At 35.5% G+C, this 72,089-nt stretch overlaps 2 protein-coding genes, 1 long non-coding RNA gene and 1 other non-coding gene across 4 annotated transcripts; 2 read left to right on the forward strand and 2 right to left on the reverse strand.

Moving 5' to 3' along the window:
- The first annotated feature begins 7,778 nt into the window (after positions 1–7,778).
- Positions 7,779–9,894, forward strand: LOC114168873 (translation initiation factor IF-2-like). The gene is made up of 2 exons (XM_028053841.1): positions 7,779–8,310; positions 9,663–9,894. The coding sequence occupies exons 1-2, from the start codon at positions 8,000–8,002 to the stop codon at positions 9,715–9,717; spliced, it is 366 nt and encodes a 121-aa protein (XP_027909642.1). The 5' UTR covers positions 7,779–7,999; the 3' UTR covers positions 9,718–9,894.
- Positions 9,895–24,618: 14,724 nt separating this feature from the next.
- LOC114169959 lies at positions 24,619–27,024 on the reverse strand. Its single transcript, XR_003601028.1, has 4 exons — positions 26,734–27,024; positions 26,583–26,662; positions 26,393–26,496; positions 24,619–25,006 (listed from the first exon to the last, which is right to left on the reverse strand). It is a non-coding gene; the product is annotated as an uncharacterized LOC114169959 (long non-coding RNA).
- A 1,520-nt stretch (positions 27,025–28,544) lies between these two features.
- LOC114170453 (organic cation/carnitine transporter 4-like) lies at positions 28,545–32,175 on the reverse strand. The gene is made up of 2 exons (XM_028055929.1): positions 31,550–32,175; positions 28,545–29,959 (listed from the first exon to the last, which is right to left on the reverse strand). Exons 1-2 carry the CDS (start codon positions 31,977–31,979, stop codon positions 28,671–28,673), a joined length of 1,719 nt encoding a protein of 572 aa, XP_027911730.1. The 5' UTR covers positions 31,980–32,175; the 3' UTR covers positions 28,545–28,670.
- A 21,101-nt stretch (positions 32,176–53,276) lies between these two features.
- Positions 53,277–53,382, forward strand: LOC114170922. The gene has a single exon (XR_003601275.1). It is a non-coding gene; the product is annotated as a small nucleolar RNA R71 (small nucleolar RNA).
- The last annotated feature ends 18,707 nt before the right edge of the window (positions 53,383–72,089 follow it).

Consider the following 72,089-nt stretch of genomic DNA (forward strand, 5'->3'; position numbering starts at 1 on the left):
TGGACAGTGTTGTCAACGGCGTCGTCCCCGGCGTCGTCACCGACGTCCCTGGTGCGGCGAGGCAGAGATGGAAGTGGTGTGTTGGTGGTAGGTGAACGGTGACGGGTCTTGGTGTCGAGGGAGAAATAAGGCTTGCCTCTTGTTTCTTTGAACAATTAGGTTTAGGTCATTTGGTTCCATATGCCACACGTTTTTTCACAGCGCATCCCCCTTTTTTTTATCTCTGCACCTCCATGTTCATCATTTCTTCTCTTCGTGCACCACCATTTTAATATTCTCACTCTCTTGCATTTTGAGTCTGATCATGTTTGCTTCCTTCCCGCACCTCCATTCTCTTTATCCTTGCGCACCCCCCTTTTTTTAATTGCAGCCCTTGCTTCACTATGCACACACCTCCCAATATTTGCTGACGGCACCACCATGTTTACTGACCCCACTCCCCTTGCATGCTTTATAGTATTTTTGGGCTTGTTTTATATTTACTTGTTACACTATCATTTTTATTGTACACACCCAATTTACTCCATGTACCTCTCTCTAATCACTCATGCACTCTCATATTTTATTTTTTACTTTTATCCTTCTGAAATAATTTCATCCTTTATTTATTTATCTTTTTTATTATTCTTTTTTTTACTTATTTATTTTAAAAAAACGAATATTTTTGAAAATGATCAAAATTACAAGAATAGGAAAACCTAAAAATTTTCTCTTTAGCTTTATTGTGTCTGTCCGACCGCCCGCGTCGTATGACACGTATTTTCAATTAATTCAAAAATACCAAAAAAAAATACAAAATTTTCAAAATACAAAAATATCAACATTTTCAAGCAAAAAGTATTTTTAAGAATTACGTGATCCTTGATTCTCCCATGTGAGATACGTAGGAGCAAGGCCAGTCCTTGTCAGGTTTACCTAAAAAAAAATAAATCATTTTCCAATTAGTTTTTTTTTAAAATATCTTTTAAAGAACTACATAATCCTGATTTCTCATTTTTAATTAGAATACGTAGGATCAAGGTCTTGTCGGGCCCAAAAATTAAAAAAAATATTTTTGTTTCTTTTTAGTATTATTTGTCTTTTTTTAGGGAAAATTAATGTTTTGAAAACCACATCAACTTTGCATGTTTAATTAAGGGTACTGCCCTTGGGCGGGCGCTATAGGGTGCTAACACCTTCCCTATGCGTAACCGACTCCCGAACCCAAAACTTTGGTTTTTTCGCAGACTTGCCTTATTTTTATGGTTTTCCATAGTTTTCCAAAAATAACTGTGGTGGCGACTCCAATCTCTTTTTAAACCCGTTTTCTTTTTCGGTTCACCTTCCCGTCGCGATTTCGGTTGCGACAAGAAGGGACCGTCCAGGTCGTTGGGATTGCACGGGTTGTCTGGCCCATCTAGGTCGTCAGGCCCGTCCGAATCATCAGGCTCGTCTGGATCGTCAGGCTTGTTTGGGTCATCGGGCCCGTCTGGGTAGTCGGGCACATTCGGGTCGTTGGTTTTGTCCGGGTCGTCGGGCACGTCCAGGTCGTCGTGCCCGTCCGGATCGTCTAGAATGTGAGGTTGAGTGAGAACAATTTCAAATTCCACCTATTTTAAGGGTATTTGAATTTCTATTAATTTAGCTAATTGAAATTCTTCAAAAAAATGCTTGTATTTGAAATGTTTTTTAATTTCTCTATCCAAACAAAACATTTCATTACAAAGAAATCTAAATTCTTCAAAAAAATGAATTGCTTCATTAAAATACTTTATCCAAACACACTCTAAAAAAATGTGAAATTTAAAATTCTTCTCACTCAACCTCACACTCTGGACTCAATCCCAAACAGACCCCGCAAACCCAAAAACCATGACAGGCTGGACAGGCCATACGCTCCCAACAGATTGGATCGAACTGACGACACAAAACGGGTCAAGCAGGCCCAACAACCCAGACGGACTAGGTTGGCCCGACGACATAAATGGATCGACGAGCTCGATGACCCAAATGAGACTGACGACCTAGACGAGTCGAGTGGGCTCGAATATAGACACGGGCCGAACTGACCTAACAACCAAGACGAGTCAACGGGTCTGATGACCCACACGAGTTTGGCGGCCCAAATGACCTAGAGATGTCGGGCAGGCCTAATGACCCAGACGTGTTGGGCAGGCCTAACGACCTTTTGACCCGACAAGCTTGACCGAACTGATGACCTAGTCAAGCTCAACCGGCCCGACGACCTAGACAAGCCCAACAACCTTGCCAAGTCGGGTTGGCACATCGACACAAACTTGTCGGGTGTACCCGATGACACAAACGGGCCTGACTGCCTTGACAAGCTAGACGGGCCCAATGACCTAAACCAGCCCAATTGGCCCGACGACCTAGACATGCTCGACCGACCCAACGACCTAGCTGGTTTGGGCCAACTGAACGACACAAACTGGTCGGACAAGCCCAATGACACAAACGGGTCCAACGACCCAGATGGGTCGAGTGGACTTGACGACCTAGTGGGGCCAAGTCGGACCAATGACCTAGACAGACCGAGTTGGGTCGACTCGTGTCGGGCTAGGTTGATGAAGTTGACGGGCACCAATGACAGGTATGGGCTGTTAGACTTGTCTGGATCATCAGGCCGACCCAGCCTGTCTGGGTTTTCCGGCCAGCCAGCTCGTCTAGATTGTCGGGTCAGACCAATTTGGCTGGGTCGTCGAGCCCGTTTCCAAATTTATCATGAACTCAAAACATAATTAAGCCTAAAATAAATTTTGTAAAAATTAAATTTTATCTCACAAGAAATTCAATTATTTTTTTCCTAATAAAAAGTTAAAATCTAAGGTATTTTAATTTCTTTATCCAAACAAATTATTTAGAGAATGAAGGAGATTTAATTTCAAGTAATTCAAATACAAAACATTTCAATTTTTGAGTATTGTTGAAATGCTCCATTCAAACATAAGGTTAATGTAATTTTATACAACCATTCTTTATTGCAAGATATTTAATATAAGATAGAAAAATTTAATATCTAGAAATTATTACTAAAAATAGCAAATCTTACCCATTATAATTCATGATTTTAGTTAGTAAAAAATGTGTAATATTGACATAAATGTTTTTGGAAATTTACTGAAAGTTTTAATTTATTATTTATACATTTCCTTTCAAATACCATATTTTTGAAAATTATTTTTATTTTTATTTATTTATCATTTGCAAAATTTAGTATCAGATCAATTGCATTTTTTTTATCAATTATACCATCATATGTCTTCTAATATTGAAATATTTACGTATGTATTGTTGAATAGGTGAAAAAAGAAATTAATAAAGTTAATTTGGAATTTTTAATACTAGTTCGATGTGTAAAAAGTATATGAAGATGGGCCATTTTAATAATTTGTTTTAGTCAAAAGTGTTATTTTTGATTTTGAAAAGTTAAATTCTTACTTTTTCTGACAGAACAAAATATGATCATATCATTTTTTTAATGTAAATCAAAAACTGTAAAATCAAATCTCCTAATCAATGAGTGTATAAAAAAATATTATATACCTTTTATTATAAAATCACATAAATAAACATTTTATACAATTTTCGTATACTTTATAATAATATTTTTAATTTTTTATATTCTATCAGTTGGTTAAGTATATATATAACAGTTCAGGTGTTAAAAATGTTATTTTATTAATATTTTAGTTCAAATAACTACACTTGTTCGACGTGATAATATCGTAATTTATTTTCGGATAATGATAGAATGTCCCCCTTTTTTTGACCCCGAAGTTACCCGCCTACGTGTCAATCATTATTTTAATAATTTTTAACCAAACGGGAGCATAAACGCGTGAGAGAAGGTGGAGTGAATGGTGAGGTTGTGATACACACGCAAGAGAGGAAAAAGGAAAAGTTAGAAAAACAGAACTTTACTTTACGGTTTAAACTAAAGGCGAGAGTGCGAATTGCTGCCATAGCTTCGTGCGTCGAATTGGAAGCCCTAATTTGAAGTGTTCTTGTTCTGCAAATCAAAGGGTGTTCTGGTATGTTTTACTATCCGATTATAAACCCCTATTTTTATGATGTTCTTCCCCAAATGAAACCACTATTTTTTTGATGTTTTTCCGGAAATGAAACCCCATTTTCATATTTTCTTGTTCGATGATTGAAATGACATTTTGATGAGTTGTTCCCCAAATTGATGGTCTGTAAATCATAAATGTTGTCGTGGATAGTTAATTGAAAATGTGAACTGTTTTGTGTAACCAAAAATGTGAACTGTTTCGGCAGTTAGGGTCGGGTGGCTACAAAAGGTGATGGCGAGCATGACAAAAGTAAGAGGAAAGAGTGTGTCTCTGGTGGAATGAAAAAGAAGGAGCATCTTATGGGTGTAATTGAGCAGCAAGAACATGATATTCGTGAACTTGGTAGAGCGATTGCTAAATTGAAATCAACTTTGGGTGAGAGGGAAAATAGAAGTAAAGATGAATTTGTTTCTCCTATGAATTTGAATGAAGTGGATGTTCCAAGTGAAGCTGCAGAAGACAGAAATGCAACGAACAACGATATGTACGTGCGTATGAGGAATGATCCACGGTTACGGTTCAAAAGCCGTGTAATCCAAATTTCGTTCGCAGTTTATAGTCGGAAGAAGAAAAGGATACCGAAATAGTTGTTGGAGTATGAGCAATATGTATGTATTTTGTTTTGTTTGATGGAAATGAAATATCATTTTCATTTGTTTAATTATAAGAACATAGACATGTCATTGAAACCTATGAAACATTAAGTTGTGTACAATTCTATTTGTTGTGTTTTTGTTGTGTTATGGTGCAATTAATAAATAATGACTTTTCTAAAGTGTTTGTGGTGTTATGTAGTGCATTTATTTAGTAATTAAATTGTGTAAGTCTGTGGTACAAAATCCATATCTCATAAAGACAGTTATTGAATTTTAAGAATTGTTGTGTTGTGGGATTATGATGATGGAAATATTACGATGGCTATTCGATTGTGTCGAAACCCTGTTTCACGTAATAATTCAGTGTAAAATCAGTTGCAGTACTGGCAGTACAAAAAGTTCAACGTAAAAAGGCAGTTATGGAATCACAAAAGGACATTTGATTATCGAAGCAGAAAAGTTGGTTTTTAATTGAATCTTGAATTCCAATTACTTATTTAAGTAGTTTGGTGATGATTCCTGGTGATGGTAATATTTGGATGGTCATTCGATTGTGTCCAAACCATATTTGACGTAATAATACAGTGTAAAATCAGTTGCAGTACTGCATGTACAAAAAGTTCAACTTAAAAAGGTAGTTATGAAATCAGAAAAGGACACTTGATTATGGAACCAGAAAAGTTGGTTTTTAATTCAATCTTGAATTCCAATTACTTATTTAAGTAGTTTGGTGATGATTCATGGTGATGAAATTATTTGGATGGCCATTCGATTGTGTCCAAACCCTATTTCACATAATAATTCAGTGTAAAATCAGTTGCAATACTGCATGTACAAAAAGTTCAACTTAAAAAGGCAGTTATGGAATCAGAAAAGGACACTTGATTATGGAACCAGAAAAGTTGGTTTTTCATTCAATCTTGAATTCCAATTACTTATTTAAGTAGTTTGGTGATGATTCATGGTGATGGTATTATTTGGATGGCCATTCGATTGTGTCCAAACCATATTTGACGTAATGATACAGTGTAAAATCAGTTGCAGTACTGCATGTACAAAAAGTTCAACTTAAAAAGACAGTTATGGAATCAGAAAAGGACACTTGATTATGGAACCAGAAAAGTTGGTTTTTAATTCAATGTTGAATTCCAATTACTTATTTAAGTAGTTTGGTGATGATTCATGGTGATGGAATTATTTGGATGGCCATTCGATTGTGTCCAAACCCTGTTTCACGTAATAATTCAGTGTAAAATCAGTTGCAGTACTGCATGTACAAAAGGTTCAACGTAAAAAGGCAGTTATGGAATCAGAAAAGGACACTTGATTATGGAACCAGAAAAGTTGGTTTTTCATTCAATCTTGAATTCCAATTACTTATTTAAGTAGTTTGGTGATGATTCATGGTGATGGAATTATTTGGATGGCCATTCGATTGTGTCAAAACCCTATTTCACGTAATAATTCAGTGTAAAATCAGTTGCAGTACTAGATGTACAAAAAGTTCAACGTAAAAAGGCAGTTATGGAATCACAAAAGGACACTTGATTATGGAACCAGAAAAGTTAGTTTTTAATTCAATCTTGAATTTCAATTACTTATTTAAGTAGTTTGGTGATGATTCATGGTGATGGAATTATTTGGATGGCCATTCGATTGTGTCCAAACCCTATTTCACGTAATAATTCAGTGTAAAATCAGTTGCAGTACTGCATATATAAAAAGTTCAACGTAAAAAGGCAGTTATGGAATCACAAAAGGACACTTGATTATGGAACCAGAAAAGTTGGTTTTTCATTCAATCTTGAATTCCAATTACTTATTTAAGTAGTTTGGTGATGATTCATGGTGATGGAATTATTTGGATGGCCATTCGATTGTGTTCAAACCCTATTTCACGTAATAATACAGTGTAAAATCAGTTGCAGTACTGGCAATACAAAAAGTTCAACGTAAAAAGGCAGATATGGAATCACAAAAGGACACTTGATTATGGAACCAGAAAAGTTGGTTTTTCATTCAATCTGGAATTCCAATTACTTATTTAGGTTGTTTGGTGATGATTCATGGTGATGGAATTATTTGGATGGTCATTCGGATGTGTCGAAACCCTATTTCAAGTAATAATACAGTGTAAAATCAGTTGCAGTACTGGCAGTACAAAAAGTTCATCGTAAAAAGGCAGTTATGGAAACACAAAAGGACAGTTCATTCAACTACCAGAAAACACAAATATCAGATTTTTATGAAAACCTTAACTTTCATTACATCACATGTAATTGTTTGAAGATCATAATTACTCGTCACACAAACATTTGTTGACAAAGACTGTAATAAATTCATCAGCATCAGCGTGATCCACTTGAAAGAGCACACGATCCCCTTCTTTGAATTGATGTTGATTGTAAAATTCCTTCCAGCACTTCCCTATCTTCGTCGAGCGGGGTGAATCTGAAATTAGAAGTTTGCAAACAAGAGAGCGTCCAACCAATGAATCGAACGGTACCCACCACTTTCCGCGAAACCCGTCGCCCCCAACAACCCAAACCACTCTCCACAACTCCGCTATCCGCTTCCACTACGACCCACAACACCAACCTTTATGGAACGGTAGCCTTTTGGGGAAGAGAATGCCTTGCGATTCAAATGTCTCTCTGCTTGCTTGTGCGTCTCTGCTCCAAGAAGAAATTTGAGGGGAAGAAACGAGGAAAAACGCACAGACAATGTGTTTTTTAAAAAACTTTATCCAACTCAAAGCGCGTGCACATCACGCTAAATTTCCTTTGCTGCTGCCTCCAATTGCCGTTTCCTTAAAAATTATTAAAATAATAACTGCCACGTAGACAGATAACTTCGAAGTCAAAAAAGGGACATTCTATCATTATCCTTTATTTTCAAAACATCTTAAATATTTACGAACTCACAAATTTATACAAAAACGGAAATACTCGACAATAAAATGAAAATTTTAAAAGAATGGGACAGGTAAGGGTATGAATTGTAATATAGTTGAAAGTAAAGGGGTAAAGTGATACTTTGCAATTGATAACGACAAAATGATTGACGGAGAATAGCTATAAAATTGGATTTCCCAGTGTCACAAAGCAAAACCCGGTCATTCACAAACAGAAGAAAATCATTTTTTATTTTTTCTCTTCAATTTCAATCAATATAACAAATGGATCAATCCCTTCCACTTTTCTTCTCTCTCGAACACAGAATCTCTCCTTAACATCTTCTGATTCCACTGGTTTCTTTTTTCTTTTTCTTTTCCTTTTTCTCTCTGCAAAAGGAAAATTTATTAACAAAGGAAAAGAAAAAAGAAACGAGATGAGATTTTTCTTCGAATTTGTTTCATGTTGTGGCTTGCCCACGCAGCGCACGCCGGAGCCAGCCGTATTACGGCTCGAGGAGGAGAGGTCGTTTGTTCCGGCGGCGGCGCCCGCCGTGTCTGTTCGCCGCCCTCACCGCAAGAGACAGAGGATGGGTTCGGCGGAGTGGAGGCCGTCTCTGGGACCGATCTCGGAGGACGGCGCCAGCCTGGCGGAGGAGAGTCCCCGGAAAAACACGGCGGCGTCCCCCGCGAGCAACGCAAAGAAGAGGAGCACCGTCAAGGTTCACTACCGTAGTTACAGTGACGGGTCAGTGAATTTGGTTTTCATTTAACTGAAAAAACAATCCCTGCTGTTATAACATTACATTTAATTTAAAATTAAATAATTTAATATTGATTAATAAAATATGAAGCTGCATTAGTTAATTAAATAAAATTTAAATGGCTTCCCATCTAATTACTTAATCTAGGTAAATAAAAAGCTTGAACATAAATTTAATTTTTTATAAATTAATTTTAATCTATGAATAATATGTTATATTTTTATCTTGTTTTTCTCTATAATATTTCATGTAAAAGATTTTCGGAACAAATAACAAATCAACTAATTTGTCGATTTTCATTGGCTTATGTAATTTTATTATGAATATCATATATTAAAAAGATTAATTGAATTTTCACACATACAAAATGATATATATATATTTTTTTCATCAGAATTATCCATTTGTAATGTATGGAATCAAAGTTTTTTGAAACTAAAACTACTCCCACACGACTTATTGAGAAAAAATCGTAATTATCTTCAAAATACATAATGATAAAAGCAAATAGTCTATTGGACTTTTTTTTCAATGACTTCTAAATTGAAGAATCAGGCCATGTGTTAAATATAGAATAGATATATTGAAAAGTTATGAATAAATGTCTCTGGGTATAAATAACTGATGTTACATTTCATTAATTTGATTTTTGACAACTATTTATTTATGAAGAATGAAAGTGAATTATTTTAGAGATATAATTAGTGGGCCAGTGGCTGCTATGTTAGAACTAAACATAGGTTGTTTAGAAATAAATAAATTTTAGAAGTGAGTGCTAACCCTTTTTCTTCTTGGCCTTATTTGGTTTTATATATATATATATATATATATATATATATATATATATATATATTATGCAGTTGACTTACATGTTAAAATTATAATTTTTTTAATAGCACTTTACTTCCACGTTATATTTATTTTATGCATTGAATATATTGTTGTTGATAGTTGAGTTTAACTAACACTAGCACCTCCAATTTCACGCGAAAGTCTAATCCATTAATAACTTATGACTTTGTATGATATATGTCAATTTACAACTAAGATGAACTAATGAACACAAACTTCTTTTAAAAGAAAGCACACACACTTGCATGACAGTTAATACCACTTTTAATAGAAAAATATCTTTTATTTAGAAAAAAAAAAATGAGGCAACCATGTTTATTCACATGTTATACAACTGAAATTTCAATTAAGATAGGAAAATGAAATTGAAAAATTCATTCTAATAAAAGGAAGTAGAAGAAACCGTTAAACATAGAAACAACTTCATAAGAATTCATTGCTTAAGTTGGTATAAAATGTTGAATTTTTTTTTTCTAATTTGCAGGTCATCCATGCCGACGATGATACCAGCCTTTTCTCCGACGCCATTTATGTTCTAAACTCTAGGGTTGAATTTCTAGATGCAAATATATGTATATATTTACGAACTACATGAATCCAGCTAATAAAATCAAAGCGTCGTGAAGATTTCAATTTGAACTGTGAATGAATGTAGGCTTTTTATTGTTCCATTGTTTAAGGACATTAATATATTCTTCCTGGCCTTATTCTTTTTCTTCCTTAATAGCAAAATTTAAATAAGTCTGATGCAATATCGTTTCACCTTAAATGATTCTGATAGCCATGATTCACCCAGCTTAGTTTTAACTTAAGTGTAAATTTTAGATTAAAGCTAAAAGTTAGAACACATAAATATAAATTGTTTGTCATTTTCATTAATTTTAGCTTAAATTCTCCTTTTGAATCATAGGGTATGTGATATTTTTTGATCATATTAAATGTTACTAGAAGTATTCTTTTTTTATAAATGTCAAATTACTTTAACTAATAAAATTTAATTTTAGACATGATTACAAATATAATAAATTGTTGTTCTATAATTAGAGCTGTTAAAACGGGTAACCTGACTCGATCCGACTTGATCCATCACGGTCATTTAGTGAATCAATTCAATCCGGCTCATTTATTAGTGAGTCAAAAGAATTTGAATCCGGTCTGGTCCACCACGGGTTGGTAGGTTAAATTAGTTGGCTTACTAGCTCACTTAGTTAGAAAAAATACAATTTTTTTTTCTTCGGACTCAAAAAAACTAAATTTTAATTATGATTAAAATCTAAATAAACTCCAATAGAATCTAAATACAATCCAAATGGATGTTAAACTCCAAATACCAAACAAAATCACAAAAAATTCAAATTACCAATGTGTTGGCTAAAAAAAAAATCTAACGTGACCCAAATGCAAAGCCCAATATAATAAAAATGATTTATTTTTTCTAAAAACTCTTGTAGTTCTAAAATGATGATACTTGATTATTTTATAAATAAAATGTTTTAATATAAACAAATTTTCAATAAACAAGTTTTATTATTTTAAAACACAAAATCTCTTAATAAATCATAAGTTAAATTACTCTTTTGGTCCTTCTATTTGTCAAGAAATTTTAGTTTGGTTCTCAAGTTTTTCGTTGTCTCAATTTGGTCCTCATTTTCTTAAAAATCATTCAATTTGGTCGTCGTTGTTAGTTTGACTAGACGGTGTTAAAGTCAACGCCACGTGTCAATTTATGTTTTTTTTTTTGAATTTTTTGAATTATTTTTTATATATGTCACTTCATAGTTGTACCACGTGTCAAAGTAACTCAATTTGGTCCCTATATTTGTTTTTAGTTTCAATTTAGTCCCAATTTTTGTAAAAATAAAGTAATATTGTCTTTCCTTAAATTGATACTAAATTTACTTTTTTTTTAAATCTTATGGTGATATTCTTACTAAAATTAACGTTTTTATTAAATATTTCTATAAATATTTTAAATTAATTTTAAATTCTATACAAAACATTAGACTTTGATTTTATTTTGAAGTTTAAATTTAGTTCCTAAACTTATGTGTGACAAGTTATTTGATTTTTAATCTTCACTAAGTTTATATAATATGATACACTTGATGCCTTTATATATGATGACAAAATTGTTAATTTTTGAAATTAAGTTTGGGGTTTAACTTTGTTTAATAATAAAACTAAAATAAAACCTTGTTTAAAAATATTTCTACAAATATTTAATAAAAATGTCAAATTTATTAAGAATATCATCATAAGTAGTATTCAAAGATTAAATTGAGTGTCAATCTAAGGAGGGAGAATATTGCTTCACTTTTACAAAAATTGGGATTAAATTGAAACTAAAAACAAATATAGAGACCAAATTGAGTCATTTTGACACGTGGCACAACCGTGAAGCGACACGTGTAAAAAAAAATAAAAAAATTAAAAAAAATTAAAAAAAACCAGAAATTGACACATGGCGTTGACTTTAACACCGTCTTGTCAAAATTAACGGCGAGGACCAAATTGAGTCATTTTTAAGAAAATAAAGACCAAATTGAGACAACGAAAAACTTGAGGACCAAACTGAAATTTCTTGATAAATAAAGAGACTAAAAGAGTAATTTAACCTAAATCATATTTCTAGAGTTTTCTACCTTCTCTCTAAACTTTTCTCACCATATATTCATTTTTTTCAAAAGATTTGATTTCTCTCGACGAGTTTTTTCTATTTGTCCAATTAATCTCTCTGATCGAGTAAGTAGTTTTTCTACCCTTTTCTTAGGTCCGTATGTTTTCTCTTTGCTTGCATGTTTCTATGTAGAGGTTAGCATGGACACAATGCTTATTATCATCATTGCACACAAATGGCATATAATCGTACAAAATAATTAATGTAATAATAAACATATCCTTTTTAATACCACAAAGAATAACAACGTGTAATAGTAATAATGTCACATAACAAAGAAAAACCATAATCTTTCACTGTGATTTTAGTGTTAACGAAAAAGAAAACACACATATGCTTTGTGTAACATAGAAAACACCAAATGAAAATTTCAGTGAACATAAATTCATCTAAAAAATAAAAAATCAACAGAGACCATGTAACAACTTGAAGAAAAACCTTAATCCTTCACTGTGATTTGAGTTTTAACGAAAAGAAAACATAAATACTCTGTTTAATACAAAAACAACAAATGAACATATTTTCACCTCGGTTGTTATTTTCTTTTTCTTCTCTTTTTTTTTTTTTTGTTTCTGTTCCTCTATGAAACTATGGTATGACATGTAGTAACCATTGTTATTATTAGACATTATTGGTATAAGTACACAGAGATACAAAGTTTAAATCAGCACTTATTTCTTCTGTGCTTTACATTTTCTTTCCTTTTTGGGTTCATCTTTCGGGTTCAGCTTGAATCGGTCGATTAAAAATACGGTAGCAGCGACGCTAGACAACATCATTGATATGCCCTTTCATCGGGTGTACAATGATATCCTTCATTATCGTTACCGTTGTTGGAGTAAACTTTATGATTCAATCTTAGGCAAACTATTTTGGAATCATCTTTCTAGTCTTTATTAATTATTTGAACACAAAATGCATAAATAATCTCATAAATGTAATCTTAATTAAATCAATTTCTATAACAGATATTACTTTGAAAATACTCGCTCCAGAGAACACTCCATTTCATTTTTCCCCATTCACCCTTTGTCTCTGGTTGACGATTTTGTCCCTGTGCCAGAGGATCTGTACATTTCTATTCAAAGAAAAACAATTTTTACATTTTTTTGCAAATACCTCCTAAAGGATATACAGGCCATCATTAATATAATATAAGAGAATTCAAGTATGATATTTTTTTGTTATCTATTTAAAAAAAAGTCGAGTGATTTTCAATAACCTTACTATATTAACAAGTTCATATGATATTGCACGATATTATTTAAGTTAATTTACTTATTATTCAAGGATCCAAATATTTCTATAAAAAATAATCATTTAAAGTATATTTTATTAAAATATTGATATAAATTATTATGTATTGAGAATCAACTTACAATATGTAGTAGGAGGTGTTAAATAAATTAATTGTAGAATAAATTACAACGTTTTTTTTATGTCTCATGAAGATATTATTTTAGAATGTAATTTGATATAAAATGGACGTAATGTTGCATACCAATGTTAATGTAGTGGTTTGCACACACTAGTGCAATTTTGGCCTTTTAACTCGCGTTATAGGCATCGGTTGTCGCTTAACCGAAGCATAAAATGGCGCGGTGGCAATTTTGTAATTTTTTTCAACTTTTATGTCTCGGTTCATTAGAAAACCGGTGCCAAAAGGTCTAATATGCCTTGGTTTTGAAGACTCGAAGCCTAAAAGTTGGCTAATATTTCAAAAATGCCATTATAGTAGTGACATTTGGCCTCGGTTGGAATTGAACCGCTGCCAAAAATTGTTTTTTGCCTCGGTTAAAATTGAACCGAGGCCAAAAACCAGTTTTCTGCCTCAGGTGGAACTGAACCGCTGCCAAAAACCAGTTTTCTGCCTCGGTTAAAAATTGAACCGAGGCCAAAAGGTTCATTAGGGTTCAAAAATCGCGAATCACTTTTTTTCTCTTCTTCCTCGCGTGCGCGTTCTCTCTCTCAGCCACCCACCTCCACTGCTGCTGTTGCACTCCGACCACTCACAACTACTAGACGTTTGGCTCATTCGTGTTCTGGCTTGGCGAAGTGCGATTTGGGGCTCGCGAAGTGGGCATCAGTTTGTTGTGTTACATGTGCGTGGTAGATTGGTGTTGTGCGTGGATGGAGATCTATGATTTGCTGTAGATGGTTGATTTTGGTTTGCATTTATGCAAGTGTGATGTTCACATTTTTGTGTATGAAGAACATGGTGGTTGCACGATTCAAAAATTGCTCTTACGATGAAGGAGAAGACTATAGTGGCTACAGATCTTTCGTTTTGTGTTTCAGATCTGGCGGTGGTTGACGAAGTTGTGGTGTAACCATGGTGACTACCTAGGGTTTCTGGTGGAGAAGATGGGCAGAGAAGCACATATGGCCTCGGTTCTCAGCAGAACCGAGGCAGAATATGGAGCTTCTGCTTCGGTTGAGACCCAAGGCAAAAAGCTAACCTTTTTGGCCTCGTCCTAATATGCCTCGGTTCTAGAACCGGGGCAAAATGACAAAAATAACCGCTGCCAAAAGCCCTTTCTGCACTAGTGACAGACACAATGCTTATTATCATCATTGCACAATAACAACATATAATCGTATAAAAAAAATCAATGCAATAAGAAAAATATCCTTTGTAATATTAATGATGTCACATAAAGAAAAATCGTAATCCTTCATTGTGATCTTAGTATTAACGAAACAGAAAACAGACATATACTTTGTGTAACATAGAAAACATCAATGAATAATTCAGTGAACATAAATTCATCTCAGAAATCAAAAATCAACTGAGAATATGTAACAATTTGAAAAAAAAAAATCCTAATCCTTCAATGTGATTTGAGTATTCATGAAAAGAAAAGAACACAGATGCTTCGTGTAACACAAAAACTACAAATGAAAATATTTTCACCTTGTCTATTATTTTCGCTTTTTTTTTTCTCTTTTTTTCTGTTCCTCCGTCAAACTGTGGTATGACCTGTAGTAACAATTATTATTATTATTAGAAGATACATATGTAAACAATCATTATTATGACCTTGTCTATTATTATTATTATATGTAAACAAAGATACAAATTTTACAGTAGTACTTGTTTCTCACATGCTTTGCATTTTCTTTCTTTTTTGGGATCATCCTTTGGAGTTCGTTCCAAATGGTCAAATAAAAATACGGTAGTAGCGACGTTGGACAACATCACTGATAAGCTTGTTTCTGAGGTGTACAATAATATCCTTTATTATCGTTCGTAAAATTTATGATTTTGTACGCAATCTCATTTTGTATGCCATCTCATTTTGTATGCAGCCTATTTTGGAATAATCTTTCTAATCTTTATTAATTAATTGAACACAAAATGCATAAATAATCTCGTACTAACATCCATGTAATCTTAATTAAATCAATTTTTATAACAGATATTGTAAGGCCCACTTTTCATTATGTACCTTTTACTTTAAAGGGCTGCCCCATCTTGTGGGCCTAAGGGCAGACCCAAAGGGGAAGGACCAGACCTAATATGCCCCAAACCCTAATCTTGTGCTCTTTTTCGTAAAACAGAAACCCTTGTGCCTCCTTGAGCAGCAACACTCTCTGTTAGGGTTTGCCTTCTCACCGCTTCCAAGTTCGCTCAAGCTGTTCCTACTCCACGTAAGTCATCCTACATCTCGTGCCACCCATTTCTTGGTATCTTTTCGTGTTTTACCCAACTAAGCCTCTGTGATGAGCTTACCTTGTGTTATTTCCATGGTTTTTCTAGCTCCTAAGCGTACTCCTCGTTCTGTTGCGTCCGTGTCTATCATCGAGGTCTTGCTCTAGCCTATTCCAGGTACGGGAAGCTAGAACCTCTTTGTTTAATGTGATTGCGAGTTGTTTTGCTGTATTTTTATGATCCTTGAACTGGTATGTTGTTGTGAATGCATGAAATGGTTAATGTGCCGTTGGTATGTGAAAAATACGACTGTTGCAGGTACGGACAGTGGTTGCGACTGATAAACTCGCCCAAGCGAGCTTGTCTCGCCTAGGCGAGGTGAGTAGAGGTCGCCCAGGCCTTCTCACGCAAACGGTCGCCCAGGTGGCCCGCTCAATTTTGAGCAAGCGAGCATCTCGCTCAGGCGAGGCGAGTCTCGCCTAAGCGAGAACGTGCAGAGGCCACTGTTCCAGATTCTCGAATTCTCGCCTAGGCGAAGGGAGCTCGTCTGAGCGAGAGTCTCTCGCCTGGGCGAGGCTCCTCAACCTGAGCGAGGTGTTGGGTGAGAATGCGTTTTAGCTTCGTGTTCTTTTTGTCCTTTGATGGTTGATCTGTATTTTATTGTACTATTATATGATGGCATGGGGGAAACGAGTATGCATGAGGGGGATGGTATATGGGTTATGAACAATGGGTTTTGAGTAATACTTGAAATGTGATGAACATGAGATGGTTGGTATCAAAATGGCACGATATCGGTATGAGGTGAAATGCTATATTTATGAGTAAGGATGGATGAGCTGGAATAGTACTCGACATGAAATGTTAATGAGGAATTTGGTTATGAAGAGTGGCATGAAAATGATTAATTTATTGACTGATATGCTTGGTCCGTGTCAGCGCGTAAATCCTTGAGATCTCTAGGTGGGGTCTCGGGGTCACGCTTCAATGGTCGGGACATAATTCCATGGCCCCTAGTAGTGGGTGTTCATGGTGGTGCCCCATCTGTATAACTAGGTAAGGATTCAAGGTAAGGTTGCATCCTGACACTCTAAGGAGTTAGTTAGTCTCACCCAGAGCGGACTGACTCCTGTGGTGAGATTAGTAGGAGGCCTGAAATTCATTAAGGGCTAACCTTGTAGTGAGGGAAATTGATTCATTGTAACACTTGTAACACATAGCTCAAGGGTGAGCAACTCGGGGGTGAGCAGAGGTATCCACCACAAGTGCAAGCATCCGCTGAATCCGACCAGGTTATACGTATCCGGATGAGTCGAGTCGTGTCGTAGTGTATTGTTTGAAAGGTCATAACATGCTTGGTTGATATGAGTATATGATATTGTGAAATTATATCTGATTGGATGAATGAAATCTTTTGTGCTCTAGCTTACCCTACTTTTATTATTGTGTGTTCTGTTGCGTGGTACTCTTTTTGCGATGATCATCAACTTGTTGATTTGAGCATATGCGAGGAACACCCGCAGGCAATAGGGAGGTGATGGTTCCGCCGCATAGTCTCCATGGGCTGGATTTTATTTTCCTTTTTAGGGGTTTTCTTTAGGGCTATGGCCCATGTATTGCCTTATGCTTTACTACTCTACTCTCATCTGTTAGACTTTTATCCGGTTTCCATTGGCACCGTGGTGTGCCTAGTTTTGTAGGGGTTGTGTTAAGGACCCCAGGACTGCGCTGTTGGCTATCCTTGTGTGACGTTTCTTTTAATTTCGCTTAATAATTAAATGGGACGTTACAAATATTACTTTGACAATATATTATATAAACTTAATTTAATAAATATTCTCGAGACAAATAAAAAAACTATAATTTGCCAAAATTATCTATTTATTTATCTGTTTCAAAATATTTGAAGTCATGTGCTTAAAAAATAAACAATGAAAGCCAAATAAAATTGTTTTCATAACCTATTGACAGAAATAACACAAATAGTAATGGCATGTATATCAAAACTTTGATACATCCATCTTGGTATATATAAAAACAATAATTCACAAACACATCTATGAATAATCTGATAACAATGTTGGCTCTTATATAGTATTTGTTGGAACAAACTTTACTATTTTCTACACAATCTCATTTTCTATGCAATCTTGTTTTGGACGCAGAGTGCGCACGTCGAAGTCAGAGGATGAACGCAAAAAAGATGAGAAAGAAGAAGTAAAGAAGAAATGAGGAAAAAACTTTCAAGTACAGAAAAAAAAGGAAGAAAGTGAAGGATTATGATCTTTTTCTTCAAGTTGCTACATGTTTTGTGTGAGAATATGTGTTTTTTTTTTGTTATCTGTTATACTGTTTGAAGGATTGTGGTTTTTCTTTTATATCTGTTATATTTTGTGAATGATTAAGGTTTTTCTTTGTTATTTTCATAGTGTGTGGTGTTACAATGTTTGTTATTACATTTAAGGTTTTTCTTTTTTATCTATTATGGATATATAATTGATGTATATATATATATATATATATATATATATATATATATATATATATATATATATATATATATATATATATATATTTGGTGTATATGTGTGTAGACACTAACAATATTCCAATTTGGATGAAGAGGCCAAATTAAAAATATTGAAATTAAGCAAGTTACATAAAAGGTCATGGTCCCATCTATGAGCATAATACATATTATTCGTGTTCCTTTCTCTCCCTCCCCATTAAAAGAAGAGAAAATCAAGAGGAAAGCTTCAGGTACTTTATAGTTGAAAGACTAGATACCAGTTTTTCCATCTATTGTTCCCAATAACTAGGTATGCGTCCGCATTCTATTGCTCGGGGTATTGGGAACTGTTCGATTAATTTTAGGGTTTATTGCTCTTTCAATATTATGTTAAATTACTCTTTTGGTCTCTGTTTTTGTCTTAAAGTTTCAAATTAGTCTTTCAGTTTTTTTTTTGTTCTAATTTGGTTCTGGTTTTCTAAAAGTTATTCCATTTGGTCATTTCCAATAGTTTGATCAAACAGTGTTAAACTCAATGTCACATGTTAATTTATGATTTTTTTATTTGTTCTTATTTTTATTTTTTTTACACATGTCACTTCATAGTTGTGCCACGTGTCAAAAAGTTTCAATTTGGTCATTATATTTGTTTTTATTTTCAATTTAGTCCTAATTTTAGTAAAAATGGAGCAATATTGCCCCTCATGAAATTGAGACTCAATTTACTTTTTGTATGAATCTTATGTGATATTCTTAAAAAATTAACATTTTTATTAAATAATTATGGAAATATTTTTACATTAACTTTATATGAAATACATGTTTGAAATCATATTAGTTAGAGTTTGAATGTGATTGTTAAATCTAATGTGAAACGGAACACAAATCAAGCAACCAAAAAAATACATGAACAAATTAAAATTAATAAGTTGAATAGTAAAATCCTAGTGGTGGACAAAAAATCTAATTTTATTGATCCAATTCACTTTTATTCTGATCCAATCCATTTAAAATCCAATCCATTCAAAATCCATTTAATAGATCTGGATTTTAATCTAATCTACATTTTATATATTTTATGGCTTGGATATCCATTTTATATATCAATATTTTCAAATATGGATAATCAAAAAAATTCAATCCAAAATTTCAATATAAAATTTTAGTTGGGTTAGGTTAAAGGTTGAGATGGACTATGCTAAATTCAGACTCGGACGGACCTTGCTCGACGACCTATACGGATCGGACAGGCTTGACGATCCTAGAGGGTCGGGCGAGCCTGACGACCATAAGAGCTTGGGCGAGCCTTAAGATATGAACGAGCTAGGCCGGCCCGACAAACTAGAGGAGTCGATCGGGCCCAACGATTTTGAAAATTCAGGTGAGCCCGAGACTTGAACGGGCTAGGCGGGCCTGATGACCCGATGAGCCAGGTGGGCCTAAAGACCCGAACAGGCTAGGCGTGCTCGAAGACCTGAACGGGCCAGACAGGTTTGAAGATCTGAATGGGCTAGGCGGGCTCGAAGACTCGAATGAGCCAGGCGAGCCCGATGACCCGAACGGGTCAAGCGGGCTTGAAGAATCGATCGGGTAAGGCGGGTCCAAAGACTCGAACGAGCCAGGCAGGCCCGATGACCAAAATAGGTCAGGTGAGCCCGAAGACTCGAACCTGAACGGGCCAAACGTGCTCGATGACCAGAACGGGCCAGGTGGGCCCAAAGAACCGAATGGGCCAAGCGAGCCCGAAGAACCGAACAGGCTACGCGGGCCTGATAACCCGAACGGGCTCAACGGGCCTGATGATCTGAACGGGCCCAGCGGGCCCCAAGACCCGAACGGGCACGATGGGCCCGAAGACTTAGATGGACTAGGATGGGTCAGCCTGACGACTCAGACGGGTTATGCCCGACGACCTGTACGAACTGAGTCATATTGGCCTTAATGATATAAGTTTTAAAAAAAATCAATTTAAATTTCTTTTATAAAAAATGGATTCCGGATTTGGAACTTGATCCAAATATTTGGATTGGATTTAAATCTTGATCCAAATATTTGGATCTGGATTTAAAAAAAATTCAAACTACTTTTGCTAAAAAAATGGATTTGGATCGAAAATCTAATTCAATTATTTGGATCTAAAATGGATGTGGATTGGATCATTAAAAGTCCACTCCATGCCCACCTCTACAAAATTCTCAAGATTAAAGTATTAACTCCATATTCATTCACCCATATGAGTTGTCCTAAATATTTCGTATAAATTTTAAGTTTGTTTAAAAATATTTAATAAAAATGTTTAATTTTAATAACAATATCACCATAAGATTTATACAAAAAGTATATTGAGTCTTAGTATAAATAGGAACAATATTGCTTCAATTTTACAAATGTTGGGACTAAATTGAAACTGAAAGCAAATATACAGATCAAATTAAGAGTTCTTGACACGTGACACAACTATGAAGTGACATGTGTACAAAATTAGAAAAAACCACAAATTGACACGTGACATTGACTTTAACACCGTCTGGTCAAACAAACAAAAAGAATCAAATTGAACCATTTTTAAAACAAACCAAGACCAAATTGAGACAAAAAAAAAAACTGGAGGACCAATTTAAAACTTGGCCAAAACAAGGACCAAAAAGGTAGTTTAACCTTTTTTTCTAGTATTTCAACTTGTTGATCATGTTTCTCAATCTATTAATTATTCTGATTTCTTTGTGTGACTCTCTGTTAGTGATTTCAATATGCTGATTCTATTTTTAATCAATTAAATTGTAGGTTCTAAAAGAGATAGATTGCTAAAAACTATTCCAATTAGATTCAAACTAAAGATTTTTTTTTCAAGTATATAACTAAACCTAATTTTTAAAAAGAGCCAATTCAACTCCCTTCTTGGCTAAACACTTTTTTTACATCTTACAATTGATACCAAGAGCAAGTTCTTGAAAGTTAATAAAGTTTACATCCTTCTTTTACATATGGATGAATTTTTCAGAATTTCTCAATGCAATAGTGCAAAGGATATGTAGGATGTGCTTGAAGTCACACATGAAGGAACAATGATGTGAAGATGGCTAGGAAGCATGCATTGATTCAAGAGTATGAATTGTTTAAGATGTAGCAAGGAGAAACCATAATTGAAGTCCAGAAAAGGTTCACACATATTATTAACCATCTCATAGGTTTGGGAAAGAAATTTGACAAAGGGGAGCTAAACATGAAGGACTTGAAATGTTTTGATAGAAATTGGCAACCTAAAGTCATAGTCATTTCAGAATCAAAGGATTTGTCAAGAAAATAGTCAAAAAAAGGTAAAGAACATAGCCTTGAAAAAGTAAAACAAGCCCAAGGAAAGATGTGTATACTGTTGGCAAAAGCAATACAAGTCTAAATGCTGAAGCAAGATTTTGATGATGATAAAAGAAGCCTGAAAGCCATCTGGAAGACAATTTGAAGACTACATGTTATAATGTTTAAAGCTATCTTGTAAATTGTAATTGGATTAAGTTAGAAGCAGTATTGTACAAGAAAATTCTAGTATTTCTCGAAATATCAAAATGATAATCGATTATCACTTGGAATAATCGATTATCCTGAGCTGAACAATTTTTTTCAAGAAAGCACTGGAATAATCGATTATTACTTCTGATAATCGATTATCTGCTCAAAAATTTGTTTTCCATAAACCACACTGGAATAATCGATTATCACTAGTGATAATCGATTATCCTGGTCTGTTGGGCGCGACTGTTCAACTTTTTGACCTAATTTCTGGAACCCCTATTTAAGGAACTTCAGAGTTACTTCTCAATCACCTTTTTGAGAAGCTAGAGTACTAGTGCTGTGACTGCAAGAGAGTTCTCTGAAGTGTTCTCAATTGAAGCTTTGAAAAACCTAGTGTGGGTAGAGCGATAACTTTTCCTGAGAGGTGTTCTAGGAGATTGAGTGTTGTTGTTGTTGCTAGGAAAGCTAAGGTCAAGGTTCTCTGTGTGATTTAGAGAAAGGTGTTCATCTCTTGTGTGATTCAAGAGAGGTGTTTTCTTTCCTTACACTCTAAATATCTGATTGTAAATCTGTTACTTGTTAGTGATTTAGTTAATCTTATTTTTAAGAGATTAACAACTGGACGTAGGGTCTTTTGATCCGAACCAGTATAAATACTTGTGTTCAATCTTCTTCTCTATCTATTTATTTCATCCATTATTTTGTTATAAAGAAATTATTTATTGATCTACTTGATAAATTTTGGAAAAATTTTAAAGTATTAATTTTATTATTCAAAAACCAATTCACCCCCCTCTTGGTTTTGTTCGCACGCTCCAACATTCCGCTGCGCGATACCAACATATACATTGTTGGGAAAGATAATGATGATTCAGCAAATATCTAATCATAAGAAGAAAGTGAAGAAGCAAACTTGTGTCTCATGGTTGGCAATGAGTCATCATTATCAAGTCAAACAAGTTCTCTGTCCTCAAAAGATAAGAATGATTATAGTCAATGACTGCATGCTTTTGAGGAATTGCATAATAAAGCAAATATAATTGTTGTCATAAATAATCAGCTAAAAGGTTTAAACAACTGGTTAGAAAACATAGTTAATCAATTGGAAATAAAATTACATGATTTAAAAGAGGATTTTGAAAATCTGGATTTGATTTACAAAAATTCAACTTGTTATGAAAATAAATTCATTTCAAAACCTTATGAAAACTGTACTGTTTTGGAAAATAAAGTCAAATGCCTTTTAAAAACTTGTGCAAGATTCACAAGAGGAAAAACAAATTTAGAAGTTGTTTTTGACTCTCAAAATTGTGTTTTTGGAAAGACTGGAATTGACTATAATTCCTTAAGTGAAAAGAAACTCAAGAAGTTTGCTAATTTCTTTTCCACTAGAAAATCAAGTGATATATCTTTCCTATCTTGCAATTATTGTTTGAGAAAAGGTCATGTTTCTAAAAACTACAACGCAAGAATATATGATGTTCCTAAGGGATATTTGAAATGCATCCCAAAAGGACTAAGAAGGGATTAACCATGTTGGACCCAACCTATTAAGGGTACCATGTAATGTAAATTTGTTTCATAGTTGTTAAAGAGTGACAAGAAAGATTTACGGTACCAAGATAGTGGGTGTTCAAGGCACATGATTGGTAATCAATAAAAGTTTTGAAAGTTGAACATAAAGAATGAATGATTCGTGACTTATGGAGATAACAACAAAGAAGAATTCCTTGAAGCAAGAACAATAACTAATGAATCCTCATTTAACATCAAAGATGTACTCCTAGTTGAAGGATAAAAATGATACAATTTACAAAAAAAGTTGTAATAAAAAATGAATCAGTTGAAAATGCAAATCAATTAATTGAAACTGTTGTTCACAACAGCTTACCTAAGGATTGGATCACTCCTAAAGGACTGTCAAAGGACAACATTATTAGTGATATGGATAAGGGAGTTTCCACTACACTGAAGCTTGATAATTTATGTGAACATGTTATATTTGTATCACAAGTTGAACCTAAAAATAGTAATTTGATTTTTGCTATGCATGATGTACTTAATCAACTCACTAGAAATGATGTGTGATCTCTAATTCCTAGAACTGATGATATGAATACGAGTGGTACTAAATGGGTGTTTAGATATAAAATGGATGAGGATGGTAATATTGTTACAAATGAAGCTAGGCTAGTAGCTAAATGTTATAATCAAAGGGAAAGAATTGGTTTTGATGAAACATATGCACCTATTGGATGTTAAAAGTGTAACACCCTAACTAAAACTTGGTGCTACTAGATGTGCTTTACTGGTCTAATAAGGGAAATTAATTTTTATTCTTTTAACAAATACTAGCATAAAAAAAATACATCACTCAAATGCATCATTTGTTAAACATACATGATATTTATGCAAATAAAATGTTAACATACATATAGGTGTGATCAAGTCGTACTCGACCAAATAAAACATATAAATGCAGTACTCAAGAATTAACTCAAGGTCGTCTCCTAATGACCATTGTTTTCACTCAAATGTTCCAGATTCAACAAAAGAAGAGGGGGGGGGGGGTTGGTTTGGCAGATTCAATTTTAAACACAAAATTAACAAAACGTAATTGCAAAACTTAGTTAAAAAGATTTCAAAACGTATTGATTCCTTGATTCAATTAAAATTCCACCAATCACAGATTACACAATTAATTGTTCTATCCACTTTTCTCTCATGAAACCCAAAATTAATTAACTAACCGATAATTAACACGAATTACATATGCCATTAAGCCAAGCATACTTCAAGCAATTGACACCCACAGATTAAGCATACTATGAAAGATCCACACTCATTAAGCATGATTATAAATCGCTTTAGGTGCACAAACACGAAATTAAGATTAAGCATCCATCAATTTCATATTTTACCATGAAAACACAACTTGAAGAAGGGCATACCAGAACAAAAATTCAAAACGAACAACAAACTCATGGTTTCATTTCAATTTCGTCAAGGAATCAATACCAAAAGCTTAGCTAGACATGGAATTTGAAAAACAATTCAAACAAAAACGAAATTGCATTAGAAGAGTAGGGAAATAGTGAACAAACACAAATTTTTATTGAAGGGGGCGAAAACCCTAAGTTGGGTGGTGCTTCAATGGTAATCACCAAAAACGAAAAATCCTAAGTGAGTGTTGTCCTTAGAATGTGAAAACCGAATGGGGAAGAAGAGAGTGTGGCTGCTACTCTAAGAAAACCCTAAAAAAACACGTGGTCACATCACCACAGCTGCTTATAATTACAAAACTGTCATTCTGCCACTCAAAATTACAAAAATGCCACTATGGGCTGAAAATGCTGACCCAATGACGTGGACATGCTAACTAACATGGCGCAGATTTGGCAATGATGTGGAAATCACGTGACAACTCTCTCTTGACCTTAAGATAAATGTCCAAGTTCCAAAATTTACTCCACATAATACCTAAAAACAATTAGAAATAATAATTAGACCAATTAATGCCAAATTACTCAAAATTCGAAATACTGGTCCAATGTAGCCCAATTGAGGAAAATGCACTAACAAAAGACAATTAAGCACTAAACAACCCTCAAGAATGGCACAAAAAGACAATGGAATAAGGAAAAATTATGACTCATCAAGGTGTTTGTAATAAAAGTTTGTTTATACTTTTACAACCAACTAAAGATACTTCTTAGTTTGAAATACTTTACAATAAGTTACATTGTATCAGTTGTAGCTTTAATAGAATCCAAAATTACATGGAAAGTTAAGATAGACAATCTCATTGTTACATGTTAGGTCTCTATTTTTTCCTCTGAAAAATAAAGAAAGTAATAGTGAGTCTTTCCCTTAACTCTAATACTTCATCATAACATTTCAAAACCTTGCATTTTGAATAAAATTGCAATTGAATGAAATAACTTCACAAAAGTTTAAATCTTTATAATATCATGAAAACATAATTAATTATGTCAAAATATCAAAATCAAGTTAATCAATAAAATAATCATTTTCATATATTTTTTTTTTAAATCTAGGATATCAAAATCCTCATTATCAATCTTTTAATAATCATATTCGTGTAATTCTTATTAGTTTTGAAATGGTGAGTTTAGTCAAGAAGGGGGGGGGGGGGGTTGAATTGACTTTATAAAAGTTTTCGAAAGCTTAAACCTCTTTTCAATTGAATCTAATAGACTGGAAAGTTTGGATGTAAATGCAGCAGACCAGTACACTTTCAGTCGATTAAAATTTAAAACAACAGACTAAATTGTTCTTGATGCTGTGAAAAAGTCGATTAAAAAGACAAATCAGTCGGCTAAAATACCGGAGAATTATGCAAAATGCAAAATTCACAAAAACTCAAACAACAATCTTTTACATACAAGACTTGTTCCAATCAGTATTTATAACAAGTATAAAACCTCAAATTACACAAGAACGCATTAAATCACACCAAAGATCAAATTGCTTGGTTTTCTTGAGTTTTTAAAGAGTTTCAAAGAGAGTGAGATGAGGGAAAGAAGAATGCACATATGTTTTTATACTGGTTCACTCAATCACAGAGCTACATCCAGTTTACCAAGACAACTTGAGTCTGGTTTCCACTATATTCAAAAGTTTTATAAATCACACACCAAGATTACACTTTTGAACAACAAAATTCACAAGATTTTTGACTCACACAAAAATCTAGACACACACCCTACAAAAATCACACTTGCAGACCTGAAATCACATCAGGCAAACCAATCAGAGGCACAAGAGCATTCAAACCTGATGGTGGCTATCCCTAGCCAACCATACATGCATAAACATTACTTATTGCTCAAAGATAAATATGACCTTATGTATTGCTGCCAACATAACTTTCACCTCCGATCCAAAGTGTTTACTTCACCCAAACACATTGATCCCAATCACAAGACTACCTCCGATCATAGCACTACCTGATTCCAAAAAGAAAATGAGATTAAAAAAAATCAAATACTATACGGTTCAACTACTATTAAAAACGCAACTCACTTTAACGCACCTTAGGTTCAAGATTTTAGCTCACCAAAACTCCTTCACCTCCACCTTAAACACTTAGTCACAAAGAAATAATTGGGAACCCTAAACCAAAAAGCTAATCAACAAATGGGATTTAAATCATCAATTTAGCAAATGGGGCTTCAATCACTCACCTAAACGCTTCAAAAATCTGTCTAGTGAGAACGAAAACCCCTCCCTCGCCTCGCAGGTCCAGATTTTGCCACTCAATGGCCTCCCAATCACGCCTCCCAACCACCACTCCGTCGTATAAAAGGAAGCTCTGCTTTGGTGTTCACAGAGAAGGAAGTGAACAACCACCACTCTGTCATAGAGTTGAAGGGTGACAGAAGCTCGTCGCACACTCTTCTCACAAGCCTCGTCTCCCGTCGAAGGAGCACGCCTCACTGCAGCAGCTTGTGCCGATAAGCCAATTGTGAAAAATTCTCCACTTAAGTTAACCTAATAAAAATATATTTATTTAGTTGTGGAGCCTATGCGTTGGCCATCCTAGGCCAACAATTTCAAAGCGTCGGTCATCCCACTCAAACAATTCATTTGGATTTGTTTTCAAATTATTAAAGATTCTATTTTGATAAACTTGACGGGAATAAATATTTTTTGTTTTTAAATAAATTTTTTTATTATAGTTGGATTTTCGTGAGTTTAGCCGATGCATTATATTTCCTACACGGATCAACGCATCTTTTTGGAAGCTAAAATACTACATTCTTGTTGTGGCGTAGAATTAATTCGAATTAGTTGTGAATAAAATTATTGATACTTTTTAAAAAGGAAAGCTAGAAATTTTATTATCTTTATTATATACTAGTGTAAACACAGGCGCTATCGCGCCTGTGTGTACGCATTTTTTGAATTATATTAATAATTGATGATATTGTAATGTTATTAATTTAATAAACAAAATAAAAGTATATTTATAAAAAATAAAATAAAATGTACGGAGAAAATAAGAGAAAAATAACTGTTGATGAATAGTAAGAGAAAAAAAGAAAAAGGAGATAAGTAAATAATTTTATAAAAACTTGTAAAAGTAACCGTTAATTTTTAAAAATTTAATAAATAATTAAATTATAAAGGGTAAAGTTGGAATTATGAAATGTGGACACAAAAGAGGGAATCCCCTTTATATATAGTTATAGATGTGTCATTTATGACGTGCGTATATCAGTATGATACCTATAAGATATTTTTATATGTTTATTTTAAAAATAATAAAATATGTGATATATACGTATATTAAAATGTAATTTTTTTAAAGTATGATAAATATTTGGTTATTTTTATTGAATTCATAATAAAATCAAATAAATTAACATTTTCAACATAAAATTTTATAAATTATTATTATCAAAAAACTATTGATTTATATATTAAATGTGTTATTGAAATATCAGTAAAATATTTTAAAATATTAAATACAAATACATATTTACCGATACATGACACAAATTTAACTGCCAATGTATCATCGCATGTCATATATATCCTAACAAATCTCTTATAAGAAAAAAGAAATCTTATTTATTATGTTATATACAAAATAAACTATAAATCCTCAAACTAGTAAAATCAGTGTAAGAGTAACATGTGCTATATGCCTTTATCAGGAGACATAAAAACATAGTTGATTATCAATCTTGCTAAACCGCATTAGTTTAAACCTTTTTTTTTTCCTGCCCGAAGATGTTAAAATAATAAATAAATATTAAAACAGTTATAATTTTTTATTAGTTTTTTTCCTATTTTAATAATTTAAAAGTTGTGCTGTCTTTTTTTCTGAACTGAAAAACAATTTCCTTTCTTTCTATAATTCATGATGTAATATCCAATCTGATTTTTATACGTTGAATTATCCCTAAATAATAACCACAAACACTGTTTTTATCTTTTTTTCTGAGAAAGTAACATTAACATATAAAGAACAAGTAAAATGAAGATTACGACGATAAAAACATCGATAAAGTATATGAAAAACAAAACGCATACACAGATTTCAACCGAAACCAAAAATTATGTGATAAATAAGACCTTGACTGTAGCATAAAAAAATCCAGAAGTGAAAGCACCGTCATACAATTGAAGAGGTAATGCTATTTTCCGTAGCCTCCATTCCCGTTAACGTATCATAAAGAGGTTGGTTCAATGTTTCCGGCAGATAAAACGCGAAAAATCCACCACCAAGTCCACACATAGCAAAAGTCATAAACGGAAACGACCCACCCATAACGACCACCAGCGGCGCCAGTATCGCACCCATCTGCGCCGCCTGCGTGGCGCACCCTAGCGCAGCGTTCCTTACCACCGTCGGGAACAGCTCCGCCGTGTATATGAACAGCAGATTATACGTCCCCGCCATTCCAAAAATTCCCAAAATCCCACACATCATTCTCACACCCTTCCACACCCCAACGTTTCTCACCAAACTCCCCGCAAAGCAGAACACGCCACTGAACCACAACGTTGCTATGGTCAACGGCTTCCTCCCCCACCGGTCCAGAAAAATCGCTGTTATCATGAACGCCGGCATCTCCGCCACGGCGTTGAGTATCACGGTGAGGTAGAGGTTGGTGTCGAGGTTGACCACGTTGAGACTCAAGCCGTAGTACACAACGGAGCATAGGAAATTGATGACCACGGCTAGGATCAACCTGGAACGTGTCAGCGGCGAGCGAATCACGTCGACAAGCGAACCAGCCACCGCCCCGTTGCATGTCGATCCTTTGGGTGAGTCCAGAAGGATAGAATCAGAGATTAATTTCCCGTGATTTTGGGACTCGCTTAAGGAGTTGACCTCTGCTAATACCTGTTCTTGAATGCTGTTGCATGATAAGGATGATATTGGTGGTGGTGGTAATTGTGGTGATTGGTGGTCTAGGATTAGACGAACCCCTTTTGGGATGTGGTTACCGTTGGCGGTAGCCATGGCAGTGATGACTTTCATTGCTTCGGATTTTCTTCCTCTAACGAGGTACCATCTTGGGGACTCTGAAATGAAGGGGAGGATGAAGAGAAGGAAGAGGAGGGAGGGGATGGAAGAGGCTATATAGAGTTTTCGCCATGTTGGAAAGATGTAGGCAATGACAGATAATATCGCGATGCCGGAAGAGAAGAAGTAGAAGGTGCACATGCCGGTTGTGCCGCGGGAACTGGGACCCACTGGCTCGGTGGCGAGGACGAACGCGCAGAGACCCACGCCACCGGTGCTGCAACCAGTGAGGAAGCGGAATAAGATGTAGAAAGAGTAGCTGGGGGAGAAGGCTGTCAAGGTCCCAAAAATGGTGTTTAGGGCACAAACCACTGTGAGAGAGCCTTTTCTTCCGAGGACTGAGTCTGAAAGGTGACCGAATGTTCCAGCACCTGAAATTGTTGCAAACAGATGTTACATTTCGTGTTATTTATGAAAATGTAATTGATACCATGGAAAAAGAAAAAAACGATATTTTTCATTAATTTGTATAGAAAGTTATTTGCTTTTAATTCTCATATTCAAGAAAAATATGATCTTTAATTAGAAGCCAAAATTAATTAATTCTCGACTATTATAAGGAAATAATTTTTTCTATAAAAGTTAAATTAGGAACTAAGACTCTATCTGTCTAAATACTGTAATTCGATCTGAACTTGATTATGTAGCCAGAATGGCAATTTGAGGTTTAAGAATATTTGCAACATCCGTTACCTAATTGTTATTTTGTCTTTATTTGCATGGGTAGGGTAAGGTAGATCGATTTGTACCGAAGCGGATTAGTAAAGTAAAGCTTAATTTGTTGTTTAGGAATTTTAATAAAAAGCAGTGAAATGAGAAGGGAGGAAATGCAAATCTCTATAAACAATTATTTTAATCTATAATAACTATTATAAACATACAAATAAAATCTTGAAAATATTTCATTACACACTTTAACACGTGTTATTAAATTTATTTGTACTATTGTTGTTCGTACTTCAAGAATGCCACACCACGGTTTTATTTTTCAATAATACTATTTTAGAGTAAATACCACCGTCTCTGTAAGGAATATTTGTTGCCGAAGAATTTGGCGGCGACAGTGCTTCACCAGAACAGCTTCTTGTCGTAGCGTGCAAATTGGCGGGTTGTGTTTCCTGGGATAAATTTGTAGTTATTTGTTTCTACATTTAGATTCTATTCAATGAAATTATTATGGGTTTTTGACTCTTCTTAAATGTTCTAATTAATGTCAAATGGTATAAATATGAATTTAACTAATTTTCAGATATTAATACAAATTGAGATATTTTTTTTAAAATATTATCAAATAAAATAAAGTAGTTAAAATTTATTTATTTTTAAAGATTTGAACATTAACTGTAAATATGAACAAAACAAAGATAAGAATGGCATTCCTGAACTCCTGCACGTGCAGAGGTGAGAACTAATAAAAGACAACAGGTGAGAACATAATAAAAGACAAATGGCGTTAAATTTTCTTGCAAATGATGATGAGTTAGCCAAAAGTACCTTATTATGACTACGTTTATCCTCACCTTCTTTTCTAAGAGTTTAATTTTTATATATTACTAATATCAAAATATTTATATTTTTAATTAATTAAAATTTCCAAATTCAAATAAAAACAAACTTTTAGACATTAGTATATAGTTACTTCTCATTATTCCAATCTCATTCCTCTGAGGAAACTATTCATAAAAGGGGCAATTTTCGTTCTATCACCATAAAATATAAACTTTTCTACAATTTATGTTGGATTTTCAAAGTTTTAGATATTTTATAGAAACATATATAAAAAAAAAAGAGTACGGGTAAAGCTTTCAGTATTATAAAAGTTTAAAAGCTAGGAATAAAAACAATTTACATTATTCGTAGTTTAGTGTATTTATGGTTGATGAAATTATGGTAATTATAACATAAGATACATCTTACGTGACAGTTGAGAGAGAAACAGTAAACTGAGAGAGAAAACTAACCGATCATACAGCCGCCGAAGAAGACGGCCTGAACCAGCCCGACCTTAAACTTATCCGCGCAAAACAGCCCCCACTCCACAACGGTCGAGTCCCCCACCCACTCCCACGAACCCGGTTCCAACCGGCACACGCTTGTGGCATCCGGGTCGCATCCCCAACCGGCCGCGCCGTCGAGACACCGCCACTCCGGTTCGCGATCGGCGAAAATCATGATCATCGTGTGGAAGGCTTCCAAGGCCCACGCCAGACTGGTGAGAACGAAGTGCCTAAGTTGCCACCGCCCGAACTCGCCGCAATACTTCTGCAGTATCTCGTCGATGCAGAGCTTCTCCGATGAAGCTCCGGTGGGCTTCTCCGGCGCCCAAATGAAAGGCGGGTTGGACGGATCGGTGCTTTGATCTTTTGAATCAGTGGTCGACTTGGTGGCCATTTGGTAGTTTCTCCTTCCTCCGTTTATTCTTTGCAGAGGAGAATGTTAGAAGGGTGTTAATGATTGCATTGCTTTCTTTTAAATGTTGTTGAATTTTTATTTTTATTTTCTAAAATGTGAAAATGATCTCAGTGGGATTTGTCAAGCATGTAAAAGTTCTATTCTTAGATTTTATGTAAATTGTTCGTTTGTTTGAATTCTGCTACGCACAAGAATAAAAGAGAAATATATAAGAATAATGTATTTTTATTCTATATCCACCGATTGAAATTTACTCATGTTATAAGATCAGTTAGTTTTATATAATAAATGATACATGTGCTGAAAACAAAAATTTCTAGAAAGGTATATTATGAACAAAATTAAATAACATAATTGCAAAGGAAATGTGCATATCAATTTTATTTTTTAGTTGGTGAAAACACAAGTATTCGTATTTACAAAATTTTATATAAATAATTCAAATTTTATTTTAAATACATAATTCAAGTTATTATATATTGTTGGAGATCTCATATAAATTAGTGATAAGACAAGTTTATAGTATATAAATGAGTGAAAAATTCATTTTGGAAGCCAATTTTATGGATTGAGTTAGGCTTAAAGTTCACTTTTAATATGATATCATATCTATGTAATAGATACTATCCTAGTGAGATTTGTTGCTGTTCGGCCTACGGTGTCACCCATTATTGGAAGATTTGTTGTTTTTTGGGCTTATCTTGTCATCCGTTATCGACTTGCTATCGAACCATCAATTAATATGTAGTCTTTCCAATAATGCAAAATAAGTCTTTAACGACTTCGAACCACGTCGATTACAGTGCAGACGTAACAAGAAGAAGCGTGATGACATTAATTGTGGTAAATATAAACTCAAAATTAACTACAGTTTTCCAAAGACCCGTCGTTAATTTTGAAAAAAACGAGAAACCACGATGGCTCTTATGTGACCGTCGTCATAATTAACGGAATAATAGCGGTTATAAATATAACCGTCGTTGATATGCTTGTTGAGCTTAAAAAAACTTAACTTTTCACTTTCCCTCTCGCGCCTACCTACTATGGTTTCTATTTCTTCCTCTACCACTCTCGTCCACCGTGTTTGAGTGCTACTTGCCAGCCACCATGACGTTGCTACCACTCGCTCCTCCCAAGGTTGTCACTCTTCCCTGCCTTCGTAGCGCCCAAGCACCATTGTTGTTGCCACCATGCCCATAACGTTGTCGCTCACCGTTGCCATCGCATCGCTATTGGTTCATCATTGTCATTGCCCCTGTCACCACGTGGCTACTACTGTTGCTCTTCACTATCTTCGTAGCACCCAACCACCATTCCCACTACCATCGCGTCTCGCTCGCTGCTGCCACAACGTCGCTGCTGGTGCGTGGTTGCCCGTGCCACCTCATTTTTGTTGCTCCTGCGAACTCTTCATTGCCTCTGTTTTGACCTGCCACCTTTGTCGTTGCCCACTACAAAAGAGATCTTGCCTTGCCACTCAAAGAAGTACCATGTTTCTAGTCTGAGGTAAGTTTATTATTTTTTTAACTAGTTTTTATTATTATGTATATTATTAGTTTTATAAATTTGATGATTTTTTTTATGCAATTATTTGTTGACATTTGAAAAATTATATTTTGATTAAATTACTCTTTTAGTCCTTTTATTTGTTAAGTAGTTTTAAAATGGCCCTCCAATTACTCGTTGTCTCAATTTGGTCCTTATGTTTTCTAAAGTGATTCAATTTAGTCCTCTTCGTTTAATTTAAACAAACACCGTTCAAACAATACTGAGGTGGCAAAATTCAACTGATACGTGTCAAAGTTTTTCGGAAGAAGGAGCAATTGACGTGGCATAAGTAGAAAAGGTTCTTTTTCTGTAAAAGTGAATCATGAACCCTAAATGTTGGCCAGGTTCCTAAATTCATTCTCTCCTTTCGTTCATTGTTGTTGTCAATTCCTATAACCATATTGTCCCCAGTTTGTGGTGTTGAGAGGCATGTCCCAAGTTAACTCGTGTAGGTCTTGCACATGTTCGAGCAATCAAAATTGTGGTGTCTCCTCTCCTAGTAGTGGGTGGAAGAGGTTGGGTGTGACTCCCATTAGCCAGTGTGGAGAGGTTGTTGTCATGAGAACTGCCAGAACAACTAGAATGTTGGGAAGAAATTTTAGGGTTGCCCAAATTTTAAGATTAGATCTGCGAGTTTGTTTCTCAATTTTTTTTTATAATTATTGATTGTAAATATTTTTTATTGTTTTGTTCTTGATTTTATCAAGAGAGAGGAAATGAAGAATTTGTTGGGTGTAACTATTTCAAGTGGTGTGGAGAAGATGATATTGACGAAAGGAATGGTGTTATCTTCAGACTGAGGAGGAATATTTATAGTTTAGAGAAAAGTAATAAGTTGTATGAGAAATGAGTGAAGCAGTTAATAGGAATTGTTTATTTTGTTGTTGTAGTTAATGTAACTTAGTTTAGTGTTGATCAAAAGTCCCTAAATTGTTGTGAATGGTTGTATTTTGTATGTTGTGCATCAAAGTTATTTGGTTTTCATATGATATATAAACTTACAAAATTATTGTCTTCTGTGTATTTGATTTATGTATATAAACCACCTCCTTCATTTGTCTATGACTTTGGCATATAGGATTGTTGACACAAAGTTAAAAAGACCAAACAATAAAAAGTTTTGGTAAGTAAATATACTAGGCAGGGAAAATATAAAGGTGCATCACATTCTATGCAAGAGTGGCATTGTCAAAAAGTAAAGTTTCTAACACAACTTCAAGTTGCTCTCTCTCTGACTAATCTTGACTATTACTTTAATTTGAGGAAATAAAATGACCATTATTAAACCATGGATCTCTTCACATATCAGAATTGAAAATCCTAGTATGACAACCTAAAAAAGTATAACTAAAAAAGTAAAACTAGATCAATTTTGTTTTACAGAAGTTGGCATGAAATATCTTGTAATCTCTCCTCATCACAAGGCACCTTCCATGAGCTAATGATAAGCAAAAATTCATAACATTGAAACAAATTATTTTGTCAAACCATTCAACAGGAGAAACTTAAGATAATTTAACAGAAAAATAACAAACTATGAATATTTTAATAAATCAAACGGGGATAGGGATATGGCGGGGACGGGTATTATGGTAGGTATGGGGACGAGGACAAAGCAGATATGTATATCCCCATCCCTATATCCAATTGAAAAAGTCTTGGATTTCTTATACCCATACCCATGCTTAGTTAATGCGGGGATTCTCTGTAAAAACGGGATGAGTTCGGACAATATCCACGGGTACAGGTTCATTTGCCATCTCTAATGGTGCCCAACGCTAAAAAACCAGAGGCTTAGCGCCTGGCAAAAAGAAGCCAGCGCTCGACCCCACAATCAACGTCAGAAATCCGAAAAATAACATGAAACACCTATTTGGTTCACTCTAAAGCACCTTGATGAGGTTTTATTAACAGTCCTATTTACAACAAGTGTACTGTTGCATTGTAGTATAAAGTCATCTCCACAAGGACTTACAAAAGTGTAACAACAATTAGATCACAACTATTACACCCTTATGATTCAAGTTTCAACAAGAGATTTTATGAGTTGAATATTGAATTAGAGGGCAAAGTTGATTGCTTTTGTCTTCCCTTTCTCATCAGATTACAATTTCCCTTCTTTTATCTCAAACTTCTTAAGATGATTGCTCTGGAAGCCCTCTCTTTGGTAGATCTAGATGCATTTTCACTATCTAGAACCTAAGGAATTTAAACTCAAGGTGATCTCTCAACTTTTGACAGCGTAAACCCCTGCATTACTTCTCAAGCCTTTTCCCTCCACCTAACATCCCCTCTGGATACTTAATCTAGCACCAGTATAGGTTTGGCAAGTTTGTTGGACCATAATTCAAACTAGTTTCTCACCTTAGTTTAAACCAGCTAAATTATCACAATTTAATTAAACAACTTACAGCAAAATAATCTTAAATAGTAAGGGATAAAATAGAAGATAAATTCATCATAAAAGAAAGGGAATTCAATTACAAACAACCTTGCCTCTTTAATGTCTTAGGCACTCAATGTGAGCATCGATCTTCTCAAATTCAAACTATGCATTTCTCTTCTCCCCTATACAATTGATCTATGGAAATTTTAGGAAGAAAGAATATAAGAGAACATATTCTCTACAGATCTGGTTGCTTTTAGCAGGAGGAAGGAGTCACTATTTTATAGTTTGTTATAGTCGGTGCTCAACCAGTTTTCCCAGGCTCAGCCACACAATATTCATGTCCTGGATTTCTTTTTTGTTTGAGTTTACCTTAAGTTCAGACCAGTGTTGAGATTCTTCTTTCATTGAGTTCATTGGGTTCTTTTCACCTCTGGTCCACTTTCAAGTTTGTGGCTCAACAACGTTCCTTTGGCTTAGCAACATGACTTCTGACTGTGTTTTGTATCTTCAACTGTTGTGGTTGAGCTGGGTTGGGGTGGCTCAACCACTCAATAGCTTTTTACTTTGTTTTTCTACAAAAAAGTGACATTTAATTAAGAATTCTCATTTATCATCCAAAAAGTTTGGAGGCATGATGTTTAAGAAAAAGAAGGTATGTTTTCTTGAGAGAAGTGCTTTTCCACCTAAGATAAGTGTCTAATTTATTATGCAAAATGAAAATTGTGCAGACACTTATCACATGCCCCTACTTTAGAAATTTGTTTGTCCTCAAACAAACCAAAACTAAGGAAATTTGTATTGCACTTTATTAACAATTCAAACAAAAGAAATAATTTAGCAAAGATGTTATTGGTAGCAAAAGATGGAATAGGTTCTATTCTTATGCAAAGGTTAAAAGAACCTCCTACAATTCCCACTGTTTTGATCCCTTTTCTCTGCGCAATTTTCAGGCATTTCACTCAACCATTGCTTTCAAGCCTTTGTTGGTTTTTCATCTCATTTCATTTGTCACCTTATAAGTAAGCATCAAGGATCACCGAGGACTTTTATGGCTTGTAATGTGGCTAAGGTTGAGAAGAATCCATGGTTTTTCTTTAAGGAACAAAAATCCACTGATAAGATGGTTTAAGGTGCGTGCTATAACCAAGGGATTTTCTTGTTTTAATCATTTGGGATCATCATTGTTTTCATCCCTTAACCTTCATTTTTCATTTATGCCATTTTTCATTACTTTTCTGCACCTTTTTCTTTCTTCCTCCTTTCTTGGTTACGATTCCTTTCCCCTTTTTTCTTTTCCCTACACCAGTCCATCTTATTCGTGAAGGAATGGTTTGTTTTCTTTTTATGAGTGAGATTTAAAGGTCTGAGGTCTGATTTTTTGTACTAAGGAGGTGGCTACTGTTTTGGGTGAGAAACATCCAAGATTACCTTGATCCTTTCCTTGAGTGCCTGCTTTAGGATGGTTATCAGAAATTTTTTAGCAAAACCAACTCATGCTATCAACAAGGATTTCTCTTCCTCAGTGTGTTTGGCTTCTCTTCTTGCTAGGTGGATTCACAATCTACATGGGGTTTATTTATTCCTTTGATCTAAAATTTTCTAGCACCCATTTCCAAACCTTATGCTCCCATATCCCTTTGTTCAATTAGCCCTTTGTTGATCGGTCAAAACATAATGGCTTGTCTTAATAAAAAGCGAGGCCGAATTTCTACAAAGTGGTACTTAAGGGTGGAGTTAGACAAAGGCAAAATCTAAATATTTCAAACACTACAGAAGCAAGCTGACCTTTGGTGCTTGGAGTGCAAACATAACATATTTTGGATTACATTTGTAAAAACATGTCATACTATTGTAATATAAGGTGTAGGCAGATTCTTGAGGTGCAAACAAAACAAGTTTGATAGTGTATGCAATTTGGTCAGACAAAAGCAAAATCTAATGAAGGGACATGGATGCATGATATGCATGTAAATGCTTATAATGTAGATCAGACAAAAGAAAAATGTAAGGAAAGGAAGATGATTACGAGAGGCTTGGGGTGAAAACAAAACATGATGTGCAATATATGAGATGCAACATATTATGTAGTGTTTGTGGTGCAAAAAAGTAAATCAGACAAAAGAAAAATCTAATGAAACAAATGCATGATGTCTAATGAGATTCTTGGAATGCAAAGAAAACAGGTTATGCAATGCTTGGGATGCAAAGAGAATAGATCAGACAAAAGAAAAATCTAATGAAAACTACTACTAATATATACATACTAAATGCAATTAGTTTAAGGACAAATCTTTTTTTCAAATGCTTCCTCTAAGAGGGTGGATATCAAAGAAGTCTTTTGGTTCTGGTTTAGAGGGGGACTCCTAATTAACAACTCATCTTCTTCCTCATTCACTCCCTCTTCTTTAGGTTCTGCTTCAGCTTGTTGTGGTCCAATAGCAGTAGGTGGTGTGTATTCATTCGTGGTTGGCTGCTCTGCTGGTTCATTAACTTCAGCTTGCACCAATGCAATAAAGGCTTTTGGCCCCGGTTGTTTTTGTTATTCTGCCTCGGTTTTATAACCGAGGCATATTGGGGCGAGGCCAAAATGGGGTGCCTTTTGGCCTCTATTATCACCCGAGACCATAGAGGCGCTTTTCTGCCTTGGTTGTAGACGAACCAGAGCCATAGATGCCCTTTTTTGCCTCGAGTCTATCGTGAACTGATGAAGGATTGACCCCAACCAAGGATGGAGGCACATGCTTAAGAAGACTAAGCATGTTTACAAAGGAAGTTCACTAATCCTTCATCCTTTTCATTTGTGTTTGTTATTTTTGATTCCTTAAGTTGACTTAGTTTAATCAAATTTAGTTGACTTGTTGACCTTTGACTAGGTTTGACTTGTTGACTATAGTTGACTTGACTTAAGCCAACATGCTAATCTATGTTTATTTGCTTTGTAGGTTAATTAGGAGTAAGAAAGCAATGCTAGGTGGCGCATGGTGATTGGGGAGCATAAATGATGTGGAGGAGAGAGTAAAGCAAAGGCATAAAGCATAAACAAAAAAGCATAAAGCAAGTGTACCTATGTACCTTTGGTCTCCTTTGAATTTAGCACACTTTGGCCACTTTTTGGAGACATATGAGACACATTTTTTGTCTCCTTTTGTGCTAGAACGAAATTAGCCTTGCACACACCATAGTTAGCACTTTTGTCTCTCATTTTTGTAACCTTATTTGACCTAGTTTCTAGAAGCTAGGGTTAGGTTTTTGTAGAGACATCCTTAGGCATCTTTTATTTACTTAGAGGCCCCTAAACTCTTCTATATAAGGGGTGCTCCTAGACATGTAAAAGGGTTGAACATTTTGAAGTAAAAACACACTTGTGTCTCAACCATTTGTGAGGGTTTCCTCCCTTGGGAGTGAATACTTTTAAGCCTTATCTTGCATAGCAAGTGGCGGCACACATCCACTCATCTTCAAGGTTGCCATGGCTTCTAGCCTAGCCTTGTAGTGGCGTGCTTCTCACATTTTTTACCATTTCTTTCCTTTCCATTTTATGTTTTCTTCTTCCTTTAATTATTCTTGGTTTTCTATGGTTTATGTGCTTTCCATTTCCTTTTTGTTTTCAATCAATCCATCATCTTCTTCTCTTGAGCTTTGTGAAAGGAACCTTCACATCTAGATAGCTTGTTATCTTAATGTCTAGTGGGGATTTCACTTAGCTTTCTTAATCAACTCACACCATATTCAATAATCTCCAAAAGAAACAAGATAATCCCTCATCATTAACCAAAGCCATAGGTTCATAACATTTTTAATTTATTAAAAAATTCGCAGAGCCTTTGGCCTCGGTTATGGTAAGAACCGAAGCCATAAACTACCTTCTTGCTTCAGGTTTTGTAAGAACCGAGGCCTATTTTACTGTTTTTTTAAAATACATTTTCTATTTTATTGTCATTCCCACATTTAAACCTGCATATTTTTTTTTCAGAAACCCGCTCAAACCAGAACAAAATATTTTATCAAACATCCATAATCCAAATACATTTAAAAGATAATTGGAATATCCACAATCTAAATACATATATCCTAATCAATACTATTGTGCATCTGAATTATGAATTTTGCACATGCTATCCTACCAAACTTTATGGACTTTGTGGGAATTGGCGCAGGACTCTTGAATGTATACAAAATAAGACATTAACTTAAGTTAGTATATAGAAAGACAATTTTAGTATACGAAACTTTAGTATATTGCAAAGTATTTATTTTAATTCAAATATATATTATCATTTCCCAATTAGTTGTAATACGAGCATGCACAATGGTTGTCATCCATTGCATTATTTAGTAACCGCACTCATATGAGTCGGTTTGTCTATTACACTACATTATATAAAAAACATTAAAATTAATTAAGGAAGAAAATCAAATCAAACAATTATAAATATATGGATAGAAATATTAAACCTAGAGGGCCATGCAAGATATTTTGCCTTAGTTGTTGATCTCTCTAACAACATGTTATGTCTAACAATTGAACTATGATAAAGGGAATAAGTTAGGATACTTTTATATAACATGCCATATTCATAAGATTGACATTGATGTTTCTTACCAATCTATCACTTGTCTAAGATGGTTGGGGTAGGGCGGTGCAGAGAGCAAAACCACATAGCAAGGTTCTCCCTTAGGGAAACCATAAGTAACTGCCAATGACGCCTGAGAAGAAAATAAATTCATTGTTATGCATTAAAATGACATATTATATTCAGATGTTAACAAAAATTAGTTACCCAGTACCATAAGGGACAAAATAAATTTTTTTTTCGTGTTGAAAGCATTTGGTCACATATGCTTGGGTGTCATCAAACTGGTTGCCTTCATGAGTGATTTGGGGGTCTACAAACCCATATAGATCATTCAACTCCATAGTTTTAGTGACAACAGACAAATACCTAAACATAAAATTGATTTGATATAAGTATATATATATATATATATATATATATATATCAAATAATTAAATATAATGATTGAAAGACTTACATCATCCATAATTGAATAATGGTAATATTTAGTTCCTCTTGTCCCCTTGCAAGCTCCAAGACATCTTGGGAATGCAAGTAAAGTGGGATCTCAAGGTCTCTCCCAAAAATGTTAGAATCCCAAGGAACCTGCATCGACTTATCATCTATGATTTCTGCAAGTTGGAGTAATGCACCAAGAGGATCGTCCAAAGAGAGAAGAATCTTCTTTGGTTGAGGATTTTCCTATATTGATGCAATTTCAGTTAAAATGGAATATAATTTAAGTTTGAATATAATAAACATGTAAACTTAAAAATTTAGTATATTGTAGGTTTGAGAGTTTGTACCAGGGGGTTAGATCAACCAAATCTCTAGTCCAGGCAAGGAAACATTAGAATGCTTGTGCCACAGTATATACCACATCTGTTGGCACATGAACTAAACCAAACTACACGAGAACCTCCTCTACCGTGACCTTAACCTCATCCTCTGATAACTCCATGCCATGAAGAACTATGGCTGCCTCAAATACTTTTCTATGAGCCACTAGTGTCTTCTCTGTACCATCCCAAATATATAGTTGACATGGATGAGTGTCGTCCATGTCATCCCTAGGTGGAACTGAACAACTCCCCTTTTTGCTTCTACTTGTTAGAGTCAATGATTTATTAATGTTATTCAATTATTTTATTAAATATCATTTATTCAATTCATAACTTATAGAAAAAAGATTTATGCGTGGGAGGCACAAATGGGTCTAGTTTTGGCGGAGGATCTACTGGCGAACGAATGCCAATAATTCTTAAATTGGCGCATAAGTTCTTCTTTCACCCTCATGATGATTCTTCACCATCAGTCTTTCTTCATAATCAGCACTGTGACTGCATGAAGACTGACGAGAGGAGGAACCAAAAAATTGGTGTATACCGACTCCTGATCCAGCACCACACACACGTCTAGGGTGCTCAGGCCGTCCAATTACAGCAACAAGTATGTCATGACGACCTTCTGGAGTGAATCCTCCTTGGGAGCTCTGCTCAACCAACAAATCATGCAATGTAACATATAGAGTTATAAAAAAATCATATAATAAAACACAAACGAGTTATTTAGAGAAGAATTGTAACTTACAATTTTCTCAAAGATTTCTCGTGCAGATTCAGAAGTGTAATTGCCTGATGTGCATATACGGGCTAACTTCCACTTTTGATGACGTGATGGTGCTGAAGGAGGCTCAATATCTTCACCCTTAGAAGGTGAGGGCCTAGATTTTTTCTTTTCTGACATTATCTTCTCTTCAAGTTTTCTATACCCACCACGAGACAATATGTGCGGGTTTTTATTTTGAGCACTTATGCTTTGAGCCTTTTTTTTCTCTTTTCCTGTAACATATAAAACCCACTTTATGAATTAGTTCAAATTGTGCATAATTATCAATTGTGCAATTGATGATTTCAAATAAACATACTTGTCATCCCTCAAATGTTCGAAGCTCAAGAAACGGACGCCATGTGTCTTCATCAATCCAGGTGTATTTCAACAATGGATTTTCATTCTTTTTAGATCCAAAGACATACTTAGACGTCAACTTGGTCTTAAAACCATGAAATTTCTCAGCCACCGATGACAAACATTTGTGTTTAAGCGTCGCCACATTTGAAATATCAAACGTTAGCAGCAATATAGAAAATGTCATCAATAATATTTAACATATTATCAACAAAATTAAAGTATAATGTTAATAACATTAATATTAGTTACCAATAAATCCTGCCATATCATGTCCCGATCAACTTCAGTGACATGATCAAATGATGGAGCAATGATTGATATTATCTCTCGCGTGAACATTCCTAAATAGCTTTTGAAGATGTCCACATAACGACCTCTAGGCATTCTAGTTTCGACTTTAATATCAACAGGTGTTTTCTGACCATTAGCTCTTCTAATCAAGAGTTGTCTCAACCTAGTGGCTCCTATGATGGGTCTCTTAGTGGGTGCTTCATCCTCTGATGAACTATGATGTTCAACCATATATCTGTGAAATTAAAACATCACAAAAACATTAATAAACAACATATAAAATCACATATAAAACATTATTTAACAAAACAACTAAATTTTAACAAGAACACAAATTGCATACATATAGTTATTGATTGGTCATATGTATATTCCTTCATCGTGACCTTCTCGAATTGCATGTACATCATCAACTAGAGGGATTTCATCAACATTTATTGTTCTTCTAAATGGGTGGGTGACAACAATATTAAGATCACTTAGATTTTCTTCATTAGGATCAATCTGTTTTTTTCCATGAAGAACGACAAACCAGTGTTCAGACGCAAGATCTTTAACATAGAAAAATTGAGATGCTTGTTGTGCCATAATAAATGGCTCATCTCGATAACCCACCTTTCAAAAATCAACTAGAGTCATTCCTGATTCATCCATTTTGACACCACTCTTATTGTCAAACCACTTATATTTGAACAGTGGAATAGTAAACATAGTATAATCAATATCCCATATCTCTTGTATTACACCACAATATGTCATTGATCCAAATATAGGATTTTAATCTTTAGATGTAGAAAATTGTAGCATCTCAGCTTCAAGACTGACTCTGCTATTTTGTACTTTGCTTTTGTCATCCAAAGACTTCGTATAGAATGTGCAATTATTGATTTCATAACTTGTACAACAAATGACATCAAATTTTAACCCATTCGCTAACCACATCAAAGTCTCAGAACATTACGAATCTTTCAAAACCTCAGATTTAAACTAAGGCATGAATGTTCTATTATACTCCATCATATGTCATTTCTCTGATTGTCTTGGATTGTTCTCTTTCATAATGACTTTATGTGCAGATAAGTAAGGCATTACCTCATGTGTTGTTCAATATGTATAGGTGTGCTTGCAACAAATCTTCGTGATCTTTGCTAACCACACTCACACCTCGGATGTTGTTACTTATCAGTTTTACTTTTGCCATGTAATCTGAACAAAACTCGACACTTTCTTCAGTAATATACCTTTCGATCATTGAAGCTTCTGAACGATATTGATTTTTCACATACCCTTTCAAAATCTTCATGTAACGTTCAATGGGATACATCCATCTTAAGTATATTGGTCCATAAAACTTGATTTCTCTCACTAGATGAACAAGTAAATGTACCATGATGTCAAAAAATGATGGAGAGAAAACATATCTAGCTGACACAAGATGATAATAATCTCGGCTTGAAGTTCATCTAACTTTAAAGGGTCAATGACTCTGCTACAAATTGCAGAGAAGAATGCAGTCAAACGCGTTATAGTTTGTCTAACGTTTTTGGGTAAAATTCCACGAATAGCTATAGATAACAATTGTTGCATTAAGATGTGGAAATCGTGAGACTTTAGGCCAACAAGCTTCAAGTCTTGCATGGAAACTAAACTCTGAATATTTGAAGAGTATCCTTGAGGTACTTTTAAACATAAGCAAAAACTTATCTTCTCTTTCCTGGACATAATGTAACATGCAGGGGGCAAATAAGTACGCCTACCAACCTCCCTTGATGCCAAGTCTTCTCGGATCTTCATTTCAACCAAATCCAAACGAGCATTTACTCCATCTTTTGTCTTTCTCTGAATGTTAAGTAGTGTACCAATCAAGCTATCACACACATTTTTCTCTAAATGCATGACATCTATGTAATGCCTAACTTGTAACTTCAACCAATATGGAAGATCAAAGAATATTGATTTTTTCCTCCAAGGGCTCGATGTAGATGACTTCTTGGACGTTTTACCAAATACATGATGTACTTTATTAACTTTTTCATGAATTTGAATGCCAATTAATGGAGTTGGTGCTTTGTCATTCTCTTGATGTCCATTGAATGCTTTCTTTAACCTTCGATAAGGATGATTAGCTTGTAAAAACCTTCGATGGCGCAGATACACGATCTTCCTTCCATTTTTCAATTGATGAGATGCAATGCTTTCTTCACATATAGGACCTGCTTTATGACCCTTGACACTGTACCCCGACAAATTACCAAAAGCTGGAAAATCATTAATGGTGCAAAATAACATTGCATGCATAATGAAAGTTTCAGAAGTAACAACATCAAATACTTCAACACCATCAACCTACAACAACTTCAAGTCTTCAACTAGGGGATTGAGATATACATCTATGTCATTTCCAGGTTGCTTTTGACCGGATATCATCATAGACAACATCATATATTTTCTCTTCATGCAGAGTCTAGGAGAAAAGTTGTAAATGAATAATATAACAGGCCAACAACTGTGGTTTGTACTTAAATTACCAAATGAATTCATTCCATCGATAGCTAAGCCAAAACAAATATTTCTACATTCTTCAGCGAACTTGAGAAATTCCTGTCAATATTTTTCCATTTCATTAAATCAACTAGATGACGAAGTAGTCTGTCACATCTTCTCACAGTTGCATGTCATCTAAGGTTTTTAACATCTTTAGGATTTGCAAACAAACGCTTAAGTCTGGGCACAATTGGAAGGTACCAGACTACTTTCAAAGCAGATCCTTCCTTCTCTATTTGACACTATCTTCACTATTTCTCTGCTTGTACCGTGATGACCAACACTTTGGACATTTTTTCAAATCTTCAAATTCTTTTTTGTATAATATGCAATCATTAGGACATGCATGTATCCTTTTATACTCCATACCCATCGGATAAAGAATTTTCTTAGCGTCATAGTTTTGAGTGGATAGAGTATTTCCCTCAGGAAACATTTCATTCAAGAGCACAAGCAATTATGTGAAGCTTTTATTTGTCCAACCATTGGCCGCTTTCAAATTCATAAGTCTTAAAACCACTGATAATCGCGTGAACTTAGTTGAATAAACATACAACAGAGTTTCCGAATTAGTAGACATCATCTCACAGACATGCACTTGTGCAAAAGCTTCTACGCCAACATCCCGTATCATGTCCTCCATATTGTCTTCTTCACATCGCTCTTTCATGGTGGAATCGACAACATGTTCAATTCGAGAAACAGTTGGAAAGTCTATTAATTCGCTGTGCCATATCCATAATGTATAATTTCTAAGGAAACCATCACAAATAAGATGTTCCCTAACTTGAGTTGCATTCAATTTTCTCCCATTCAAACAGTTGACACAAGGACATCTGAACTTCACCTCATCATCACTTCTACCTTCATAACGTTGCGCAAATTTTATAAATTCTGCTACTCCATTCTTATACTCAGCACTGATATGTGGTAAATTAATCCAATCTCGATCCATACATATATATATATATATATATATATATACTGAAATTGCATGAACAATTTCAATAATCTTTGAATCAATGATCACGTCGTAATCATGTGTGACCCTATTCCATTCAAGGATATTCACTTTCTTTATTTTACTGGTACATATTACTTTTAAAATACATATCTTAAATTTCACGAAATTTTGCCAGCATTTCGCATTACCCTTCAGGATACACGAAATGAAAGTGATTATCAACCACAATCAAATATGCACCCGAAGATCAATACAAAACACAATTGACAAATATTCATGAATTTTAAGATATATATTTTAAAATATATATGCACTAATAAACTACTAGAAAGTGATTAATCTTCTTAAACTGTTCAATTGGACAATTCAAGACTCAATACATTTAAATTATTAGTATTGTATCCCCTTATATTAATTTAAAAAAAATGTAGCTTCTTTAAAATGAAAACTTGGGGACAATACATAATTTTCGTATTGAATCTCAAACGAAAAACTAAGGCTAACTCACAATATAAGAAAAACAAACAACATATTTAAACAAATAACTAACCACATATATAAAATATAAAACTACTACATAACAAACTACAAAATCATAGGAAAATATTAGAATTAGGAACTTGGGAGCGTAAAAAGCAAATGATAATGGAAAATGATACAATGCAACGCGTTCGAGAGCTATAAGAGACAAAAAAACACAAGAAAAGGTCACAAGTAACAAATGAAAGAAAAAACAACCAAAAACCTTAACAAAATATATTACCTATTTAATTATAGTGTTGTTACAATTTTCTTAAATTCAAACTCAATGCTCTAAATTTCAGACGCAATGCTCTTAAATTGAGACCCAATTCTCTCACAAAATTACTCAAAACACTCCAAACAATTTCAATCCCAATGCAAATCAATACTCACAATAACCAAAATTGAAAATTAATATATACAAAACGGAAAACGAAACAAAAACGCATTGGAAACTTACCTTGGAGGAATGACAACGCGATAGTTATCGGAAAACGGAGAAGGAGGTGTACGAAATAGCCATGCACGAAATGGAGGTGTAGGAAATGAAGGTGCAGCGAACCAACGGAGGCAAGGCGATGGTGGCTGGAGCAGCGTGGTGGCAGCGGCAGTAGAGGTACAAGCTGTAGAAAGAGATACGAGAAAATAAGTTGTAGAGAAAAATGGAAAGCGGTGAAATAGAGGTGCAACGAACAACCAGAGGCGACACGATGATGGTTGGAGCAGCGTGGTGGTAGCATGGTCAGGTTGCAGAGAGAGAGACAAGAAATGCAGAGCGCAGGGAAGAAGAAGAGGAAAAAGGGGTTCGCGTTTGAGCCCTAAATAAACTTTATGGCCTCGGTTCAATTAATAACTGAGGTCTATGATGGGTTTTGGCATCAGTCTCCATCCACCCGAAGCCATTAGACACCTCAATACTTTAGTCTGCTTTTTATTTTTAAAGAAAGAATGGAGAGAGAAAAAGTTTTATTATTTGGGTTGCCTCCCTATAGGGCATGTTTAATGTATTTAGCTTGACAACTTACTTGTTCAAGGATCTTAGTGATGAGTGGTCAAAGGCACTGAGTCTATATCACCACCTTTATAAGCCTTAAGTCGATGCCCATGGACTATCCAATTATCCCCTTTAACAACATCCTCAATTTCTATAGCTCCACATGGATGTATGTTCTTGATGATAAATGGGCCAGACCATTTTGATTTCAACTTCCCTAGCTATAATCTCAACCTTGAGTTGTAAAGCAGAACAGGTTGTCCTACCTTAAATTCTCTCTTCATTATTTTTTTGTCATGGTAAGCCTTAATTTTGTTTTTGTATATGTTGGACGAGTTCTAGGCTTGAAGTCGTAGCTCTTCCAACTCATGTACTTGAATCATCATTTTTTCACCAACATTTTTGAAATCATAATTCAAGGCCTCAGAATGCCTTATGTTCTAGTTCCACTAGAAAGTGACAAGACTTCCCTTAAACAAGTTGGAAAGGAGTCATCCCTATAGGTGTTTAAATGTTGTTTTGTATGCCCATAAAGCTTCATTTAGTTTTGTTGCCCAGACTTTTCTAGAAGTTGCAACAGTCTTTTCTAGGATTCTTTTTAACTCTTTGCTGGACACTTCTGCTTGTCCGTTTTCTTGAGGATGATAAGGGGTGATGACTTTGTGTTTAACATTATAATGCTCTAGCACCTTTCTGAGTTGTTCATTGCAAAAGTGAGTTCCTCCATTGCTGAGCAGAACTATAGGAGATCCAAATATGCAAAAGATTTGTTTCTTTAAGAATTTTACTACTATCCTAGAATTATCTTTTTTGTACAACTATGGCTTCAACCCATCTAGATACATATTCAACTACCACTAGGATATATTCTTGGGAGTGAGATGGTGTTAAAGGTCCAAAGAAGTTTATTCCCCAACAGTAAAAGATTTCAACTGCCACAACGTTTTGTAATGGTAACTCATGTCTTCTTAAGATTCTACCACTCCTATGGCATTTGTCACATTGCTTGCAGTATTCAAATGCATCCTTAAATATGGAAGGCTAGTAGAATCCTACTTGCAGAATTTTTACTGTAGTGCGTTCTACACTAAAATGGCTTCCATAAGGAGAGTCGTGACAATGCCACAATACATCCTTAATTTACTCACCAAATATGCACCTCCTTAGTAATCCATCTGCAGCAATTTTGAACAAGTGAGGGTCTTCCCAGATGAATTAAGAGGCATCTTTGAAGAATTTCTTCTTTTGATTCCAGTTGTATCCTTTTGTAACCACACTAGTAGCTTTTAAGTTAGCAATGTCAGCGAACCATGGTCTTTCAGTTATCACGAACAACCTTTCATCAAGGAAAACGTCTTCTATTTCCAACTACTTGCTTTTGACTTTCTTGTTGTCCAATATGGATAAATGGTTTGCTATAACATTTTCACTGCCCTTTTTTTTTTATCTTTGATCACTAGATCAAATTCCTGAAGGAGTAAAATCCCTCTTATCAACCTTGGTTTTGAGTAAGCTTTAGTAAGGGGGTATTTGATGGCTGCAAGATCTGTGAAGATTGTGATTGGGGTACCTATCAGATAAGCTCTGAATTTTTCCAAGCCATACACTATAGTGAGCAGTTCTTTTTCTATAGTTGCATAGTTGCTTTGTGTTTCATTTAAGACTTTGCTAGCATAGTGTATCACATGGAACTTTTTTTCCTTTCTTTGGCCCAACATTGCTTATATTGCATGATCACTTGCATCACACATCAATTCAAAGTTAAGGGACCAATTTGGTGCTTTGATAACTGGTGCAGTACACAATTCCTACTTTAATAGTTGAAAAGCTCTCACACAATCTTCATCAAAGTTGAACTTTGTGTCTTTTACCAACAAGTTGCTTAGTGGCTAAGCAATTTTTGAGAAGTCTTTGATGAATCTTCTGTAGAATGCAGCATGTCCCAGAAAACTCCATATTCCTTTAACATTGGTTGAGGGAGGTAATTTAGAAATGACCTCCACTTTGATTGGATCCACCTCTATTCCTTTGCGTGAAATTTTATGGCCAAGAACAATGCCTTCTTCTACCATAAAATGATATTTCTCCCAATTCAGGAATAGGTTAGTCTCCTTACACCTTTGGAGGACTAGTTCAAAATACCCCAAGCATTTTTCAAATGAAGGCCTAAAGACTGAGAAGTCATCCATGAAAATTTCCATGCTTTTCTCAACCATATCTGAAAAAATTGTCGTCATACATCTTTGGAATATGGCTAGAGCATTGCATAATCCAAAGGACATTCTTCTATATGCAAAAATCCCAAAGGGGCAAGTTAAAGATGTTTTCTCTTGGTCCTTTGGATCCACAACAATATGGTTGTAACTAGAGTATCCATCTAAAAAACAGTAATAGGCTTGTCATGCCAACCTTCTAAAACATTTGATCCATGAAGGGTAGAGGAAAGTGATCCTTTCTTGTAGCTTGATTAAGCTTCCTATAGTCGATACACATCCTCCGGCTAGTGATATTCCTCGAAGGGATCAATGCATTCCTTTCATTTCTACATCTGTTATCCCTGCCTTTTTTGGAACCACTTGTACTGGACTTACCCAAGAACTATATGAGATTGGATATATCATTCTAGCTTCTAGTAGTTTGACCACTTCTTTTCTCACCACCTCTTTCATTGCAGGATTGAGTCTTCTTTGGGGTTGAGCCACTATTTTGTAAGTTTCTTCCATCAGGATTTTGTGCATACAATAGGGTGGGTTTATCCCTTTCAAATCCATGAGTTTCCATCCTATTGCTTGCTTATTTCTTTGGAAAACTTCTATCAATTTCTCTTCTTCTTCTTCAGATAACTTATTGCTTATGATGACAGGCTTGCCTTCTTCTAAGAAGATATACTTTAGGTGTGGTGGCAGTTGTTTCAACTCTAATTGTACTAACTGATCTTCTTTTGTTGCGCTAAGCGCAATTCTTGATTCTGAGCTTGAATTAGTTGTTTTGTTTCGTTCCAATTCTGTTATCCAGTCTGTTATGGCTTCCTCAATAAGAGAATCTTCTAATTCCATTATGGCTTTCTCAAAGGGTTTTGTTGTTGAGAAATTTCTCCTTGCTTTGGAGTACACTACTTCTAAAGTGTCAATTCTAAGGCAATCCTTAGATTCAGTAGGATATTTCATTGCTTCAAACACATTAAAATTGACTTCTTCATCTTGCACTCTCACCTTTAGTTTTCCTTTATCCACATCTATGATTACTCTTGTTGTTTTCATAAATGGTCTGCCTAGTATCAAAGGCACATCCACGCCTTCTTCAATATCCATTACTTCAAAATCTACAGGGAAGTAGAATTTATCTACCTTGATCAGTAAGTCCTGTACAATTCCACGTGGATGTTTTACTGGCCTGTCTGCCAACAGTAGAGTCATTCGTGTGGGTTGTAGTTCTATATCCCCAATCTTTTTTAGCATAGACAAAGGCATCAAGTTGATGCTTGCCCCTAAGTCCAATAATGCTTTTCCCACTATTAAGTCTCCAATTGCCACAGGTAGTGTGAAACTACCAGGATCACTGAATTTCTAAGGCAAAGTGTATTGGATGATGGCACTACAATCCGCTTCCAATTCTATTATTTCTTGCTCCATGATTGTTCACTTTTTGGTCAATAATTCCTTCATGAATTTGGCATAAGTAGGTGATGGCATACCCTCCTAGTATGGCCAAGTACTTTCATGAAGAGATAGAGTCATCTTTGCAAGGTGAAGCAAAGCTCTTTTCTTTTAGGCCACAATGGAGTATCTTTAGTAGATTATGAATATTTAGGCATTATGTTAAGGGCCAAGTAGTGTAGGGTTTTAAAAACAATCTTGCTTAAGTAGGGAGCATCATATGCGTCTACATAAGCTTTTTGATGTTTAATTATGTTAATCAAGTGGGCTTAGGAAGCGCATCCCACATGTGCCACATGGCAAGATCTTTAAATGAGAATTCTCTTACATAGGTAATGGCCATGTGTCATTATTCTATTGGAGAGACTTTTCATAAAGTAGCTTTTCACATGGCAACACATGAGCGGTTTGTTTTTGTGAGAGTGAGGATTGTCACATGTCAAACTCTCATTCACCAAGATAGCATTTTTATGGTTTTAGTGCATGTTAGCATTCTAGGGTTTTAACCATTTTGGAGACACCTTACTCTATAAATAAAGGTGTCCCCCCCTGGTATTTCTCACTTTGAGAATGATAATGTTATGCTGCCAAAATTATTTTTGAGCCATACTGCTCGTAGTCACTTGCTAGAGCATCCAAAGAGGTCCCTTTAGCACCCATTTCTCTAGAGTTGGCCTAAACTCTCTTAGAGCTCCACAAACAACCTTCATCCCACAATTAAATCACCAAAACTAAGAGCCATTTTCTCTCAACACCAAGCTTTCGTGAATCCACCATCCACCATAGTCACCATTTCAAGCTTTGGCCCAACCTAGCTTGAGGAGGAAGCTATTAGTAGGCATTTGTTCCTAAGCTTTAGTGAAAGGAATATTGATCTATAGCTTCTTAATCATTTCTAAGAATCTAGTGAATTGTCTCTCACGATCCTGCCTCGTTGGAAGATGAGGATATGACAGATTCACCACATGATCTTTTCCTTCTTCTCCGTTCTCAATTATTTTTCTTCTTCTTTCTTTTCACTCTCAATTTTTTTCTTTTCAGTTTTTTTTTCTATTTCTCTATTCTCTAGGTTTTCTCCAATTTATTTTTCTATAATAGTCCTTTTTCTAGTGGTAATGGATTGGTAGTGTTCTTTTGGATTTACCTTTGTGTTTATCGAGAATTGACCTTCTTGTTGTTTTGCCATTTGTTTAGCAAGTTGTGTAATATGTAATTCCAGATTATTTATTAATGATCCAGTGGTTTTCTGGTTTGTGGTTGATACCTTGATCAACTAAGCTAGTGTGTCTTCCAGTTTGGTTAACTTCTCAGTGTGTGGATTGGCTTGTCTCTGATTTGATCCTACATATATCCTTCAGTTTTGATAAAGACTTGAATTGTTCATCTATCTAGCATTTTGATTGTAGTTGTTGTTGAAAGATTCTGGTATTCTTTTATTATTCAAATAATTCAATTGCTCCTCTTGTTCAACATCTTCCCGATGGCCATTTGAATGATTTCCTGAGCAGAAATCACATTTTAAAAGTTGTTGTGAGGAGGGTATCGAGGATGCTCCAATCTGCATCTTAGTCCTCTATTTTTTTAATTCTTCCATTTGTTGAGAGATGAGTTTGTTTTGTGCCAGTATAGTAGTTTGTGTATCAAGTTCCAGGATTCCACTTTTTGCTGGAGGGTTTCTATCATGGTGTGCTTAATAGTCGCTAGCAGCAATTGAGTCTATGATCTTTATTGCTTCTCTAGCACTTTTTGTCATCATGGAGCCTTATGTGGTTGCATCCAACAACAATTTTTCTTGTGGTTGCAGTCCGTTACAGAACATGTTCAGCTGGGCTAACTCATCAAAACCATGATTTGGATATTTTCTTAACAAGGATTTCAATATCTCCCATGCCTCACAAAGTGGTTCATCATTTGTTTGAGAGAATATGGCTATAGCAGATTTGGCTTCGAAATATTTAGAAGGAGGAAAAAATGTGATCAAGAATTTCCTTTTACATCTTCCTAATGGGTCAATCTTTAATTTGGTTGTGATTGTAACGAAGTCTTAGCTTTTCTTGTTAGAGAAAATGGAAAGAGTCTTAAATATGCAACTTCCTGATTTTCTTCTACAACTCTCATGGTTCCACACAACTCATAAAAAGTGGATAGATGGTTGTAGGGATCCTCATTATCCATTCCTGCAAACTGATTGGATGACATCAGTGAAAGTACTGTTGGCTTCATTTCTATAACTTTTGCAAGTCTAACAATGTTGGAAAAATGTCTAGGCCCTTATTGAATTGCATAATCTCCTAGTTCTTCTTTGTTGCATACCTTCTGCCATAGTGCTCAAATTGAGGGGGAAATCTGTAACTGAATTAGTTGTATTTTCATGTTGTTGCTGTGATTTTGTAGTTTGTTTCTGCCTCTTATTCTTGCTGTTATTCCTTCTGGCTGTCTTCTCTATTTTTGGATCAAAAAGCAAGATCTGTCCTTCTTTCGTTGGCATATAAAAATAAACGTAATCATAATAGAAGAGGATTAAACAATTTTGGTGTGTCAATTATTGCTTAGGCTTTTTAAAAAGTCCCTAGTAACGATGCCAAAAACTTGATGAGGTTTTATTAACAATTCTGTTTACAACAAGTGTACTGTTGCATTGTAGTATAAATTCGTCTCCACAGGGACTTGCAAAGGTTTAAAAACAATTAGATCACAATTATTACACCCTTATGATTCAAGTTTTAACAAGAGATTTTATGAGTTGAATATTGAGTTAGAGGGCAAGGTTGATTACTTTTGTCTTCCCTTTCTTGTCAGATTGCATTTTCCCTTCTTTTATCCCGAACTTCTCAAGACGATTGTTGTAGCAGCACTCTCTTTGGTAGATCTAGATGCATCAAGGGTCGCCTACGCCGTGGCAAAGCCGTCCAATCACGTGGAACCACCAACTAAAATATAAATTTACACGGATGTCACACTAAGCACATTAGCGGATGGTAAGTAAAAATATAATAGACATAGAAAACACAACGATATGTCGACATGTTTGCGAGCCTCTCTTAACTTAGACAAAGTAGAATCAATTGAGGAAGGCCCTAAAGGAACTGGGTCTATAATGCAAAACCAATTAAACGTGGTCAAACCCAACTAAACCTGATCAAAGGCTCAATGCCTGGGCCCATAAAGGTGTGAAAATTAATAAAAAGCTAATTAAATTTATATAAATATAGGTGGACCCAAGTAATTAAAGGTATGCAATTCGTTAGTATCCTAATTAGAGATTTGACTTTTGAGCATTTTTAGTGAATTAATCGTTGAAGCCTCTTTTTGTAGGTACAATTTTATCTCATGACCTACGTAAGAAAGTAGATTACAAATACTTGGCGGACAAACAAGACTATTGAGAATCCACTCGGGGAATTTGAAGACCGTGGTAAGATATTGTTTGGGTCTCATAATAATTTCATATTGTGCATGCAAGAACATATATAAATCAATAGCACCTTTTGGATGAAGCACTATCAATGTATAAGCATATTTATAACGTGTTGTCTTTGGTTTTCGTGTTTTGATTTAGAGCGCTTAATCAAATAAGTGTTATCTAAAGAATGTTGTTTATTGACCATTTTCGTGTAGTGAAGATCTATTTTGGTTGGTGAGAGGGTGCATGATGAACTTGGCCATTTAGCAGCTTCGTATTGGTTCAAATGAGTGTGTTAGGATCACCATGTGACATTATATGAAAGGTGTTTATGTTTAGAAAGGTAGGAGGGGTGAAAATGGGAGATGAAAAGGTGTAAGAGTAGGTTTTGCATGGGCTATTTCAGAAAGAGAGTGTTTAAGTAAAAACTAGGGATGCATTTCGCTCCTAGTATATTTCTTTCAGAATTTACTAATTTTGGCCTTATTTTAAAATTTGGAAGAATTTAACTTCATACCTTTAATGAACCAAATTGAACCTCAGTTACATTAATAAATATCTGAATATCCAAAAAATAATTTATGCAACTAAAAAAAATTTTTAAGCCATTTTTATTTCACAAACTCAATAAGCCTAATTATCACAATTAATAATTCAAATGAAAGACTAAATAAGGACATAAATATATAGTCATCACATGTCAAAAAGCCAAGGTAGAGCATCAAAGACCAGGGTGTATGATGAGTCATTACTTTCCTCCATTCCACTAGCCTTTGTGTACTCATTTGATAGTTTTTTAGTGCTTAATTGTTTATCTTTAGTGTGTTTTCATCTATTGGGCTTTATTGGTCCATTGTTCCGAATTGGGTTAATTTCACATTATTTGGCCTAATTTTCATTTTTAATTATTTTTAGGTATTTGGGTGAAGCAATTTTGGAGCTTGGACATTAATATTCAGTTGAAGAGAGTTGCCACATCATTTCTACGTCATTTCCACGTCATCTAAGTGAATGGGCCACATTTGAGGCCCAGTAGTGGCATTTTTGTAATTCTACACCTAGTTGTGCCATTTTTGTAAATAGTAGTGGCATAATTGATTTGACCACATCATCTTCCCCACTCTCTATTTTTAGGTTTTTGAAGCTTTGGAAGGTGACCCATGGAGGCACAAGTTGATTTTTCACGTTTCCACTCGTTTTTCACATTTTATGAGTCATGGACAGCACCCATTGTGGAATTTCTTGTTTTCTGCACCTTGGGTAACATTTATATTGAAGCATTTAACGTTTTTCAGTGTTGCTTTCGTTCTTCCCTTTTCTCTCCTTGCACATTTTCATTTCTTGCACCATTTTAAGTTTTCTGCACTAATTTGAACTCATTTAAATGGTTGAATCTCAATTTCTATTGAACCCTAATTCGAAATCCATGGGCAACTAATTTTCGTATGCACTGATTCCTTGCAAATAATGAAATGAAACATTGAGATTAATGTTTTGTTCGGTGGGTTTTGTTGTTTCTTCGTTGTGGATTTGCGTTTGTTTTAATTGAAGAACCTAATCTGGTTTTGCTTAATTTTCAGAGTATGCAACTCGTTTTAGTTGATTTTCATGCTTAATGAACTTTGACAAATTTATGAACGCTTGTATTTTTTAATTGCATGTTGAATTCGTGGTTAACCTCCACTTAGTTTTTCAACATCGAATTTCATGAGGAATAACGAAACCAATTCAGTTGTAAGCTGTGATGGGTGAAATTTCATTCAAAGCGAGGAATCACTGCTAATTTCATGGCTGTTTAATCTAAATTGCAATTACGTTTTATTGTTGTGTGAATTTCTGGAATCTGTCAAAATCCCCCCTTTTGATGTTGTGTTTGTTTGAAAATTGAAGATTTGAACAAGAACATTGGTCGTTGGGAGACGACTTGGTTCAACTACCACATACTGCATTTAATCTGTTTTAATTTGGTGGGTACGACCTCTAATAGTTGGATATTTTAGAATGAAAATGGGATAACACTTCAATTGATTTTGTAACTCACTTGCCAAGGATTGTGTGAGGTCATGATACAATATAGGTTATAGTAGACATATTAACTAAGAGTTGGTGGAACTATATATCAAAGAGGTGGTAAAATTGGATGGAGTGCCAAACAATATTATGTTAGATTGGGATCCAAGGTTTACATCAAGATTGTGGGAAACATTCCAAGAGTCTTTGGGAAGAAGATTGAGGATGACTTTTGCCTATCATCCTTAAACTGATGGTCAAAGTAAGAGATAAATTCACTCTTTGGTTGATTTGTTAAGAACCTGTGTGTTAGACCACTTGGGAGTGTGGGATGAGTCGTTAACTTTAGTCGAGTTCACCTACAATAATAAATTTCATGCCAGTATTGGGATGTCTCTCTATAAAGCTTTGTATGGTCAAAGATGTAGAACTCTGTTGTGTTGGTATCAAGATGGAGAGGTAGCAATAGTAGGACCAAATTTCTACAATAAACTAATGATAAAGCCAAACTAATATAAGAAATGATGAATACATCACTGAGTAGACAAAAATCTTATGCAAATAAGAGAATAAGGTTACCTGAGTTTGAGGTCGGGGACCATGTTTTTCTATGAGTAACACTTACTATAAGAATGGGAAGAGCTTTAATATCAAAGAAGTTGTCTCCTAAGTTTGTTAGACCCTATCAAATACTCCAAAGGATTAGTTGATTTGCTTGTAAGGTTACATTACCTCCTGAACTGGCTAACCTCCATAATGTGTTTCATGTATCCCAATTAAGGAAGTACGTCTCTGATCCAACACTACAAGAATGTTACTGTTCAACTTCAAAAAATGGCTTTGGCTATAATGAGGACGGAAAGGGCATTAGCTAAACCAACGCACAGCCCACTCTATAGATATTAAGGTGAATTTATTAAAAGAAAATAAGTTGACGTGATGAATTAATGGGTGCTTACAAATTTTGTTAACCTTCTCATTAGCTTGGCCAACACATTACACGAAAATTAAAAGCGATAGATGGTTAATGCACAATGCTTTAATTGTTGGCATCGGATGGCCCACGCATACGTCACTTAATTAAAAGAAAAAAATTTATTAGATTAAGTTATCAGGTGTGAAGGTTTCGCTATAAATTTCACGTTTTCCCCCTTTCCCAATTTCACTTTTTTCCCTTTTTGTTTCTGCCAAGTGAGGGTTCCTCTATGCCCCTTTTCTGTCACAAGTGCCAAAGCAAGCCTTTGTGTTGTTTATGGGTTTCGTTTGCCCCTTTCCACCACGAGTACGAGAGAAGCATTTCTTTCTGCCACATTTCCTTGAGCAAATGAGCTTCAATGGTGACAAGCAAGTGAGCAAGCAATTCGTTCCCTTTTTCTCTACGTGTTGTGTGGCCCTCAACCACATATGCGAAACTACTTATATTAGGCACTCTAAAATAGTTCCTAACATCCCATTATCCAATTCTCATACATCTAGAAACTAAAATACGCATTTGTATACTTCAACATACTCTAAATTGCATCATCATAGCTCATATGCATCATTCAAGTATCAACATGCATGCAATCAAAACTTTGAACCAATCCAACACTTGAATTTACAAGGAATATAACATTTTCATCAAAGACTGTCAAAACATAATTAAACCCTGCATACAAATCCCATAAGTCATAACTTATCTCAAACATTGCCCATAACATTCCATGCATTCAAATATCTCATACCCAACCAGGTTTAGGATTATTATGCCATCATATTTCATGTAATAGACCCACAATAATGCAATTTGTCCCAGTTACATCACTCCCACATATATAAGTCAAAAAGAACCCCAAGAGAAACCCAACCCACAATACCAACACTCAAACTACACCTCACTATTGGCCCCCACACGTCGCTTGGCGATGCATACCTGCCGCTAGGTGATTCATCAAAATGCATACATGATTTCATATTTCCCACCTGCAAGAAATCCCAAATTACTCCAAAAGCATGTCACATTCATCCAATTTCACACAATATACATTCAGGCATGCTTCTAGATTCATACATGTTCAATTTAGACATAAACTAATACACCATCCCAATAATCTTAAACTGAATAGCATAATTTTAACTCATCCCCAAACCTTAATTGATGTGACCCCAACAAGCCCAAGCTCAAGTGCATCAACAAGCCCAAGCCCATATCAAGGCCCAATCACTAGAAGCATGATGAGAAAGATTCACATGGGCCTCTCACTATCTCACTAGAGTGGTTCTCCTTTTGGATGCAAGCAAAGCATGAACTAAGCAAGGAGCATGTGATGGAAGCATGGTGCGTGTGACATGGACAAGGAGAGTGTGATACGCCGCTTGGCACCATCTAAACTCATCTACTACATCACATGGTCTACAATCAAGCTTCTTCTCCAAGCTACATTTGCATTTCATCTTTGTTGCATTTTCTCTTCATTTGGCCGACCATGTGCCTATAAATAGAGCCACTCAAATATTGTAATGGTTACTCTTGAATTGCTAATAGATGCTAGTGTTTGAGATCACTCCACACTTCTATTAATTTGAGAGCACACATGGCTAACCTTCTCTTTCATCTCCTCTAGCCACCTTCCATACCATAGCTCCACTTCTACTCTTCATCTTCACCAAATTCTCCATTTATGAGAGCAACCTTTCTCTAATTCTCCAAATTCTGCTGCACTTCATCTTCTCCTCATCATTCTCCATGGATTTCCTTCCTCTCCTACTCCAAGGACGTCCATCAATTGGTATCTAGAGCCATCCAAGCCTTTGGTGCATCCATCCTCTTGGTTTGGGTAAGGTTCTTAGTCCATACTTGTCTCCTCTTTCAATTTCCGTTTTCTCTCTCTTCTCCACTGTTTTCTTCACTTTTGCTGCTATTTTTTTCATGTTTTTAATGTTCTCCACCATTTGACATTGAGGCTACATGAATCTCCATTGATTCATCTTGTATTACTCCTTGCTTCATTGGTGCAAATCTATTTTTAGGTTCCATTTTCGTTTTTCCAGCACTTGTTCTTTGGTTTTTGAGTTTTCTGCATTTTTATTCGGTGAATTCAGTCCTTCTTTGCATTTTATCATTCCAGTTATGTTTAAGTCATGTTCTATGCTTTGTTTGTGCGTTAATTCATCTTTCCCACCATTTAATTGCATTTCTTACTGAATTGATTGAGTTTCCGAGCCACATCTCACAGCCAAAACACTATGATCCTTCAAGGAAGTGTGTGGATGTTTAAGGCCTGAATCCTCACTGTTTTTCATCCATTTCACCGATTGGATTGTGCTTTTGTGTGTCTAAGATGTTCTTCTATGATTCATGCTTGATTTCAGTTCATAATCAAGTTCTTTAGCTATGCTTTCCATAGAACATCTCCTACAATTTCAGAGAGCAAATCTGCTCCAGTTTTCTTCTGTTTTCTACCAAATCACTGCACGCACAGTCTCTGTGTTTGATTTTTTATGAGTAACTCAGTGCACCAAAATTCAATCTGATTTTTGTATCATTTAGTTAACATCCAGACGAAAAATACAAAAAAAGAATCATTTAAAAATGTTGAGTACAAAAAAAATGAAAAATCATGCAAGTTGAGGCTCATATTTCCGTTTTCTGGCACTGCAGTTTCCGAAAACTCACTGTTTCATTGCTGTTTTGTGCGTGTTTGTGTGTTTATAGTGCTCGTTTTCTCATGAATTTTGGCTTGAGTTTGTACTCTATGTTGCTTCATTATTGATTTGCTTTGGAAGTCAATTCATTACTTCATTTGCTACTGTTTTGCAATGAGTACTTCAGCCATATGATTGAGCACTTTTGTTTTGCTGATTGTGCTGTTTTCAGCCATATGATTGAGCACTTTAATTTTTTGCTTGTCACTTCTTGAACCTCTTTCTAGTCATGTTTCATTTCAATTCTCTGTTGGTTTAGCATTTCTAATTAGCTTTTCTTGCTTTCTCTTTTATTTGGGTCCATCTACTTGTCTCTCGATTTTGGTTGATTAATGATGCTATGGAATTTAGAATGGTTTATATGATATGGTAGCATCTTAGGTGGTGGATATTGAAGTAGAATTTTAGCTTGTGTGTTTTCTATATGATTGCCTTCTCCTCACCTTTGAGAGTTTGAGAGTTTTGAGCCTATTCATTTGAGAGAGTGTGTGCTAACTAGTTTGCTTGCCATAGTATTCTTTCTTTCACTCTTTTGCAGATTTGGTTGCTGTTTTTGGATGCTCTAGTAGTGTGGTGCTGCAAAGGATACTTTTACATACTTTGGTGCTTAAATTTGGTCATATACAAAGGCTACCAAAGCCTCTTTTGCTCTCGGGATTTTCCAGCAGCTGTGATCTTTGGAGAGCTTGTTTTGGTGCTGTTTTGGAGTCTTTGGCTGCACATTTTGGACCTCATCTTAGCAACACCTTTTAGTTCTTTAATTGTGTATAATTTTGCCACCTCTTTTTGGTACAATTGAAGCATTCTAAGGCATTTTCTTGGTTCTCCAAAAAGCCTTAAAATCTTGTTTTCTAGCATCCAATTTGCTCTCGGTGTGCTTCACTTTGTACCAAAACTTGTGCATCAATTTCTTTTGCTTTGAACATTCCATTGTATCCATGGCCTACTTAGGTGTCTTGGGGAACCAAAGGTGTTCAATCCCATCTCCTAAGTAGAACCTTTTTCATATTCTAGTGCAACGTTTTAATAAGTGAGTGTGTTGAAAGTTCTAAGTGCTTTCTCATCTTGTTTTTAGGCCGCATAGTTAGACGCTTAGTGGTTTAAATTTGTGAGACCAACGTCTCTAAAATTTTTGCCATTTAGGGGTCTGTTTTTAGTGTTAGTCTTTTCTTTTCTTTGAGTCTTGTTTGTGTTTGTTAGTGCTTAGTGTCTCAAGTGATTCTATTTACTTAGCCTTAAACAATTGTGTGATTTTTGAAACATTTTGCAAGTACATCTTGGCAAGGATTGGCCTTGGTACTTAAGATGTCTTTTAGACTCACCTCGCCTAACCTGGAGGTCTACTTGTCTTGGTTTCTTCTTTCACTATTTTGTTAAATGATGAAGGATTGACCCCAACCAAGGATGGAGGCACATGCTTAAGAAGACTAAGCATGTTTAGAAAGGAAGTTCACTAATCCTTCATCCCTTTCATTTATGTTTGTTATTTTTGATTCCCTAAGTTGACTTAGTTGAATCAACTTTAGTTGACTTGTTGACCTTTGACTAGGTTTGACTTGTTGACTATAGTTGACTTGACTTAAGCCAACATGCTAATCTATGTTTATTTGCTTTGTAGGTTAATTAGAAGTAAGAACGCAATGCTAGGTGGCACATGGTGATTGGGGAGCATAAATGATGTGGAGGAGAGAGTAAAGCAAAGGCATAAAGCATAAAGAAAAAGGCATAAAGCAAGTGTACCTATGTACCTTTGGTCTCCTTTGTTTTTAGCACACTATGGATACTTTCTAGAGACATATGAGACACATTCTTGGTCTCCTTTTGTGCTAGAACGAAATTAGCCTTGCACACACCATAGTTAGCTCTTTTGTCTCTCATTTTTGTAACCTTATTTGACCTAGTTTCTAGAAGCTAGGGTTAGGTTTTTGTAGAGACATCCTTAGGTATCTTTTATTTGCTTAGAGGCCCCTAATCTCTTCTATATAAGGGGTGCTCCTAGACATGTAAAAGGGTTGAACATTTTGAAGTAAAAACACTCTTGTGTCTCAACCATTTGTGAGAGTTTCCTCCCTTGGGAGTGAATACTTTTAAGCCTTATCTTGCATAGCAAGTGGCGGCACACATCCACTCATCTTCAAGGTTGCCATTGGCTTCTAGCCTAGCCTTGTAGTGGCGTGCTTCTCACATTTTTACCATTTCTTTCCTTTCCATTTTATTTTTTCTTCTTCCTTTAATTGTTCTTGGTTTTCTATGGTTTATGTGCTTTCCATTTCCTTTTTGTTTTGAATCAATCCATCATCTTCTTCTCTTGAGCTTTGTGAAAGGAACCTTCACATCTAGATAGCTTGCTATCTTAATGTCCAGTGGGGATTTCACTTAGCTTTCTTAATCAACTCACACCATATTCAATAATCTTAAAAAGGAACAAGATAATCCTTCATCATTTGGTATCAGAGCCTAGGTTATCTTGAATATGGTGTTTTTCATGTGCTAACCTTGTCTTGTTGTAGCTATCTTTGTATGGTTCAAATCCATTTCCATTGCACACAAAAACAATGCTGGCAGAAACTGTTCACGATTTTAAAAGATTAAACTGCACCTGCTCGGTGATCCAAAAATTACGTTCTTTATATCAAAAGAAAGCTCTGTGAGTCTAGTTTCCAACAAAAAAAGAATTAACGCATTTTGAGTTCTGTGGAGAGAGTTATGATCAAATGAGTGGGCAAAGGTCAGAGCTGCCGAGAATACGAAAAACAACGTTTTCAGGTTATGTTGTGGCAATTTTGGCTTCGGTTTTGTGACTCTTTTGCTCCTAAATGTGGTTGGATAACATGTCTTTTGATGCTTAGTCTTTGAGCCTCAAATCCATGAGTTTAAATGCATGATAGCTACATGTTTGTGTCTTTGTGTATGTCATGTTGAGTCTTTAAATGTGCCTAACTTTTGCTTGAGTCATATGTCATATGTTAACTTGAAGTTTTATTATTCTTGTTTTTCTAAGTATTTGAATCTTGCTTTCACTTTATGTCTTGCTTGATGTATGCTCCATGAAATTGATTTTGGCCTAAAACTTGAGGAACTAAGTGTTCAAGCCACCTAAAACTCTTTCTCACCATTTTATGAAACTAGTTGTGGAAAGAAGAAAATTTTTGCACCAAATATTGTCTAAAAACCAAGAGCAATCTTGCTCATTGGTGAACTAAAAGTGTGTTTTTCACTAAGTGTTATGCAACTAGTTTCATGCTTGAGAAGTGGGTGATATTGGCAAATTAGTTCCATGCTTTAACTTGTTTATGATCTTTCTTGGTGTATGCATGATTTAAGACTTGAAGATGCTTGTCAAGTGCTTTCCATAGAGTCTTTAAAATGTGCTTTTCTTGTTTTAGTCTTGTTAAAAGTTTTGTCTCAAACTTTTCTTCTTTAGAGTTTAGCTTTCCTTGTTTTTGTGCTTTTCTTGCTTGTCACTAGGTGTTCTTTGTTTTGTCTTAGTAGTTTTCTTTTCTTGAAACTCTTGGGATGTTGTGGTCGAATCACTTGTATTGCATTTGAAAGGTTTTGAACAAGTTTTTAAAAGTGTTTGCTTCACTCCTTTGGTGGATTTTGAGTGCTAGCCTTGCCTTGTTACTTTGGGAGAGTGATCTAAACACTTGGGTTGCAATTTTGGGTTGGATTTGGTCTCGGTTTTCATGTTTTCTAACCTTTAATCCATTTATTTTGTCTCGGATTTGAGTGTTTTTGTTGTAGGAATCATGGCAAGTTCATCAAATGCACCTACTCCAAACAAAAATAATACATTGATGAGATTGCTTCGGGATTTGGAGTTGTCTAGGAAGGAGTCCTTTGAACAATTGAGAAAAGACAAGGAGCAAAGTGACCTAAGAATCCAAGAGCACATTAAAAGGCTTGAAGCTAAAGAGCAAGAAAGAGAGGCTAGGAAAAGAGGGCATTCTAGGCGCAACCCATCACAAGAGATGGAAACTCCAAAGATTCCTAAGTTCTATGGAGGAAGTGATCCCAAAGTCTTCCTTGATTGGGAAGCTAAAGTTGATCAAATTTTCAATGAAAATGATGTAAAGGATCAAACACAAGTTGATCTAGTAGTTTTAGGATTTTTGGAGTATGCCAATACTTGGTGGCATAAAGTTTGTAAGAATTATGACCAAGGGCCACCCGCGGCTCCTTGGATGGACATTAAAACTCTTATGCGCGCTAGATTTGTTCCTCCCTCCTATAGGAAGGAACTTCTTTTGAAGCTCCAAAGGCTTCACCAAGGTTCTATGAGTGTGAGTGAGTACTTTAAAGAATTAGAGTCTCAAATGCATAGGGTTGAAATAAAAGAAACTAACAAAGAGAAAATAAAAAGATTTGTGAGTGGTCTTAGGAGAGACATACAAGACCAAGTAGAGTTGTATGAGTACTCCACTCTTGAAAATGTTTTCACACTTGCCCTTGGGATTGAAATTCAATTGAAAAGAAAAAGAAGGGCAAGGAAGAGTTACTCACCCAACCACTACTTTAGTCACTCATGGAAGGGAAAGGATAAAAAGAGACATGATAAGTTCCCTTCTAACTCTCATCAAGAACCACCAAGTAAAAGTAAATCTCCAAGTGATCACATTCACCATTCCACTTCTTCAAGATCAAGTTCCATTAAATGTTTTAAATGTTTGGGTTATAATCACATTGCTTTAAATTGCCCAACCAAGAAGACCATGGTCTTAAAGAAGAGTAATGATGTTGAAAGTGAACACTCATCTCCCCATTCTCTTTCAAAAGAATCTTCTTCCTCTAATAAAACTAAAATTTTTGAGAAAGACCCTATGTTATTAAGGCGCATGATAGGTCAAGATCAAAGTGAGCTTGAGCCAACTCAAAGAGAAAACATTTTTCAATCTAGATGCAAAATTAACAAATGGGTTTGCTCTCTAATTATTGATGGAGGAAGTAGTACCAATGTAGCTAGCACAAGGTTGGTGGAAAAGCTTAGCTTAGAGACCATTCCTCATGCTAAGCCCTACAAGCTTGCTTGGATAAGTAAAGAGGGAGAAATAGATGTCAATAAACAAGTCCTAATTAACTTCTCTATAGGAAGCTATAAAGATGAGGTGTTATGTGATGTTGTTCCCATGGAAGTCACACATATCTTACTAGGTAGGCCATGGCAATTTGATAAACAATCTTTACATGATGGTCATACCAACCAATACATTTTCTTCATAAATGGAAAAAAGACCACTTTACAACCTCTATCACCTCAAGAAGTTAATAAGGATAGAAATATAATAAGAAAAGATAAAGAAGAAAAAGAAAATGGGCAAGCTTTGACTAAGGTGTTACTTGCCTACAAAAAAAATCTTCCAAAGCAACATGTGCATCACTCTTCCTTCTCTTCCCAAGCCAAAAAGGAAGGCCCAAAGCACAAGCAAGAGAGGAAGAGTACTCTAGAAAATAAAGATGGCCTTAGAAAATAAGGGTAATATCCTTAGAAAGGATGGAACAAGAGCTCAAAAAAAGGAGACGCAAATCCTCCCCCAAATCAAGTCAAGCTCCATCCACAAAGGCTTAAAGAATTTGTGGTCAAATTCTCTCCAAGGAGGGGAGGATGATGAAGGATTGACCCCAACCAAGGATGGAGGCACATGCTTAAGAAGACTAAGCATGTTTAGAAAGGAAGTTCACTAATCCTTCATCCCTTTCATTTATGTTTGTTATTTTTGATTCCCTAAGTTGACTTAGTTGAATCAACTTTAGTTGACTTGTTGACCTTTGACTAGGTTTGACTTGTTGACTATAGTTGACTTGACTTAAGCCAACATGCTAATCTATGTTTATTTGCTTTGTAGGTTAATTAGAAGTAAGAAAGCAATGCTAGGTGGCACATGGTGATTGGGGAGCATAAATGATGTGGAGGAGAGAGTAAAGCAAAGGCATAAAGCATAAAGAAAAAGGCATAAAGCAAGTGTACCTATGTACCTTTGGTCTCCTTTGTTTTTAGCACACTATGGCCACTTTCTAGAGACATATGAGACACATTCTTGGTCTCCTTTTGTGCTAGAACGAAATTAGCCTTGCACACACCATAGTTAGCTCTTTTGTCTCTCATTTTTGTAACCTTATTTGACCTAGTTTCTAGAAGCTAGGGTTAGGTTTTTGTAGAGACATCCTTAGGTATCTTTTATTTGCTTAGAGGCCCCTAATCTCTTCTATATAAGGGGTGCTCCTAGACATGTAAAAGGGTTGAACATTTTGAAGTAAAAACACTCTTGTGTCTCAACCATTTGTGAGAGTTTCCTCCCTTGGGAGTGAATACTTTTAAGCCTTATCTTGCATAGCAAGTGGCGGCACACATCCACTCATCTTCAAGGTTGCCATTGGCTTCTAGCCTAGCCTTGTAGTGGCGTGCTTCTCACATTGTTACCATTTCTTTCCTTTCCATTTTATTTTTTCTTCTTCCTTTAATTGTTCTTGGTTTTCTATGGTTTATGTGCTTTCCATTTCCTTTTTGTTTTGAATCAATCCATCATCTTCTTCTCTTGAGCTTTGTGAAAGGAACCTTCACATCTAGATAGCTTGCTATCTTAATGTCCAGTGGGGATTTCACTTAGCTTTCTTAATCAACTCACACCATATTCAATAATCTTAAAAAGGAACAAGATAATCCTTCATCAGTTCTAAGTTCTTTCAATCACCATGAGCACTAGAAGGGCTACTCGTGCTAGTACCCAACATCAACAACATGATTAAAACAACCTCCACACAAGTGGTGATGAGGAGGTTGAGGTTGATCCTAGAGTCCTAAATAATCTCTCTCAAGAGGTTAGGGACCTTAAAATTAAAAAGGCTTCCATACAAGCCAATCTTCAATTAATTGCCAATCAACTTACCCCTCCCAACCACAATACCCGTGCCTCTCCTAGGCCTTCTCGTGCCCCTTCAAGGCATGAGTATGATTTTGAAGAGGAGGAAGAGGAGCGCATTAACCTTAGACAATCGCCTCGTGTAAGAAGGCAAAGGCGCATACCTCCTCACCCAAAGGAAGTCAAAATTGATTTGCCTCATTTCTATGGGAAGGATAATGTTGAGGTTTTTCTTGATTGGGTTGCCAAAGTAGAACAATTGTTTGAGAGTCATGTTGTGGAGGAAGAGAGGCGTGTGTCTGTAGCTACTCTTAGCTTTCAAGGGCATGCTCTTAATTGGTGGACTTCCTTAGTCCTCCAAAGAAGGAGAAAAAGGCTACATGATATTGAGTATTGGAATGATCTTAAGGAAGCCCTTCATGCCCGCCATGTTTCCTCCTACTACAAAACAAAAGAGAGCTCTTGGACAAGCTCCAAAGGCTCCAACAAAGATCTATGTCTATAGAAGAGTATAGACAAAAGATGGAGCTCTACATCATGAGAGCCGGAATTGAAGAAGAAGAGGAACTTACCATTGCTAGGTTCTTAAGTGGACTCAATTACAACATAAGATATAAAGTTGAGTTGCTCCCCTACCGTAATTTTAATGATCTTGTTCAAATGAGCATCAAGGTGGAGCAACAACTTTTGAGACGTCCTTCTCGCAAGGATTCTCCCTCTTTTTCTAAAAGTGATTTTCCAAAGAAAGATTTTTCAAAAGAAAAAGAGTCCACTCTTAAGAGCCTTACAAAGGTAAGTGAAAAGGGTGAATCCTCCACCAACAAAAGAGGTAGTGACATCAAACGAACCATTGTGCTTAAGGGCAAAGACCTCTACACTAGCCAAGAGGAGTCATATTCAAGTGACTCCAACACTTCTCATTCTAGTGATTCTCAAGAACATTCATATCCAAATGAAAGGAAACTTTTGATGATTAGGAGGCTTCTCAATAACCAACCTAGCATTCCTCTCAATGATCAAAGAGAAAATATTTTCCACACAAGATGTGAGGTTTTGAAAAACACTTGTTCTTTGATCATTGATAGTGGATCTTGTTACAATTGTTGTAGCACAAGATTGGTTGAGAAGTTGAATTTGACTTTGTTACCCCATCCCAAACCTTACAAACTTCATTGGCTTAATGAAGATGGGGATCTCAAAGTTGAACATCAAGTGAAAGTCAAGTTCTCCATCGGGAAATTTAAAGATAAAGTTTTATGTGATGTAATCCCAATGGAAGCTTGCCATATTCTCTTAGGGAGGCCTTGGCAATTTGATCATAAAATCTTACACAATGGCCACACCAATGAGATCACCCTCCAACATCATTCAAAAACTTTTGTGTTGCATCCCCTCACTCCTAGCCAAGTTGCTAGTGATCAAGTTCAAATGCGAGCTAGGAGAGAGGAAGAGAGTTCCAAGAACTCTAATGCTTCTAAAGATTCTAAGGACAAGACAAAGGTAGAGGAAGTTTCTTCTTCTAAGGATGTTGCTCATGAAGTTCTTTTAACTCATAAAACTCTTTTGCACACTCTTCATAATGAGCAACCTCCCTTCCTCTTACTTTGTCAAGCAATCCTTACTTGTCTTGAACATCCTTCTCTTAAGGATCTACCTCCTTCCATTCGTGCTCTCCTTCATGAATTTCAAGATATTTTTCCAAAGGATGGCCCTCATGGTCTTCCACCTTTTAGAGGGATTGAGCACTAAATTGATTTTGTCCCAGGGGCAAGTCTTCCTAATAGACCTGCCTATAGGACAAACCCAATTGAGACCAAGGAGATAGAAACTCAAGTGAATGAGTTGCTAGACAAGGGATGGGTTCAAAAAAGTTTAAGTCCTTGTGTTGTGCCTGTGTTGTTGGTGCCTAAGAAAGATGGAAAGTGGCGTATGTGCTGTGATTGTAGGGCTATCAACAACATCACCATAAAATATAGGCATCCAATCCCAAGACTAGATGATATGTTGGATGAATTACATGGAGCACAAATATTTTCAAAAATAGACCTCAAAAGTGGTTATCACCAAATTCGTATTCAAAAAGGTGATGAGTGGAAAACTGCTTTCAAAACAAAATTTGGTCTATATGAATGGTTAGTCATGCCCTTTGGTCTAACCAATGCTCCTAGTACATTCATGCGCCTAATGAATCATGTCTTGCGAGATTGTATAGGCAAGTTTGTTGTTGTCTATTTTGATGACATCTTGGTGTATAGTACAAGCTCTAAACTTCATGTGGGTCATCTTAGAGTTGTGTTATCTCTTCTCCGAGACCACCAACTCTATGCTAACATTGACAAGTGCACTTTCTATGTAGAGAGTGTCATCTTTTTGGGATTTGTGGTCAATAAGAGTGGGGTGCATGTTGACCTCGCAAAAATCAAGGTCATCCAAGAATGGCCTGTGCCAAAGAATGTTGGGGACATTAGAAGTTTTCATGGATTAGCAAGTTTTTATAGAAGATTTGTCCCCAACTTCTCCACCATTGCTTCACCCCTCAATGAACTTGTTAAGAAAGACATATCTTTTGAGTGGGGTGAAAGACAACAAAAGGCTTTTGATGATATCAAGACTAGGCTCACCCAAGCTCCCATTCTTGCTCTTCCAAATTCTGAGAAAACTTTTGAGCTAGAATGTGATGCTTCTAGGGTGGGAATATGTGCGGTTTTGTTACAAGAAGGTCATCCAATTGCCTATTTTAGTGAAAAACTAAATGGTCCTTCTCGTAACTATCCCACCTATGACAAAGAGTTATATGCTCTTGTGCGAGCTCTTCATACTTGGGAACATTATCTTGTAACAAAAGAGTTTATTATCCATAGTGATCATGAAACTCTCAAGTATTTGAAGAGCCAACACAAATTGAATAAAAGGCATGCAAAGTGGGTTGAGTACTTGGAACAATTCCCTTATGTTATCAAGTACAAGAAAGGGAAAGCTAATGTGGTGGCTGATGCACTATCAAGGAGATATACTCTCTTAGCCAAGCTTGGATCCCAAATTCTTGGATTTGACAACATATGTGAATTGTATATTCATGATCCCTTCTTTGCTACCATTTATCATGATTGTCTCACTAAGTCCCAAGGCGGCTTTTATCTCTCAAATGGATATCTTTTCAAAGAAGGCCGCCTATGTATTCCTATAGGTTCTCATAGAAAACTTTTGATCAAAGAAATGCATGAGGGGGGACTTATGGGTCACTTTGGGGTCGCCAAACTTTGGCCATGCTTAAAGAGAAATTCTTTTGGCCCCATATGAAAAGGGAAATACAAAACTATTGCGCTAGTTGTTTGAATTGTTTGCATGCTAAGTCTAGCGCAATGCCTGCAGGGATGTATACTCCTTTGCCTGTTGCTTCCACCCCTTGGGAGGATATAAGTATGGATTTTGTCCTAGGGCTTCCAAGGACTTCTAGGGTTGTTGACTCTATATTTGTGGTAGTGGACCGTTTTTCTAAAATGGCACATTTTATACCATGCCACAAAGTAGATGATGCTAGTAACATAGCAAGGTTGTTCTTTAGAGAAGTGGTTCACCTTCATGGGTTACCCAAAAAATTGTGTCTGATAGGGATGCTAAATTCCTAAGCCATTTTTGGAGGACCTTATGGTCTAGGCTAGGAACAAAACTTTCTTTCTCTATCTCTTGTCGCCCACAAACTGATGGGCAAACTGAGGTAGTCAATAGATCTCTTTCCACATTGCTTAGGGTTTTGCTTAAGGGGAATCATAAATCTTGGGATGACTATCTTCCCCACATTAAATTTGCTTACAATAGAGTGGTCCATAGCACCACCAAACTCTCACCCTCTAAGGTAGTTTATGGTCTTAACCCTCTCACACCATTGGACTTATTACCTCTTCCAACTTCTTTTGATTTTGTTCATAAAGAAGGGGTTTCTAAGTCCAAGTTCATAAAAGATTTTCATGAGAAGGTTAAACACCAAATTCAAGCCCATGTTGAAAAGATTGCTCATTCTAAAAACAAGGGCAAGAGAGTTCGGTCTTTTAATGAAGGAGATTTAGTTTGGTTGCACTTAAGGAAGGAAAGATTTCCTAATATAAGAAAATACAAACTTAGTCCCCGAGGTGATGGTCCATTCCAAATCATCAAGAAGATCAATAATAATGCTTATCAATTGGATCTTCCTCCGGAATATGGTGTGCATCCTACTTTCTACACTACTGATTTGGTTCCTTTTGTAGGTATTTTTGATGAAGAGGGTGACCACCAAGATTTGAGGGCAAATCCTCTTCGAGGGGGAGGGGATGATGTGACCCCAACAAGCCCAAGATCAAGTGCATCAACAAGCCCAAGCCCATATCAAGGCCCAATCACTAGAAGCATGATGAGAAAGATTCACATGGGCCTCTCACAAGATGATCAAGTCAATCTTGGGCTTTTTACATTATTTACATGGGCTAAAGAAATCTCTAAAATATGAGATGATGCATGAAGAAAGTAGTCTAGATTTAAATTGGGCCATTGTTTAGGCTTTGCTTTCAATAAAAGCTAGAACACTTGTTGGGATCATTTGGGCCGAGCCCAATGTGCTACCATTGGCCGAGAGTTACTAGAGTGGCTCTCCTTTTAGATGCAAGCAAAGCATGAACTAAGCAAGGAGCATATGATGGAAGCATGGTGCGTGTGACTTGGGC

This window comes from Vigna unguiculata, chromosome 11, assembly GCF_004118075.2.
Source record: "Vigna unguiculata cultivar IT97K-499-35 chromosome 11, ASM411807v1, whole genome shotgun sequence".
NCBI lineage: Eukaryota > Viridiplantae > Streptophyta > Magnoliopsida > Fabales > Fabaceae > Vigna > Vigna unguiculata.

Bases quoted from the DNA above. Each gene is read 5' to 3' on its own strand.
- LOC114168873 (XM_028053841.1), top strand. From the start codon at position 8,000: ATGAGATTTTTCTTCGAATTTGTTTCATGTTGTGGCTTGCCCACGCAG. The intron at 8,311-9,662 runs GTCAGTGAATTT...TCTAATTTGCAG, and splicing joins TACCGTAGTTACAGTGACGG to GTCATCCATGCCGACGATGA.
- LOC114170453 (XM_028055929.1), bottom strand. From the start codon at position 31,979: ATGGCCACCAAGTCGACCACTGATTCAAAAGATCAAAGCACCGATCCG. The intron at 29,960-31,549 runs GTTAGTTTTCTC...CAACAATTTCAG, and splicing joins CTTCGGCGGCTGTATGATCG to GTGCTGGAACATTCGGTCAC.